This window comes from Oratosquilla oratoria, unplaced genomic scaffold, assembly GCF_046742065.1.
Source record: "Oratosquilla oratoria isolate Oo_2021 unplaced genomic scaffold, ASM4674206v1 SCAFFOLD277, whole genome shotgun sequence".
In the NCBI taxonomy this organism is placed as follows: Eukaryota; Metazoa; Arthropoda; class Malacostraca; order Stomatopoda; family Squillidae; genus Oratosquilla; species Oratosquilla oratoria.
Genome location: NW_027467628.1, coordinates 18,722 through 82,500, shown reverse-complemented (window position 1 = coordinate 82,500; position 63,779 = coordinate 18,722). Strand labels below are relative to the sequence as shown.

At 37.7% G+C, this 63,779-nt stretch overlaps 2 protein-coding genes across 6 annotated transcripts; one reads left to right on the top strand and one right to left on the bottom strand.

The window, feature by feature from the left end:
* Nucleotides 1–6,572: 6,572 nt before the first annotated feature.
* LOC143023019 (uncharacterized) lies at nt 6,573–24,861 on the top strand. 3 transcript variants are annotated; one of them, XM_076181467.1, is made up of 6 exons: nt 6,573–6,906; nt 11,263–11,445; nt 15,525–15,654; nt 16,382–16,520; nt 16,833–16,944; nt 20,011–24,861. In XM_076181467.1, exons 2-6 carry the CDS (start codon nt 11,308–11,310, stop codon nt 20,128–20,130), a joined length of 639 nt encoding a protein of 212 aa, XP_076037582.1. In that variant the 5' UTR covers nt 6,573–6,906; nt 11,263–11,307; the 3' UTR covers nt 20,131–24,861. The 3 variants fall into 3 exon arrangements, with proteins under 3 accessions (XP_076037582.1, XP_076037580.1, XP_076037581.1); XM_076181465.1 differs by having other exon boundaries at nt 6,573–6,928; XM_076181466.1 differs by having other exon boundaries at nt 6,577–6,654.
* Nucleotides 24,862–27,344: 2,483 nt separating this feature from the next.
* Nucleotides 27,345–51,695, bottom strand: LOC143023018 (uncharacterized). 3 transcript variants are annotated; one of them, XM_076181462.1, is made up of 4 exons: nt 51,584–51,695; nt 39,795–39,870; nt 39,273–39,379; nt 27,345–37,781 (listed from the first exon to the last, which is right to left on the bottom strand). In XM_076181462.1, exon 4 carries the CDS (start codon nt 37,763–37,765, stop codon nt 31,628–31,630), a length of 6,138 nt encoding a protein of 2,045 aa, XP_076037577.1. In that variant the 5' UTR covers nt 37,766–37,781; nt 39,273–39,379; nt 39,795–39,870; nt 51,584–51,695; the 3' UTR covers nt 27,345–31,627. The 3 variants fall into 3 exon arrangements, with proteins under 3 accessions (XP_076037577.1, XP_076037575.1, XP_076037576.1); XM_076181460.1 differs by lacking the exon at nt 39,273–39,379; XM_076181461.1 differs by lacking the exon at nt 39,273–39,379 and having other exon boundaries at nt 51,457–51,640.
* Nucleotides 51,696–63,779: the final 12,084 nt, after the last annotated feature.

Below are 63,779 nucleotides of genomic sequence, written 5' to 3'. Positions count from 1 at the left end.
GTCATTCCGAAAGCAGTACAAAGCACCTTTCCTGTTTTGATAATAGAGGAGATATAAATGTGGCAGCTCGAAAAGTGGGCAGTCACTACTTTGAATATCAGAAAAGAAAAAGTAACACTGAAAAACGAGGCTTTGTGTCGAGTGGGCCAAAGAAATTGTCTTGAAAAGGGTATAAGATACTAAGTTTTCACTGCCTCAATACGATATAACTGAGAGAAAGATCAAACTCCTTGTGTTATTCTTCGGGACGTTTAAATTTTGGCTTAAAGATACATACACGGAATGACAAAAATGTATAGTCAGGTGTCTGCAGGTGAGTGTACAAGACATATGTGTAAGTTCAAATTATATATATGTAAGGAAATTGGTATGTTATAACACATATGTAAAAGTTCACTATAAACCCACTATCGGAGAAAAAATGACGGAAGTACAGGGAAACTGTATATTTCGACTACTATCTGTAGTCCTCTTAACATCTTGTAAGCATTCTGCTGAAGAGGATTACAGATAGTAGTCGAAATATACAGTTTCCCTGTACTTCCGTCATTTTTTCTCCGATAGTGGGTTTATAGTGAACATATATGTAAGTTCAAATCATGTAAAACTCTGAGGAAAAGAGTTGTAAAGAGAGGAAGAGTACCCGATGAAATAGTCATGAAAGAAGAGAAGTAACCGCCTACAGATCCGCCATCGAAGACGACAAGAGCAGAGAAGGTGATTAACACCCCCGAGGTTGTCAATGTGGACGTCAAAGACTTATGTCAGACTTTACTTGAAGTTCTGGATAAGTCAGGCGCGAATTTTCTACCAACTTCCAAAAGACCAAGAGTCGAACTCGGAAGAGAGACCACCTGCACAGGTCGTGAGTCGAGAGAGGTTTCTGAACCTTCCTCTCCAAAAGCTCAGAAAATAAACATAAATGCTATACGACAATAACTAAAGAGCTACACACGATTACCCATTTCCCCCCAGGCCGAAGTATGGAAACAGACTGAAAGGCAGCGACGAAGTCTCTGTCTGCCGTGCTCAGTTTTCATAGATAAAGGCTACAATGCCGCAACAAAGACCCATATCTTCAGCGCGCTAGAGGGTGCGTGCGTGTATGTGGGGGGGGGGGTCATAAGAGACATGATTATATCGTGTCGTTATTCAAAAGGATATATATATATATATATATATATATATATATATATATATATAATCATTTACGACAGTCGCCCCGGGGTTCGAACCGGGGTCTCGCTTAACGCCAGACCAACGCCTTACCGACTTGGCCTAGAGTTGAGTTCGGGATCACTATGAAATTAGGTCCAGACTGCAATTAGCAGTTTACCTAGAATCTTCGGATTATACTCCTATAAACACGACGTCACTTTGAACGCCGTGTATGAAGGAATGAGGGGGAGGATGTAGAAAAGGACTTTGGAACCAGCAAAGGTTGGTTCGGTGTTTGTTAGGTCCAGCTGCTTTAGTCTGGGTAATTAAGTTATTTGCTCAGGAGTACTACTGTGTTAACTAGTAGTATTCATATTGTTACTTGCATTATGTTATTATCCCGCGGAATCCGCATTTTGGACAATTCTGGATGTGTGTAATGACCGCCTGGGAGACCTTTCCCAGGGTGACACACGTGCCGATATATAATGGTTTCCTTTACATGCCTATGTATATCCCTAAAGACGAACCCTGGATGAGGTTCGGAACGTCGGAATAAACTCTTCTACGACGAGTCCAGCGTTTACTTTCGACAAAAATATGGCTCCTGGACTCCAGCTATTCTCAAACACACACACACATATATATATATATATATGCAGGGAAAACACTGGAAGCGTGTGTTCTTGAAAATGCAAGGCTTGACCACGAAAAAATATTAAAGCAGAGCGCTTGCGTGTATTCACATCTTCAGTGCAAATAATACATGCACTGAAGATGTGAATACACGAAAGCGCTCTGCTTTAATAGTTTCTCTTCGTGGTCAACCTTGCACATGTATATAATGTATATGTATATATATATATATATATATATATATATATATATATATATATATATGTATGTATGTATGTGGAATAGAGGTCACGGGTCTAGTTCCAAGTTTTTGAGTTTATTACTGACCGGTTTCCCTCTGAAGAAGCTTAGAGCGAAACCGGTCAGGAATAAACTCAAAAACTCGGAACTAGACCCGTGACTTCTTTTTGCACCTTCATCAACTTGTCAGTGTCCCAGCATATATGTGTGTGTATATATATATATATATATATATATATATATATATATTATATATATATATGTGTGTGTGTGTGTGTGTGTGTGTGTGTGTGTGTATATATACATATATATGTATGTATGTATACAAATATATATACATATATAATATTACATATACATTTATATATATATATATATATATATATATGTATATATGCATTCATTCATACATACACATTGATGGCGCAGTGGTGGCGGTCGCAACTGTTGTCACGGCGGTCCGGGTTCGAATCCCGCCCAGGACTGAAATAATTTCAGTATCGCTGCACTGCGAATCGTTACTCCAACTTTCTTGGGCGAGGAGTTGTGTGTGTGTAGGGGGGAGGGTCACAGCAATATTAATTAACCCTAGATCGGTCATATATGAGCTCTGCTCTCTCTTCCGGGAGGTTAATGGCTATCGATCGCGAGTCCAACGCGTGATCCGAGACCATGATGAATCACACACATATATATATATATATATATATATATATATATATATATATATATATACACATACCTGGAAGATGTTCCTGAAGAACTGGAAGCCCCATCCGACCCGAGGAGTTCCTCCTGGAAGTCTGGGATCTGCCGACGCCGGATCCGTGAGCCGCACCTGATGCTCTGAGAGCAAAGAGAATCAAAACAACATTATTAGATATATATTATTTGGTTGACTCTTCTGTTCATAGGGGTCAATACCACGCCGAAGATGTGCAACGACAGAGGTGTTAGGAAACGTTTAAGGAGGGATAGCGGAAGGCAAAGTCCATCAGCATTCCTTTCAGCCTCCAATTATAAAAAGAACTATTCGTGACTCTGGTCTGCAGGGGTGCTACTAAAGTCCCTTAAGTAATAATTATATGAAACGTGTACATCTCAATACCCCACACACACCTGAATAAAATCGCCTGGCGACAGCCTGAATATAGGACTATGTGCTTCCCGACACGGAAAGAAGCTGACACACTGACAAAGCTTCGTAACACCACGGCATAATAGATTCAAAGACGAATAAGTAAAAAGAAAATAGTAGTTTCATAATATTCTCAAGCAAATGTTAAAAATATTTCAATTCAAGGGGTGCCATTACATTGAGATGGAAATTGTTGCTGAATTACAAGGCGAGTGATACAAGTACTGTAGATGTAAACAGCAACAAATCAATTGGTTCTCACGGGGCTGCTTGCGAAATGAAAGGCGACTGTCAACAGTAGAAAGAGTTAAGAACCACTGACTTAATTAGAGTGTATGAGCTCACGATGCTGAGAAATAAATTAGATTGGGGTTGGACTCTATACATTCATTTAGGCGGTTTTTTTTTTAGTGTCAATTATATTTGAACTCTCAACATGAACAGGTAGTTTGTCCCAAACATTTGCAAAGCGGTTATTATTATTATTTTTTATTTATTGGTGTTTGATCTCTTATACACCATTTCGTAACCATCATTCCTTGTGACATTACTTCGGTCCACAGTAGAATAATCCTCTATGTTCATTTAAACGAAGCCTTGGAACATTTTAAATACTTCAATTTGGATAAACTAAATAAATTAAATTCACTTAGACGCTCTTTGTAGATTTTATTACGTAAATGAGAGATAATCTTAGTGATTCTACGTTGTACCATTTGTAATATGTCTATGCCTTTTATAAGATATGGGAACACAAACTGAACACATTATTCGAGATGAGGTCTTACAAAAGATTTGTATTGAGTGATTATTACTTTTATCGGTCTTGTGTTCAAATGTTTTTCCAATTAGACCTACTATTTGTTGGGCAGTTTTTGCAACTTTTGTGCAATGGAGAGTCTGTTTTAGATCCTTAGGCACTATGCCGCTTAGGTCTGATTTCTGAGGTTGGTTAGGGCGCTTTCATACGAGCGTTTCCGTACGTGCGTTAGGGTACGTCGCGTTTTAACTTTCAATGGAGTTCAATGGGACCTTTCACACGACGCGTTTTGCGGTCCCATTGAACTGCATTGAAAGTTAAAATGCGGCGCACCCGAACGCGCGTACGGAAACGCTCGTGTGAAAGCGGCCTTACCGTTCATGGAGTAGTCATTGCAGTTGTTTTTGTAGCCTATGTACAAATATTTGCATTTATCAAAGTTAAATTCCATTTGCCATTTATTGTTCCACTCAACTAAGCGATCAAAGTCACAATGTTGATGATCCCTAGCCACTGCATGCGTCCGCAAATTTACCTAGCCACTATCCATATCATTTACATAAATCAAGAAAAGAACTGGGCCAAGCATTGATTACAACTCGTTTTCTCTCGGCCAAGCTTCGACCCAATTGTGAATATTACCTATGATAATGATGCCACCGTGAATGTAATTTACTAAGCAAGTGACTGTGTGGAACTGTATCAAATGCTTTTCGGAAATTCATGTACATTATATTGACTGATCATGCGTACAAATAGAAAAAATGTATAGACAACAAAGCCCAACAGAAAAGGCTTCATGGAGGCCAGAATATAAATACACCGAAAGCAAGAAGTAACGAAACAATTTTCTCAAGAGTGACACTGGGCTGCACTTTTCAGTTAACATTTTTCATCAACCCTAACATCTGAAATATTCTACTCCCTCATGGGACCGTCCACCAAGACTGACGATTTTTTTTTCCTAAAGTACGGCCCCATAAGTTATGTATAGCCTTCTGATGTGTTTTGTCTTATTTCAAGACAACTAATTCTGGTTTGTATTTAGTCCGTCCATAAAGCTGCTCACTTTGTACAGTATATTTTTCCAGGCCCTGAAAATACCTTGAAATACCGATGTTCTACGATCAACCCACCCCATTTTTTTTCTTTCAATTTCCCTCTCTTATGTATTATCTTTGGTTTACACCATGGCTTTTATATGTTCTATTTGAATCTGCAGAAGGCGCCACCTTTCTAGTGGCATTAAAAATATCTAATTCGTTTACATTCGCTATTTAAGATCCAAAGTATGCCACTATTAACATTCTTGGGTCAATTTTTTAATCTTTGCCATTTGCCATACTTGTTTATGGGCTGGTCAATGCATTAATGTTTTTGTAGTTGTAGTTTGCCTAATGTACACGTAAATAGCGGCCAAGGTAGAAACAAAAATAAAATATTTACCTTAAGTATTTACTTTCAGGGTCGTTAGGTACCCGCATCTTCTTTTAATGTGTTGCGTCAAACTTTGGCGGTGGTATTAAATTCGGTAAGAGAACTGATAATGGTACAGGTCCGGGTGTTCCCCCCACTCCTTCCCCAGGCGAGATTAAAATCTGTTCACTGTTGGGGCACTGGCTGTTTCCTGACTCAAACTGTTCCATGTGTGTCGCTCTAGCAGCAAAGAATGACTTTCTGGCTCCTGCTTGGTGCTAAACCTGGTTGAGTGACTTGTTGATGGTAGGATGTATGATGTCGACCCCCTGTCGGAGATCTGCAATGTCGGTAGCTTTAGGGTCTTTCTGGTAAGACATGTGTGATAGTCCTTGTACCATTCTGGTTGCTCTCCTCTGTACCTGCTCCAGAGCCTCTGTATCTCTTTAGTTTTGGGCTCCACACCACTGAAGCATACTCCAGGTATGGCCTCACCAGACTATTATAGAGGAGGCAGAAGGTTTTCTTGTTCAAGGAAGCAAAGTTATGTCCTATTGTTCCTAGATGAAAATGAGTTGGAAGCTGTAAGCTGCTTTTCAGGGATGAATAATCAAGGTACACGATGTTAATTTTATGGACACTATTACAATTCGTCTAGAATTAACTTGTATTTCATGTATATTTTATAATTTCATACATTATTATGTTTAGTCACAATAACCATCAGATTCCAACCTTCAACACAAACCTTATCTTCAAAATATAGACGACTCGAATTGCCGTTCATGACACAGCGTATCAAAGTGACATTCAGATATTCCATAGATGTCTAAAATGAACTATGTTTTTTTCATTATTTTTAATATTCTCAAATTTAGTATTATTTCACTGCTTTATGTCTACTCAATTATCTCTGCATTTGCGAAACGCTTATACCACTAAAATGAACAGTTCTAAATTAGTGAGCATGCGACATCTTAGATATCACAAAATTACTAATATATTTCTCCTGCCTGGCATTTTTTTTTCTGATACGTGTTTCTAAATGAAAACTTTATACTTAAGGTACCATTTCTTTTCCATAGAGCTATGAAAACTAACATTACAATTTGAATAAAACAAGTTTGTTTACAAGCATTCTACACTATCATCTTTGCTGAGCTCCGCTAAAAAAAAAACTACGTTTCCAACCAATCATAACTTCTCTCATGTACGCTAAAAATACTGTGGTAGATTACGACGTGTGTACTGCCCTAAACGTCATGACAAATAAACATGCGCGTAGTCAAAGAAGATGAGAATAAGTGTAATTACCTTATAGCTGTAATTAACCTAATTGTGACTTGGCACAATAATAATTCATTGTGCTGGGTAAGCTGACAAGCATATGAAAATACAACTATTGAAGAAAAATGGCTGAAAACTTGAAGAAGGTTAAATGGAACCCCATTCCATCCATTGGCCCAGAGTGGATGATTAAAAGTTCGGCAAGTGCTAATGGCTATACCGTTGCCGTTACTAATGGAGCTTCAATGTGGCTTGAGGACAGGTTACCAAAGTATGTGCAAGAGAAAAGCGAGGTATGGGCCTTTGGTGGTTAGTAATTTTTGGTAGATTCTCACACTCCAAACCAAGGAATATTTTCGTCCTAACATTATTTTGGTGTGTTTCGGGTGATCCCGATGAGCATTACTATTGGAAATGCTATATATTTTTCAGAAGTGCACACATAGGCGGTATAGCATTAGAAAATTAAATATTAACTTTGTAAATTATAATACATCAATGTAATAGGTATTTTATAATTTTGTTATTATTTTAGTTCTGCACATCTATGCGATTTAGCATTAGAAAATTGAATATTAATTTTGTAACTTATAATACATGAACATAGTATGTGATTTTCTTGGTGGAAATATATAACAGAAAATTTTGATACAAGCAAATCTACAAACGAATGAAGCCGCTAGGATATGGTATGGATGCCATGTTGTCGTCTGTCCAGTCCAGTCACTGTCAGTTAGATGATGGCTTTCATGTTATGGACTGGGTGTTCGCCAACTCCAGGTGACATTAATAAGTGGTGTTACAGAGACAATAGATAAGGCTTCCTTGGACTTTATGAGAGAACACAGGGTTCTGTCATTGTTAATTGCCCAAGGTACAATAATAACCAGGCTGTTAGCATCCGTGATGACAACCCAGATGATCTTTAGAATTTGATGTACCAAATTACTAAATATAAGTTGGGTTACTAGGTTAGGTTAGAATAGACAAATTTATCATCCTTTCAGTTCTTAGACCATGGTATCTATCAAAACAAACATGTAGGTACGCGCGAATCAACGCGCGGCGCCACTGTCGACCATGTACTGTTTATATCGCCATTTTTTGCGGCCCACTAGCTTTTGTTTAGCTTGGTTTGAATGCTTGCTGCGTTCAGCGCATGCGCAAGATATTCAAATTACCTTGTTGTTTTGCAAATGTATGCCCAATTCTTAAAATAGAAACAATTTTTCAGCGATTTAAACGGAAATTTGGTTATCAAACTTGGCAACATAGTTTTTTGAGTAAAAATATTAAGGTAAGGCATCACTACATATTATATTAATTTACATAAACATGTTAATCAACTTATTTCCTCCCGGAAATGAGAAGCTTAAGATTGTTGATCACTTGATGTTTGAGCTTAGGGTCATCACATGTAGGCATATGGTCACGCGTGAAACCATGCGCGGCGCCGATATCGCCATCTTTTGCGCCCCGTTGGATTTTGATTTTTGTTTGGCTTAGTTAGAATGCTTGGAGCGTTCAGCACATCCGCAGGGTATTAAAATTATCTTGTTGTTAAACAAGTTTATGCCCAGTTCTTCAAAACTTTACTAATTCTTGCCGGTTTCAATGCAATTTTTTTATATTAGCCTTGGCAAATTAGTTTTCCGAGTAAAAGTGAAACTAAATCATATAATATTGAATGTAATAATGTTGTTTATTAGCCTCTATTCTACCGGATATGAGCAACTTTGAAATCGTTGGTAATAGCGCAGTTGTGCAATCTAAGTTTCTTGAAGCTTAGATGCCTATTCGACATATTGTTGCCATGGCAACGTGATAGGTGTCAGTAAGAACGGTGTAAGAGGAAAGTCCTGCATTGTTTTTGACATGCTCAGGATATTTTTGGACCCATAAAACCTGTGCATGCCAAGTTGCATGTCAGTTGGGCCAGCGGTTTGGATTTTATTGATTATTTCTAAATTGACAACAGTTGCCATGGCAACGTGATAGATATTTGTAAGAATGGTGTCAGAAGAAGGTCCTGTAATGTTATTGACATGCTCAGGTGTTTTATTGACCCATAAAACCTAGAAATGCCAAGTTGCATGTCAGTTGGGCCAGGGGTTTGGATTTTATTTATGATAATCTGAAAATTGACAACTTTATGGTTGCCATGAAAAGGCAAATATGGTATGATGGAGATGTCTTGCATTGACCATTGTTTTTGACATACTCATGTGATTTGTTGATCCTTAAGACCCAAGTATTCCGAATTTTAATAAAATTGGACCAGTGGTTTAGAGTTACCGTGTATTTCTTTACCGAAATCTTTACAAATGACCACCCTTAATTCTAACATTTTGCTATGGTGAAGTCCAGCCAAAAATGTGGGCTAAAAAAATAATTCAAAAAATCGTATCTCACTTATTTTTTGAGCTATTTCAAAAGTTTAAAAAACATTTTGTTTCTAATAAAATTGCCTTTCATATGCAATAATAATTTAAGAGTAAAAAAAAATGAAAATTTTGTGCCCGTACCTAAAACATGGCATATCTTTCCACTGCCACAGTTTCATTCGTTAGTAAATCTATTTTAGTAACGTTTTTGTTATAGATTTATGCCAAGAAAATCGCATATTATGTTGATGTATTATAATCTACAAAATTAATAATTAGTTTCCTATTGCTATATTGCATAGGTGTGTACAACTAAAAATTTACAGATATTTTTCTTGGAAATCAATATCGGAAAACATTGCCAAAAGCTGTGCAGAAATGAACTAAGCTGCATTAATTCCTTTAGACACCATCTTTGATTTGATAGATTCGGAGGTCAGAGATGACGATGACCTGATGCCCTCTAGAATTACAGGTACCACTATCATACTTTAATTTCTTCAACCTCTGTCTCTACCAAAACAAAGATGGCATCTCAAGTAGTCAAAGTAGTTATGTTTGTTTATAGCTTTTAGTAGCTTTTAATAATATTGATTTCCACTAAAAATAATATGATACATTGATGTATCATAATTTACCAAATTATTATTCAATTTCTATTGCTATATCACTTAGGTGTGCACTTCTGAAAATTGACCCTTTAATTTTTTTTTTATGTTTCACCCACTTTCTCCATCATGCCCTTTATCAGGATACTCCACACAACAGGACCTAGATTACATTGATGACCTCAAGTTATTTAAATCAGTTTAGAGATGGTGGACTGAATCATTCTTCATCCAGGAGGAATTGAACTATATGTCAAGGCTGAGAGCCAAGAATCTTTTCTCAATAAAGATATTTGTCAAGCATGATTTGATAAAATGCTGGTAGATTTTTCATATTGTTTGTGTCATTATGACATTTGGAAATAAACTCTCCTACTGGGATTGGAACCCTCGCCTTTGTCTTTCAAAATCAAGCCGCTCAGACGAGGGTTCATATCCCTGTATTTCCAGATTTTTCATAATCAACCATCAATATCTACCAACAGTTTGAATAATCACACCCCTCATCCTGGCACTAGGGACACCAGTTTGAATTTGCTTTACTCAGATATCATCTCAATTATTTTAAAATACTTGTTAACATTAAATGTCTGATACTCTGGAAGTTTTATTATTATTATTATTTTTTTTATCCTACTGATCTTGATGATTTCCAAATTGATACGCTCGAATTTCGTAAGTATAAGTACAGTAAAATTCCTTTTATCCGACCTTGATGGGACCTACCCTAGAATGGATGTTTGGAAAAGTCGGATGTGTGGACGTACATTAACATATTAAAAAAAATCACTGGTATAATAAAGCATAATAAACAACACAACAGAGTGGAGGAGAAACAACCACCAATGGCCAAACATAAGCAAACACTGAAATGTCTGCGAAAATAACAGCCGACCTGAGCGCCATGAGTCGATAGTGGCGATAGCAACAACTAAACATCCACTCGATGGTCAGGTGTTTGGACAAATTCAACTTTTTATCCGACTTGGGACATTGAAGAAAAAAGTTGGATGTTTGGACTAGTCAGATATTCAAAGGTTGGATAAAAGGAATTTTACTGTACTCTGCCACTACTTCTTGACCTATTCACTTTCTCTATTAGTTGCATATGGTGCACTTTCTCTCCTTTATTTGGTCATTTTCTCCATATTCTTTTCCATGTATATGGGCTGGCACATCATCAGTGTGTGGCTTCCTTGGTACCTAAACTGACTGAAGCTGGTCAAGGTGTGGGAACATTCATTTTGTGTGAATCACAAGTTCTAATAGACCAGTTTCAAATCTATCCTTTCTAAAGTAATTGTATTTGAAGTGGTAGATCACTTAATGGATTATCTGAGGAGGACCTACTACCTGACAGTCAGCCTGCTTATAGGCAGTTTTACTTTACTGAAACTGCAATATATTCTGTGATTAGTAATTTGTTAAAGGTAATTGATGGAGATAAGTGTTGAATTTTGGTTCTTTTTGATTTGAGCACTGCTTTTGACACTGTTGTTCATAGCTACCTATTTGATGATTTTATTTATTTAATGATAATGAGGGCTCAGTTAAGAAGAACTTAATATAGAAAAAATCTTTCTAGTTGCTGGGATCAGTATTTACCCATTGAGTAACTATTTTCTAATTTAACAGGAATGGGCCTCATGCATTGAAGCAAATGTGGAACAGATATCCTTAATGGTGACTGAGGAACTTGTAGTGGGAAAAGTCAACTTCACTCAAGGGCAGGACCAGCTTATTCTACATCTAAATGCCAAACTTCATGGCCTCCCATACTGCTGGTGGTTTTATTTGGACCGAGCATCAGATGATGAGGTTAGTTTTAAGTCAAAAGTAATGTATTTTCTTTAACCTCTTCCATACAATGATGCCTACGTAGGCATCATGAGGCATGAGTGGGTATATGAGGATGCTGGCATTGGCATCTTGATAATATTTATTTTGTAGTTGTAACAGAGTGATCCCTGAAGTATGTGAACTGGCTTGATTGAATTTTCTTTGTATATTATTACTCAAATTGAAAAAGAACAAGTAAATCAGCAGCGACTTTATATTTTATAACGAGTATTGTGATATTCTATGCCTTTGTTTTTGGGCTACCTCCCTTTGGTATATGTATGTATTGTGATGCCTCATTGTACATCAGGGATCCAATGCTGCGTGCAAGAATTTGACTCATATTGAAGAGGTTAGTATCCAGGAGGAATGCAGTTACATAAGAGGAGAAAATTGATGTATAATTTTCTCCCTCTTCCCTGGGGAGGGAGGAATGATCATTGGCTGGGTAGTAGTTTATTGTGAGGTTGGGAATACCTATAATATAGATAATTCTTCTAGATTAACCTTTATCTAAATGACAAATTATGGTTATGTGACAGTATTGTGGTAAATGTCCAATGCATCATTACATCTTTCGTTTTTTAATTAATTTTTTATTATTATTATTATTTTTATTATCTTTATTATTATTATTATTTTTTTTTTCAAAATTCTATTTTTTTTTTTCAAACTTCCTAAAGGATTATATAAACAGTGTACCTTTAATATCACCCCCATGAAAGTACATACATACTATTTGCCCCATATAAGGGAGCTAGCCAAAAATAAAAGCATAAAATCCACTCCCACCCATTCCATCCCAAATACTGTACTCCACTCACATTCACCCCTTTACTCACTCTTATCATGGCTGCTCCTGGATGACAGATCATCTCTGCATTTCACCCACTGCCCTGGGTCAATGTAGCAAGACACTGCACATCCACAGCAAGGCCGTTTCATTTAATCAGTGACCCCCATCTCCGTCCCCTCATGCAGGAAAAGAGAAGGTGAGGAGAAATCCCTTTGAGCTGCATCAAAATATCATTCACACATACTTCCTCCCCCCATCCCCCACCCACTCCCCTCCATGCATCACAGCTTCATCCATACACAACCATTCTCCATTCACCCCTATCTTCTGTCTTTGACCTTCCTCAACAGACATTGCCCTTTTTCCCAATCCCCCTTTCACCCCATCCATCCATCTCATCCTTGGTTGCCCCCCTCATGTTCACTCCTTCCACCTCTGCCTTCCACACCAATTGTACTAATCTCTCTTCACTCATTCTTTTCATGTGTCCAAACCATCCCAATACTCTTTCATCAACCCTTTCTCCCAACTCCCTTTCCACCCCCCCCACTCTGCTCCTCAACTCCTCATTTTTCACTCTATCCAGCCTAGTCCCTATCATACTTCTCGGGCACCTCACCTCAAATACATTCAAAATCCTCACTTATATTCCATGTTTATGCCTCATGCAGTGCTCTCCTTCATACAATCTCCTCTTAGCATCCATTCCCAAATGTCTAGTTCTCATTACACTTTTTAATCCCCCAAGGCACCTGCTTCTCTCAATATATATTCTACCTCCACTCCCACTCCTCCCTTTCCTGCCACATTCACACCTAAGTATCTAAAACTATCCACTTCCTCAAGTCTCTCTTCCTTCTCGCTTCCAATTTGCTGCCACATTCTCCCCTTGTACATCTCATTGCCTTACTTTTACCCACATTTATCTTCAACTTCCTTCTTTTGCACACCTTCCCAAACTCTGTCACTAACTTCCTTAATCCTTCCTCTGATCCTGTCACAAATGCAGTGTTGTCAGAAAACAACTGGCTTGTCTCCCACTTTTCTCCATTTTCTTTAACCATCTCCATTACCCTTGCATTTACCTCTCGCACTACCCCATCCATTTAGAAATTGAACAGCTAAGGTGACATAACACACCCCAGGTGAATTCCCATCTTTACCACAAACCATTCAATCTCTCCATTTCTGATTCTAACACAGCCTCTACTACTATTGTAAAAACTCTTGATTGCTCTTAACAGCTTTACTCCTGTCCCATATATCTGCAGTACCTCCCACAGTGCCTTCCTGTCTACCCTGTCATAAGCCTTTTCCAAATCCATAAAGGCCCAAAAAACATCTTACCTTTCCTAAAGCTTTCTCACATATCTGCCTTACTACAAAACTCTGATCCATGCAACCCTTACCTGTCCTAAACCCACACTGTTCCTCACCAATTACTCTCTGTTCCTCTCATAACCCTGTCAATCAAAACCCTCCCATAAGCCTTCCCAGCTGCACTCAACAAATTGATCCCTCTAAAACTACTATACTCACACTTGTCCCCTTTTCCTTTGTAAAGTGGAACTACACAGGCACTCCTCCAGTCGTCCTCTGGCATTCTACCCTCTTTTAGACAAACATTAAACAACCTCACTAGCCAGTCCTCCATCACTGTACCTCCCTTTTTTTAGACACTATGCATGATACCCATCCAACCTGGGTGCCTCAGCTGTTCTCATCATTTTAATAACTGTTTTCACCTCATCTTTCCATATTTCTCCTCCATTTTCTTCACTCATCACTGTTATTTTCTTAGTGCTTCCCTCTGCAACTACCTTTCCCACTCTATCCTCCTTCACATTTAGCAACTCCCTAAAATACTCTGCCCATCTTCCTCTTACTGCTCTCTTCCATTATCATCTCTTCATCTGCAACTTTTACATTTTCTTCTCTACTTGATTTGCCTCCTCTTCCCTTCTTAATTTCTTTCCAAAACATCTTTTTATTACTTTCATTTTTTCTGTCATACTCTTACCCATTTCACATCTGCTCTCCTGTTTGCCTCCTTTATCTTATGCTTTACCTCTCTTTTCTTTGTACCTATCATATGAGTCTCTTGTCCTATTTTGTAACCAATGTGTAAAAGCTTGCTTCTTCTTTTGTACAAACTTCTTTGCTTCCTCATCCCACCACTCACTACCCTTCCTTCTATTTCCTCCTTTCCTCCTTGTTCCACACACCAACTTTGCACACCTTTAGACTCCATCCTCAAACCATCCCCATTCCTCCTCCACTCCTAGTTCTACTCTATCTTTCACTCCCTCCCATTTCTCTCTCAGCTTTTCCTTGTACTCCTCCTTTTCTTTCTCATTTAAGCAGTTTTCCTCTTTCTCCACCTATCCTCCACTTTCAACTTATCTTCCAGAAAATCATCTGATATTCCTCCACTCTCTACCCTTAGAACATGTACATCCAAAACTCTTCCTACTCTACACCTGGTTACCACTATATAGTCCATTAATGCCCTATCTACCACCCTTCCATCCACCACCCTCTCCCACTCCTCCATCCACCACCCTCTCCCATGTATACTTATGCTTGACTTTCTTCCTAAACACTGTATTTGCTATCAACAGCTCTCTTTCTAGACACATATCCACCATCAACTCTCCATTACGATTTTTCCTTGAACTTCACACTTCCAGACCACTCTGTCTATTGGTTCATTTCCTACCCTAGCATTTAGATCTCCCTATATCCCTACATTGACATTTCTCCCTAAACCTTCTATGCACTCATTTAAATCTATCCAAAAAGCCTCCCTTTCCTCTACACTCTTACTACCAGTCCATATACACTTGCAAAAACCCATATCTCCCTAGTTTCACCTTCATCCACATTAACCTTGAAGAAACTTCCTTCCACTCCACCACACATTTACCTCTCTCTTCACTTACTAGTATAGCCACCCCTTCTCTCCCTTGTCCTCTCTTCACTCCTGACTTCTCATTGGATGAACATATAGGAAGCAGGATCCCTAGTCTCATCACTCCATTCCAATTTCTTGCCTATTATGCCCCCAACCCCACCACCACCACAGGGGATAAAAAGTATAATTTTGCTGAGTAAAAGCTCATACCAAAAGGTTCAGCCATACACCAAAGGGTACTCTTGAAGCTGAATAGAATTGTTGTTTTACAGCCAGAATAGAAAAGGTAAAACCACAAGCAAAAAGAAAGTTACTGGTAATTTTACTTATGCATCTATTTTTCCACAGTTCCTCATGAATTGGAGTTTACCTGTACTGGTTCAGCTAAAGGAACTTGATGCTAAGGTTGAACAGTTAACAGCAACTTTAGAATACAAGCAGAGGCAATTGGAAGAATTATTACCAGATAACAAAAACAGTAAGTTACAGGTGATATCACTGGTAATAAAAATGTTGCAGACAACCTGGCTGATAACATGTTAAAAGACTTGTTAGATCAGAAATGGAGAGCAAAACTATGAAAGGTTTTAAAACAAGGATGAGCAAGTTTGTGGATGAAAAGGGCATTATGTAATAGGTGAGAGCTCTTGAAGTTCAGAGAACAAATACTATATAAGCTTAAATGTATTTGTGTCACCTGTTTTATTTCACAACCCCCTTTAGTGTCTGAAGTTCAGAATTGCCAGAATTAGCTGATTTCACATCCAGCTTTCATTCCAAGTATATGCATTGTCTATTTCTTTCATTATTTGGTTAAGTACATATACCAAGGGCCTTTTCCCCCTTACCAGGGAGGTAGCACCAACTCCCATATGAACGATGTATCACACTACTTGCATTATAAAATATGAAGTCACTGATATATTACTCGTTCTCTTTTACTCTGAGTAATAATGAACACAGAAAACGTGATCAAAGCAGTTCACAGAATCTGGAGGTAGTCATGTACAACTACAAAAAATATATATGGTCAAGACGCTGACACTGGCATCCTTGTTTACCCACTTGCACCTCATGACGCCTCTGAAGGCCTTATTGTACCGAAGTGGTTCAAGACTTAAATATTAAAGATTTAACATTAAAGATTTATATCAACAATCTTTAAGGATATTTGTATTTAATTGTTTTTCTTATAATCACCTTAGAAAAGAAATCACCGCAGAAATCTGTGGACACCATAGGACCTTCTGCATCATCAGTAGTTAATGATGGGATATCAAGCATATTTGAGAAACATCTCAGCTGTAATTACCAAGCAATACATGAGGCTATAACAAAAGCAAAGTGAGTTTCATTATATATGTGTGACTTTTTCTGCATAGAATAGTCACATTGATGTAAAAGGTACTTCGTTTTCCTCTTCTTCAGCTTCTTCTTTGTCTCCTTCCTCCTCCTCCTCCTCCTCTTCTTCTTCTTCTTCTTCTTCTTCTTCAAGGATTTTTAATCAGAAGAATATGCTTTGCAAGTTTTCATAAAAGATAACTAATTCCAACTAGGAAAATATGGTTTGGAAATTTTTAAAATGCATGTATTTTCACATTAAAGAATATCTTTTGTAAGAGCTTTCCTCATACCCATTTAATTATTTTCAAACAGAAAAATATCTGAGCTCAGCCAAGATGCTCCATTAGCTGCTCTCAGCACTGAAGAAGCAGAAAACAATGTGGAAAAGGAAGAGGAAGAAAGGACAGTAATTACAGCACAAGAGGTAAAGTGAATTATTTTGCCAACAAAGGATTGGGGAGAGAGGGTATTTCATCATAGTTATTGAACAAAACTTTCAGGCTGCAAAAGAAAAATATTAGAGGAAACCCAAAGTGGATGGATCAACAAAGATATAAACTTTATTCAAATTTTAACCCCCATGTAAGGTATTACATACATACATACCAAGGACCTTTTCCCCCTTACAAGGCAGGTAGCCAAAGTCAAATGGCATAATTCCACTCCAACCCATTTCATCCCCCCCATTCACCACTCCTCTCTTTCTCCCTCTCATTTTGGCTCCTGGACAACAGGTCATTCTTGCATCTTGCCCATCACCCTGGGTCAGAAGCCATGCAGCAACACACTGCACATCCACAGCAAGGCAGCTTCATTTAATCAGCAATCCCCCCCCACACACACACACACCCTCCATCCCCTCATGCAGTAACATTGAAGAGGGGGCAGAAATCCATTTGAGCTGCATCAAAATATCATTCACACATAACCACTCCCTAAGCCACCCCAACCCCCATCCATATATTACAGAAGGGTATTGATTGCACAAATTCTATGCAGTCATTATTCTAGTGACTTAAATGACACACATATGATAATTGGAAATCAAAGATATAGAAGTTGGAACTAGGGTTTTTTTTGCCAATTCCACTCCTAAAAAATGTAAAGGCAGAAGAGGGTCTAGGAGTTTTCTAATCAGTACCCTAAGGTTTGGGTCTTATGTGTGTGGATGTGGTACAGATGAGAGTAATAGGCAGTATGTTTGTGAGAAGAAAGATGGATGTGTTGGCATTGAGTGAAACTAAGTTGAGATGGAGGGGCGAGTGTGAGTTTGGGAGTGTAGTTGGGAAGTTTTCAGGAGTGAAGAAAGGACAAGGGAGAGAAGGGGTGGCTATACTAGTAAGTGAAGAGACAGGTGAACATGTAGTGGAGTGGAAGGAGGTTTCTTCAAGGATGAAGGTGAAATTAGGAAGGGAAATGTGAATTTTTGTAAGTGCATATGGGCTAGGTAGTGAGAAGAGTGTAGAGGAAAGGGAGGTTTTTTGAATAGATTTAAATGAGTGTATACAGTGATTAGGAAGAAAAGTCAATGTAATGGTATTGGGAGACATTAATGCTAGGATAGGAAATGAAACAATAGATGGAGTGGTTGGGAAGTGTGAAGTTCAAGGAAAAAATTGTAGGTCCCTTTCTGTGTTGTCTTTTTTAACTTCCTTTTTACCAATTTTATATTGTCCCAATATTCTATTTTAACTTTTTCCAAATTCCATTATACTGCATTTCTTGATGTTGAAGGTCACTTCACACTTTTGATTCCATTCCCAGACTTCGTCCAGGTCATTTTGTAGTGATTCACAATTTTCCTCTGTACTTATTTTCTTCAGTAGTTTTGCATCATTTGCAAAGAAGTTCATATAACATCCCACACCTTCATCCATGTCATTTATATATATGGCAAACATTATTGGAGCCAATACAGAACCCTGCAGGACTCCACTTATCATCTCTTCCCAGATCAAATTCTTGTCTCTAAGTACTACCCTTATTTTTCTACCATTCAAGAAATCTTCCATCCATTCTAATAACTTTCCTTGTACTCCACCTATTATTTCAAATTTGCTTAGTAGCTTTTTCTGTGGTACTTTATCGAATGCTTTTTGTAAATCTAAGAAGGCACAATCTGCCCATCTAATCATGTGGTACCTTTCTTGCATTATTTCTATTAGTTTCAAGTAAAAACAAATCAAGTTTGTGGCACATCTTCCACATCTAAATCCAAATTGTTTTGAATTTAGTATATTCACTTTCAAATGTTTAATCCATTTACTTTTAATAACTTTTTCACATGTGTTTGCAATTGTATTTGGAAGGGAGACTGGTTGATTGGATTTTCCTTGTCCCCTCCTTTGTATATTGGTACAATATTTGCATTTTTCCAATCTTGTACTTTTCCTTCCTTCAGTGAGAACTTAGTTATCTTGTGTATTTTGTCCATTAGTTCATCTATACATTCTTTTAATATCCAATTTGTAATTCCATCCGACCCATGTGATTTTTTGACATCAAAGTTTTTTATGTGTCACAATTATTTCTTTCATTAGGGGAAATTTTCTCTCTGCCCCTCCTCCCAATTTTGTGTACTTTCAGTTGTGAATACAGATTTAAAATGTTAGTTCTTAATTTCAGCCATTTCTACATCATCTATATATTCATTATTTCCTTCATGCAGTTTCACTATTTCATGTTTATCTTTTAGTTTGTCATTCATATACCTGTAGAGTAGTTTAGGTTGGTCCTTGCATTTTCCTATAATGTCTTTTTCATAATTTCTATTTTCTTCCCTGTACATTTTTACATATTGGTTTCTTAGTTTGATGTATATTTGCCATTTGCTTTTTTTTTTTTTTTTTCTCTTTTCCTTTTCCATCTAGGAATGAATGCACAGAGGAATGATTATGCTCCCAATGTGGTACAGAACAGACTTATATAAGAGAGATTGAAAGGAATAGGCTGTGTATTTAAGATGAGGTTTTTGAGAATGTGTACAATGAGAAAATATGGACAGAATAGGTCCTAGCAAAAAGTTGTCTGAATAGAGCAGTGTTGACATATTTTGAGCATATGGAAAGAATGAATGAGGAATGACAAGTAGAGTATTGAAAGTACAAGTAAATGGAGTAAACACAATACAAAAACCTAGAATGAGATGGATGGATGGATAGATAGAGTGAAAAGAGCTCTGTATGCAGGGAAGAGTGCAAAAGATAAGAAAGTATGGAGAAAGATTGTGAAAAGATGAATGAATGACATAGCTCAAAGGAATGTTCCCTGCATCTGCTCCATAGATGAGTGGAGATGAGGAAGTTGGGGTTAGGGGGCATTCATTCCATTCACTGCCTCAGATCTCTCTTGCAGGAGACCTGCAACCCCCAGGTAGCTGGTGATGGCCATCAACTTTGTTCACAAATCATTCGGAAGAGATTTTTCTTCTTAGAATGTAGTATGAGTTAGTCTTTCTTAAGATGTTCTTCTGATCTTTGTACAATTCCAGGCTGATCGTGACAAGGAAGAAGAGGAGAAAAGAAGAGAGAAAATTCAGAAGATTATTAGAGGCGAGGCCCTTGAGCCATCTCAGACTCAGAGGAAAAAGAAGAAAAAACTGAATATATAATGTTATGTGATGTTTGTGACTGAAAATTTTGACATAAAGGTCATACATTTTCATTTGTAAAAGTTTGAGTGGTAGAGTTATATTGCATTTATATTTTTTTATAAAGGAGTCGGCTTAGTCACAATTCTCATTTTATTGTATATATCAACACAGTTGATTCCTTCTATAAACTTTGGAGTATATACATAGGGGTTTAGTAGCTAATATTTTATATTGTTTTTGAGGTTGAGTGATTAATAACTTGAAATCAATGAACTACACAGTAATTACATCAGCCAGTTTACCTTCAACCTGTGGTTGCTTTACCCAGTTTTCTATACTCAATTGTTTTGATGCCATTTATTCTAATTGTTTTAAGGGCTTTTGCATAGATGGTTTAATGAATTTAACTGGTAATAATAACAACAACTATGACAGCAGGTTTCACTGACTGAATACCTGTATCCCACATTAGTTGGCAGTGGTCTTTGGACCCGCCCACTGATTCTCTGGAAAGAAATGTTTGTTGTATGTGGGGACTGTTTCCATGTTACCAGCTCATAGCAGTATGAGGAGGGGAGAAGTTGCCACTTGTCAGTTCTCTTTGTGGTAAAGGGTGGAGGAAATAAAGTTGACAGAGCTCTTGAGCCTGATCAGGAGATTGACTGTCAGCTCCTTGGAGCTGCACCTTCAGACAAAAGTGTGTCAACAGATTTTGAAGATGAGCAGCAGAGATATGATTCTCTGACATCCATCTCATAGGACCACCACTTTCAAGTACCCGTAATTGCTCCCTGAACTTAGGTATTTGCACAGAATCTTTCTTGGTATAAGTACATTGCTCACAGGTCCAGTGGTGGGTACCTTCTTATGGTGGTCTTGGAAGATGGACAGCAGAGCTGCCCATTTTCAAAACCTATCAATCCCCTCAATTCCATCAGGAAGTTTAGCCCTGAGGGGCTGACACTCCGTCTCTGAGTTAGACCTAGGATATCTCTCTCTAAACTTCAACTGTATTTCTTACACCTTTTCACACTTTGAAAGCCGATAATCAGTAACTGTTCCCCATCTACTACTTTCAACTGGTGACATAGGAACACACACCAGTACAACTTGTACAACAGTCCAAAGTTTTCTCCTAGGGAGCTGCTGTAGGGCTGTGGGTGTTCACTTAGTGAAAACTTGAGGCAATAATTGCTATTATTACACCCCACTTGTTTTGATTGTTCATGTTGAGAAACATTACTCACTTATGTTTTACATTACCTTGATAGCATAATATAAAAAACAATAAAAATTATCACCTGTGGTTGCTGATTCAATGAAGTGGCCTTGTTGTGATGTGCTGTGTCTTGCTGCATTGCTTCTGACCCAGGGCAATAGGCAAGATGTAGGGATGACCCATCATCCAGGAGGAGCCAAGATGAGGAGGAGGAAGGGAGGAGTGGTGAATAGGAGTGGAATGGGTGGGTGAGGAATTATACCTTTTGACTTTGGCTTCCTCCTTTGCAAGAGGGGAAAATGCTTTTGGTATATGTATATATTATGTATGTTTTGATTGTTCATGTTGAGAAGCATTACTCTCACTTATGTTACCTTTTTGGCTACCCCCCGTGTAAGGGGGAAAAAGCCTTTGGTATATGTACATATGTTACCTTCATAGCATAATATAAAAAAAAAAAAAAAAAAATTATTGTTCAGTTTCCAGTAGCAGCTTTATTTCTTTACTATTAGTTTGTAATGAAAGCTGTGGAAGAGCACATTTGTATAAAAAGATTAGTTGCTAGAAAAAAGAATGAGCACAAACACCATCCTTCAGCTTTAAAAATTCCTTTGTAAGGAAGCACTGTCCTAGCCCTCTTTCAGAAGGATCAACCAATCCATCCACTGCCCTAGGTCTCTCTTGCTGGGGACCCATGTCTCCCAGGTAACCATCATAGCCATCAGATTGGCCCATAAGTCATGCAAGACATGATATATTGGGTTATTGCCCGAGTATGGCTAGGGTAGGGCAGTGTAAGGTAATTACAGGACAGGCACTCCAAGACCACTCCCAGAACTGTGTACTTTGCTTGGCTCACCTTCTATTTTCTGCATGAGGAGAGATGGGGATGGGTAGCCTTGCTGTGGATGTGCTGTATCTTGCAGCATTGCTTCTAACCCAGGCAGTGGGCAGGAGACGGGGATGATCCTTCATTCATGAGGAGCTAAGATGAGAGGGAAACAATGGTGGTGGATGGAAGTGGGCATGCCTTGACTTGGGGATCTCCCTTGTAAGGGAGGGAAAAAGCCCTCAATGTGTTGACGGATAGAGAGGAGATGACCCAATGAGCATTACCACTTACCTGTATACTGCAATTAAGTAAATTGGTTAAATACATGCACACACCCTGTTCACCCCTCATTCACTTCCTGTCTTTGCACTGGATTCCGTGGTGGGAGTCTGTACCACAGGAGCACCATAAGGAGGTTGTGTGGCAGCAGTTAGCTTCTCTGAAGGGGAAGTAGAGCCTCACCCTTCTGACAAAGAGGAAAGCTCATACTAGAACACCTAGGTCTCTTAATCGAACACTAACTGCCACTTGTGTGGATGATTGGGCCCAGGACATAAAACACCACCAGTTCCCAAAGCAGGTTTCTGTCCTGGGTCCAAACATCTGCACAAGTGGCAGTTACCGAGTGTTGGATTAAGAGGACCGAAAGACCATTGCTGGCTGTGGGTTTCCAGTTAAAGAGGCAACATTTATTGTTATCTAGCCACAGGAGAAAAAAAATCTTAATATAATTGCTCACTTTATTGGCAAGAACTTACATCCACCAAGGCATCTTTACTATAACCAGGTGATAATGAAAAACAACTTATTATGACCTCATATATTTACAAGTCTTTGCAGTCTCCTCTTGTATATACTAAATTAAAGCTATCTGATCTCATATAAAATTCATCAAGTAATTAACATTACAAAATCAAGACCCCTTCCTCAACAACATGTATAGTTCCTCAGATTAGGAACCTCTTTTGTGTAAGGATTTGCCAGAAGTTATTCATATTCCTCATAGTTGTGAACACTCTGGGGCATATCCAAAAACCATGAAAAGACTTGTGGTAACCTAGTAATAACTGAGAAAATGTGACCACAGCCTCTACTTTTCAATGAAGGGATGAAGAACAAATATAAAAATAATAATCTAATAAATAGAACATGTACATCCAAAACTCTTCCTACTCTTCTCCTGGTTACCACTATGTAGTCCATTAATGCCCAATCTACCACCTGTCCACCACCCTCTCCCATGTGTACTTATGTTATACTTCTTTCTTAAACACTGTATTTGCTATCATCAACTCTCTAGACACATCACCATCAACTCTCCACTACAACTTTTTCCTGGAACTCCACACTTCCCAACCACTCCATCTATTAGTTCATTTCTTACTCTAGCCTTAAGACCTTCCAGCACCACTAAATTGACATTTCTCTCTAAACCCTCCATGTACTCATTTAAATCTATCCAAAAAGCCTCCCTTTCCTCTACACTCTTCTCATTACCAAGCCCATATGCACTTACAAAAACCCACATCTCCCTTTCCAGTTTCACCTTCATCCACATTAACCTTGAGGAAACCTCCTTCCACCACACATTTACCTATCTCTTCACTTACTAGTACAACCATCCCTTCTCTCTCTCATCCTCTCTTCACCTCTGACACCCTCCCAACTACACTTCCAATCTCAAACTTGTCCCTCCCTTTCAATTTTTACTTTCATTTGTACCACATCCATGCACATCACATTAAAGCCCAAACCTTAGGGTTCTGGTTGTAAAACTCCCAGATCTTAAGGAATGTCCTCTTTGGGGCTACAGAGAGTAGGATGCTTAGTCCTATTCCCATCCCGTTTTTGTCACTTTTTACAACTGAAGCAGGAACACTCAGTGGCAGTATTCTTCTCCACCACAGGGTTTAGAAAAGAAGAAGAAGAAAAAAAAAAAAGGGGGGGGATAAACATTCAGAAAAGTGGTACAGGACAGCATTAAGATTGGGGGACAGCATAACTGAGGGACAGTCACATTATAATAAAGTATCATAATTTCTCTATGAATAGAGTTTTCCATCACAGACTAAATGATGTGTGGCTCTGGTCCATAGGGGTGTCCCGTATAGAAGTATTAGCTGCATGCTGCTAAGCAGCTGTTAACCCCACAATAACATGGAGCTATACCACAAATGGGTGTTTGTGTGTGTATGTTATATGTGTATATATATATATATATATAAAATATCCTCCAACTTTCTTTTATCACCACCATAATTTCATCTCTTCAGCATAATTGTCCCAAGAACAAAAGTGCTGGTTAACAGTAATGAACTATAATTCATACATGACATAGTATGTTCCCATTTTTAATATATTCACTCTGCATTCTGTATTATTGAATTATCAGAAGAAAATGAAAAAGAGGATGGGAAAAAAGATGATAATAATAAAAAAATAAAACATTAATATAATTTGGCCTATGATCAAGTCTTTATCCTAAAGTCAACAAAATAATTTCCTCAGCTGTTCCTAGGCAACATGAAGTACTATTTCAATTCTCTGTTTACCCCAGACCTATTCTGTAATGAGAATGAGCAACTTTTTGAAACAAATCTTATAAAAAAAAATGTATGTGCATATATCTATGTATTTAGTGCATTTATACATTATATATATATATATATATATATATATATATATATATATATATATATATACATATAGAGCAATTATACATCATGTATATACATGTCTTAATAAAGATGGTAAGGCTGTATGGATGCATGCTTATATATTCACACACTGGTATATTCATATGGAAGTTAGATTAATACATATTAATGCCAAGCATAATTCAAACAATTCCATAAAATTATGCCTAAGAATAAAACTAAATACCAAGTACGTAGGAAGCTTAGTAATTCAAATCAAAGCCATATTATTTCTACAACACTGGGCACTATTCATTTCACAAAAATCAATTACATGAATTAAATAGGAACTAAAATCAATCATAGAAGTTATATCATCCATCTGGATTAACTAAACCATGGGAAAAAATCTACCTATCATCATTCATATAAATACCGAAATAAATATATCTTGTTACTTGAGTAATTATGCAAACCAAAACATTACGGCAATAAATATAACTCAGCAATAATGGCACTGAAGTGTTCAAAGCCTGACAAAATTTGTGACACAAATTTGTTACCATATACAACTCCAAAATCCCTTTTGCAGAGACCCTGCAAGAAAAAAAGTATGCAATGGCCCCTGGCTAGGCCCAAAAATCTTTGGGCTGATCCAGTTCAGAGCAGCTTCAGTCGAGGTGAAAAAGATACCTGTAATGCACAACCCTTTATATTTTGCATTGAAGCTCAGCATTGTAGCTAACAAATTAAAAGTAATTATAAACTAAATCAATCTACATTTATTAATCCATATGGTTAGTATGATCAAGGAGTATCCAAAAAAGTATGACTAACATATGCTGTGAATGTGGACAAGATTAAAGTGATGCGATGTTCAAGGAGTGATGAGGTTAAATGTCAGTGTGAAGGGCAAGAAGTTTGAGGCATTGGAGAATTTTGGGTGTCTGGGGTCACATGAGGTCATGAATGGATGCCTTGATGTGGAAATGAATTATAAATATAAAGTAAAGGAAGAGGGTAAATGTCTGGTTGGAATAAAAAGTGTTATGAGAAATAGTTATTTTGAGATGATTGTAAACACACATATATATATATATATACTGGTATATATGCATGGGAGGGAGTGGTGGGGGATGAGGGAGTATGTGTGAATGATATTTTGTCACAGCCCAAAGGGATTTCTCCTGTCTTCTCTTTTTCTGCACGAGGGGGCAGAGAGGGGGGGGGGGTTAATGATTAACCCCTTCCATATGATGAAGCCTACTTAGGCATTGTGCAAGTGGGTACTGTATATGAGGTTGCCAGTGTGGGCATCTTAATTATATTTATTTTGTAGTCGTAGCCGAGGGACCCCCATATAATGTGAACTGGCCTGATCATATTTTCTGTGGGTATTAATATTCAGAGTGAAAGAGAAGTAATACAGCTGAATTTTATATTTTATAATGCAAGTATTGTGATGCATCATCGTACATCAGGCAGCTGATGCTGTCCACGAGAATTTGACTCATATTGAAGAGGTTAAATGAAGCAGCCTTTCCGTGGATGTGGTGTATCTTGCGGCATTGCTTCTGACCCAGGGCAGTGGGCAAGATGCAGGGATGACCCGTTATCCAGGAGCCATGAAAAGAGGGAGTGGTGGTGAATAGGAGTATGTAGGGATGAAATGGGTGGAAGTGGATTTATGCCTTTGACTTGCTACCTCCCTTGTAAGGGGGAAAAAGCCATTGGTATATGTATGTGTGTGTGTGTATGTGTATATATATATATATATATGTATGTATATATATGTATATATATATATATATATATATGTATAGATATATATATGTATATATATGTATATATATGTATATGTATATATATATATATATGCATATATATATATATACATATATATATATATACATATACATATTATATATATACATATATATATATATATATATACATATACATATATATACATATACATATATATACATATACATATATATACATATACATATATATACATATACATATATATATATATATATATATATATATATATATATATATATATATAACAATCCTAAAAGAGAAAAAGTGACTAACATAATCCTAACAGTGTATCAAAATTGTTTTACAGGGATTTTAAAAATCAAAATCATAAAGAGTAGAAATGTCTCTGTAGCTATTTAAGAAACTATATTAACAGGCTGACAATAATAATATCATAAACACTCATAAAAATTTTACATAATGTCACCTACACCCAAGTTAAAGTGAAAAAAACATTAATTCTAGCAATATTTGACAAAAGTGTCATAGGCAAAGCTGCCACACTCATTCAAGATTCTGGACAACTGAAGGAAGAAAAAAAAAATTTGTAAATTGACTTACAATTAAGTGGTAATATCCACTCTACAAGACCCACACAAACGTAAAGCATTCTTTATACAGCTAATGATAAGTTAAAAACTATAACCAAACTCTTTAGAAATAAGATAAATGGTTAAAAGATGGATACATAGTCTATCACTCAACACAATCTTGCTTCTACTAGTTCACCAGAGGTACCATGTTATTTATTAGATCAATAACATAAGACTGAAAATTGAACACACTGTTAATTCATCTTAATATCTACATATGTTTAAATAGTTCATCTGGCATTGTAAGTCTAATTCCATTAACTAAGTGTAACTGGTTGATGATCCATGTTTTCTAACATGAAAGTTAGAAAATAAAAATAAGCTTGATGATTCTTTGTACTTCAAAGGATACCTTGTGGGCAGCAATTCTTGTAACACTATGAATAAATCTTATTGCCATGAGAAAAAACTGCCCAAAATCCATTCCACCATCCATACACACTTCAATACCTAGTTCAAATATCCTTCATAAATACCTACCAAAACCATACAATCAACCCTCATCTGCCATAAGATATTTTTACACACAAAGTACTGATGAGGGATTGAGATTCTTTGATCTATAACTTAATAAAATGCATTCTTTTATATACCTACTTACATTAAAATTTACAAATACACCATGTGCATCCAATACATATTCAGCAAATCAAGTGGTTCTACACAGTCATTGAATCTCATCTGAATCATTATTAGCTCACACAGGACACAGAAATTAATTTCTCTGCTCCGTTCTTTGGGCAACAAAACACTTCAGCTATCCAGTGCTTTAATTGGGTTCAATCAATGAAACAATGTATTTCTCCAAATCACTTGCACATCCTAAAATGTAAAGCTTCTCAAATCTATCAATATGAAGATTTGTATCCACACCACCTAGTCCATTAATTGCCCTCCACACCTTATATATCTTCACTCCCTTAGTTCTAACCTGAGTAGTACCTCACCAGTCCAGTGGTTTCTAACCAATTTACTCATGTGATGTTTTTTCATAATCATGTGATATTTATTCATAATCTTTGGATATAACTTGAACAGTGATCAAAACTACATCAATCACTCAACAAATGTGTCTCCCCTATATGGGTATTCACAATTATCCAATGAACCTATTCTATGAAGTCCCCATTTTTGCTGGAGACTGCAGTTATGAAAGTTGTGTAGTCATTACTAGGCATGCTACTGTGCCATAAAAGGTGATACTTTGTTGCATTGTATGAAAATTCACCACAGAATTAACTTTATGTGAATTTGAACTATGTGGAACACACCCTCACATATATAGAGGACATGGTGAACTAATTCTTCGTCTGCCCCTCTCCCCTCTTCCAAAAGGAAATTTCTGCATACTCCAGGGGTACTCAGACCACCAGATAAGAAGTGCAAGTATGTACGGTCCTAATCCAAATGCATACCTCTGGTGCTCTATATCCATTCCAGATCTTCCCACTTTGCTTATCTTTACAAAATCTGCCAGGTATGACTCCTTGATATTACTCATGAGCTTCCAGATATAATCAACACTTCTTTCAATTTATTGTTTGTGTTGTATTAATGCTAGGTAGTGTTTCATTATATGATCCATATCTGTGTGGTGTATACATCTAGCACATAATTATGATATCTGGAACTAGGCTCGTTTTGTGTTGATATCATGGCCGGATGGTGACTCATCTGGATGCATGCTAGTGCGACTAGTATTTCTTGGGAATGTTTACTTTTTGAAGTTTATATCTGGATAATAATAACTACTGCCTTCAATTTCACTGACTGGAAACCTGCAGTCCCATAATGGCTGGCAATGATCCTCAGACCTTCCCATATGTCTCTTTAAGAAGAAATGCTGGTCTATTATCTGCCTTGTATTAGTGTGGGGTTGTTGTTGTCGTTCCCTAGACTGTCTGTCCGAGCAGTCCCGTCTCCCCAAGGAAGGCCACAGCCGAAACTGGGTTTTCCCACAAATCCTTTATAGAGTGTATGTTGTGTTGTTTGCGTGCATGATTGTGTATAATGCAGTCTTCCATTATGTGTTGTATGGTATGGGGTGAAGTGTTACATCCTGGGCAGCTGTTCACAACACGGTCGTCCAGCCTCTTCTGGTAGCTTAGAAGTGCTGGGTGGTGACCGCATCGCAGTCTGGCCAAGTGGACTCTGTCCTTTCGTGGGAGAGAGGATTCAGAAGGGTGGATATCAGGGGGTCTGGCATGCAGCAGTGTGTTGTCTTTCAGTGTGTTAATGGAGCGGTGAGTGATATGATTATGAATATGTTTCCGGAGGCTGGTATTTGGTGGTTGTGGAGGAAGAGAAGAGAGTATCTGTGCGTAATAAAGGTCTTTGGGTGTAGTTTTAATGTTTCTAATGTTTCTTGGTGTGTGTGGGTGTTCTGCTATGTAGTGTAGCGGGTGTGATGTGTTTGTGGTGGCTGCAGCAAGTGTTTGTGTGCCTCTCATGTCGAGGTGGTCCTTGACTTTGAGGACTTTTGTTTCATGGTGTAAATGGTCTGTAGGTGATGTATTTGTGCAGCCTGTAATTGTTTTTAGGGCTTTGTTTTGTATGATTTGAAGGGTGTTGTGGTGTGTCTCACTGAGATTAGGAGCCCATGCAGGACTCGCATAATTCATCACTGAGCGTATGCATTGTTTGTATATTGTTATATTAGTTTCTTTGTTTTGTCCAAATGTTGTTCCAGTGATTGATTTAAGTGCATTAAGTCTAGGTGTGCATTTGTTTTTTATGTTTGTGAGGTGTTGTTTGAAAGACATGGATGTATCGTATGTTACACCAAGAATTTTCGGTGTGTTTGTGTGTGGTATTAGAGTGTTGTTGATGTAGAGATGAGGTATGTATTTGTGTTCTTTTGTCCAGTTGGTGAGAAGTGTTGCTGTAGATTTGGTTGGAGCTATTTTGAGTCTGTTTGTGATGAACCATGTGTTGAGTGTGTCAAGGTAAGGCTGGGGTTGTGGGGTTGTGTGGGGTTGTTTCTGTCACTGGCTTACGGTACAGTAGTAGGTCAACAGGAGTAGTCACCAGTTATCAGCTCTCTTAATGTGAACCAGTGGAGGAAACCTAGTTACAGTGAGACAGATCTTGGACCCAGTCTAAGGACCATAGGAGGTTATATCTCCAGAGGGAGGGGAGGATGTTGATGGCATTTGAAGATGTGCAGCAGGGATATGCTTCTCTCCAATGTCTGTATTGCACTGGTCACTTTATATATCTGGAGATGCAGTACTATATTCTTTACCATGTGATCCATGACCAACCCAGAACTTACTACTGCTCACCTTAGGGTTATGGGTATCCTACAAGAAGGAATTGAGGCAATAGACTAATTAATTCTTCAATCTATATCAGAATGTCATCACCTGCATTTTTTACTTCACCACCATCTGTTTTCTGAAACATCTTGCCCAATTCACTTCACACCTGAACTCATTTCTACATCCCTTGATAACCCTCTATTCTCCCTTCTGTTTTCTTTGTCATTTTCTTCATCTACTAATGATTCCTTATTTTCACATCTCTCTACTCCTATATATTTCATACTACAGGGAGATCTTGCTTCCACTTAACCCTCCTGTCATTTCTAATTTTTGTATACTCCCTTCATGATTCTCCCACTGATCTTCGACTCAATTTTCTCTAATTCTTTCCCAACAACCACCACTACCTATTCCATTTCTCTCAGCCCTTTTCACTTTAGATACATCTCTTTTGTAACAGTTACCCAACAACTTTCCTCACACTCCTGAAAATGTTTGTATGCAATTATCATTCACTCCCATACATCTCCTAGCATACAATAGTGCAATACACTTTCATTTTCATTCTGTTTAGCACTGAAAATGATGATAGCTTGAGAAGAGAATCTGTGAATATTGAAAAATTTGGTAGTTTCTGTACACTTCTTGAGACATTATAAGTTGAAGAAGGTGGATAAGAAAGAAGTATATTCAAGAAGAAGCTTGGTGCTAAACTAGTCAGGAATAAACTTGGTCCTTCAACCATGTCTTCTTTAACCACCTTCCTCAACTTTCTTTGTAATGCTATTAAGGACTGGAGGGCTTTAAGAGGTCATGGGAACAAATCAAAAAGACTCCATGTCTCAAGGATGTGAAGAAATAGTTTTTTATAAATGCATACCTACTTAAGAATAGCTTAGAAGGTGATATAGCCCAAGGTGGAACAGTACATGAATTTAAATCTAAAGATGGTAATTGGAAATCAAGGATATAATTACATATGAACTGTACATGAATTTCATGGTAGATATGATAGCTACAATTCACCTGATAATTATTTGAACTTGTTCCATGTTTCAAAGCTTTAAAAAAAAAAAAAAAAAAAAAAAATTATACATTGCATAATACAAACTTATCAAGGTCATTCACAAACATGCAAGAAAAAATTACCAATAGATTAATTCCCACTCTTCTAATTCCTCTTCCTTCACCTGAACATCGTCTACTGGAACAATTTTAGTTTCCTGGAGATCATTCTCGGACTTAAGTGGCATCTCTTTTACACTTATATCTTCCAGATCCTCTTCTTGTTTACATATTGCCATGAAAAGATTGTCACATTTAATCTCTTCCTCACTTTTAACACATGAAATTTTAATATTATCAACCTCAGTACTTGTGTTTTCTTCCTCTTTTATTTTCACATTGTTTATGTCAAATATGCACCCATTTCCACCAATTCTCTGGTTACCACCATCAGGCTTTTCAATTTTCTCTTCATTACAACTATGAACCATCTCAACATCAACTTCTTCAGATTGAGATTCACCCAACGTCACCTGTTCTACATCACTTAGATTTCTCAAGTTGTCAGAAAAACTATCCTTCTTCAAACATATTTTCTTCCCTCCTATCTTTTCTACAATATTTTCATTTTCATTCATAGGGACTGTTTTGGGTTTTTCAGCTTCAACCATGGCAATTTTACCTGAAATAGGTCCTCCACTCTTAATTCGTACTTTAAACACATCTGCTGTGCCCTCTGACAACAGATTGAGAGGATTCCTTTTCCTCTTTCTTGAAGAACTTGTATGATCTGTTTTTTCTGCTTCTGTAAAACAGCTTGCATTTACATCTCCTGTGGGATTTATAACTCTAGTTTGTGAAACTACATGTGGCTCCATGGCCTGCAAGCAATTTTCAGAATCTGTATTTGACTTTTCAGAATTAGCTTTACAGGAATTTTCTTCTTTCATGTAATTTCCTGATCTTGCTTCTAAATTTCCCGTTGTATCTACAGTCGTAATATTTTCAACAGATGTCTCTCTGTCCTTACACAATCTGGTAAAAAGAATCTTTCCCCTATTTTCACACTTCTTTTTGTCAACTTTTCCCATATCTAACCCATCTGACCCACCTGGTATGACCATACACACTGGGGGAGAATCTGGGTCTTCTCCTAAACCTATTCTCCACTCTTTCTCTGAAGTTTTGTCAATTTTGCCATGCCTTTTGCTTGATGGGTTCCAAGTTACTCCATTCTTGTCGTATGAACTATCAAATGTAGCATCAAGCATGCCCTTTAACTCCATAATCCGTTTTGTAAACTTGCTCTTTCTTCTTTTCCCATTTGAAGAGCATTTATCCATATCTGCCAATGAATATGAATCTTGACTTGTATTTATTTCAATAATTTTCTTGGCTGATTCTGCAATTGTTCCATTTCCTTCTGATGACTTGGATGTTTTTGCAGGAATAGTTACATAACATAGGTTTTCTTGATTTGTCTCTGCCTCCCCTGTCTTTGTGGGTGAGAAATGCTTAGCAAATGCAGGCTTCATTCCTTTTTCCTTTGTTCCTATTTTCCTTTTCAAATTGTCAATTCTCTTAGGAAATTTTTTACTTTTGTGATGTTCACTGGACATACTGTTTCCCTTTCCCATCTTACTGACCTCCTCTTCCTTTTCTGGTGTGTGAGGAATTTTGTATAATGCTTCAACCAAACAACTATCATCAGAACCCTTTTTCACATCACTATGTGCATCCACTCTAAAAACAGTTTTCTTTTCTGGTGAGGTCTTTCCTTGTTCACAAAAACCTAGACTAGCAAGACTTGAACCAGCCTTCATAATTGTGTGAGGTATATTTCTCAATGCTTCACGTGTAAACTGTGTTGAATCAAGCAAAATAATTGGAAACCCACTTTCATTGGGAACCAAGCCTATCAAGTTTGCTGGATTACTTCCAGATCCTCCTTTCAGACTGGCAACAGCATCTGGTACATTACCAAATACTTCACTTACCAAATTTCCATTCCCTTTTGAATCTGCAACAACTGTTACAACACTAGCTGTACTGGTGATGTTAGCAGGTGAAGCTCCTTTGTTGAGATACTTATAGTTTCCATCTGAGCAACTTGTAGGTGTCAAAACAACTGATTTACCAGTCTGTATACACATGTTTTCTTCACCATCATCATCTTCCTTCAATTCACTATCACCTACAACCTTTATATTTTTAGTAGCATTGTCACACTTATTTTGATCAAAATCAATCTTATTTTCCTCTGGCTGTTCCTCTCCAAGATTATTCTGCTGACTTACCACAGTCACACTTCCACATGCTTGTTTATCAGGGGAATCACTCATGTTCAAATTACTATCCATTGTAACATTAGATTTACCAAGCTTTTCTTTAACATCAGTTGTACCCCCCAAGCTTGGCAACTTTTTACATACAATTTCACTCCTTACTGGGGTCTTGGTACTAACTTTGCTTTTTGATATTTTGGTGCATGTTACTTCTGTGCCCAATTTTTCTGAACACAATGCACTTACAATCTTTTTCTGGGACATCACTGTGCCTGACACCCCATCACAAAACATTGATATACATGACACACCATTACTAGCTATTTCATCACCCGACACAGATTTACCTGATACAGGAGTATTCGGTCTCTTTTTACAAGGTACAATAGTATTTGATATATGCTTAACTGTTTTTGGACCCAATATTCTTTTATCTGGAACAATTTTGTTTAATACCTCCCCTCCTTTTACTGACGTTTTCAATTTCTCACTTCTAACCAATGTTGCAGTTGGCTTATCACCAGCTACACTGACACTACTCTGAATCTTTTCTGCTGAGGCCAGATATGTTTCTTTATTTGCACATTCTGATGTCCTGTCCTCTCCCTTTGTTTCACCTATATTTTTGGTAACTGTATTTCCCAAGTTCAATATCTGTGCACATGAAGAATTCCCATTTTTTCCAGTCTTGTTAGTTCTTGATAGCTGTTCTCTGTTTAATGTATCAGAACTATTCCTTCCCAAGAATGAGGGGAACTTTTCAACAACCTTTACTGTTTGACCTGGTCTCTTATACCCTCCATCTACAATTTTTGATGTCTTCACATGATGTGATGAATGATTATGTACAGCCTCCCTGATGGGTACTAATTGTTTTCCTCCTGTGAGTTTTATTTTGTTGGATGTATACTTGACTGTTCCTGTCAATGAATCTTTACTATCTGTTACAGATCCAACTGGTGATACGGGATGTGTCAACTTTTGGGTCCCTGCAGAAGATTTTGTTATTTTTCTGGGGACTGATGATTCCTTTTTGTTTCCATGACTACTATTCTTGTCCCGATTGAGCTTACTTTCCTGAATAGTTCTTTGTTTTTCTACTGAAGGTGACATACCTGAACCCCTTTTGTGTGACAAAACTTGGGTTTTCCGTGCTTCAACAGCTCTTGGTTTTATATGGGCTCCTTTTCCATTATCCACTGTGCGTGGCATGGGTCCAACCTTAGTGTCAATATTCTTATGCATAATTGTCTCTCTCATGGTTTTTTGTTTTATATTCATTTTAGCTGTGGACTTAACTCCATTCCCACTTACTGAGTTGTGCAAGACTTTATACTCAGCATCAACAGAATTTGTCAAAACTCCCACCTCAGTGTCTACTGAATTTGTCAAGACTCCAGCCCCTTTGGTTTTAGAGTTCATTATATTTCTCTTTCCAGTAGCTCCTGAGGTGGTCAAAACTCCCTTCCCTGTGACTAGGGAATTTGTTACAACTCCATCTTCAGTAGTTGCAGAGGTAGTTAATACTCCATTTTTAGTAAACGAGTTTGGTACGAATCTCCTGACACCTGCTACTGAACTTGTACCATTTTCAGTGGCTACTGAACTTGTACCATTATAAGTGGCTACTGAGGTCATGAATCCATTTCCAGAGGCTCCAGAGTTTGGAAGGACCCCATTTCTAGTGGCTACTGAAGGTGAGGCCCCACTCCTTATGGCCACTGAGTTTGCAAAGATAACTTTCTCAAAAGTTACTGAATTTGGTAAAACCACCTTTCCAGTGGTTACTGAGTTTACTACAGTACCCATATTGGCTACTGAAGGTGTCAAAACTGCAGTTCCATTAGTTACTGAACTTGGCAGGATCCCTGTTGAGTTTGTTAAAACCTCATTTCCAGTGGCTGAATTTGACAGGATCCTTGTTCCAGTAAATTTTGAGTTTGTTAAAACCTTATTTCCAGTGGCTGAATTTGGCAGGAACCCTGTCCCAGTAAATTTTGAGTTTGTTAAAACCCCATTTCCAGTTGCCACTGAAGTTTTCAAGACTCCATTCCCCACAATCATTGAGTGTGGCAACTCCCCATTACTAGGAGCAACAGAGTCTGATATTTTATCCCCTGTAACTACTTGGTTTGCCAAAACTCCACTTCCAGTGATTATTGGGTTTGCTAAGACTCCATTTCCTGCAGCTGCAGAGCTTGCCATGACCCTGTCCCTAGCAAGTATGGAGCTTGGTGCTTGGCCAAGAATGACACCATTCCTAATAATGGCTGAATGGGGAAACATGCTTGTCCCTAGAACAACAGGTCCTGTACTTGAAGCAACCCCCCTACCAATAATGAATGTTCTTCCTGTGGATGGTGCAATCTTATTTCCAAAAACTATAGTTCCTATTTGATTTGGTGGTATTCCACTCACAATTAGGGCATTGGGAGGAAGCATATTCTCTACAGGTTCAGAGCATCCTATCAATACATTATTCATTCCATTCTGCAGTGCTATGGTCTCATTATTCATTCTCATTTGATTCTCGGCCCTCTCCCTTAGGCTCCCTTCACTGCCTAAATCAACTCCCTCATTTGACAATACCAAATCTTTCCTATTAACGTTAAAACTTTTATTTTCTGCTGTTCCTCTACTCTTTAAAATATTGATCTTACTCCTCTCAACTACATCACAAGTATTAATTCCAATATCCTGTTTATCTGGTTTCTCAATATTCAGCCCTCCATCCGATTGAATTTCCTTGTCTAGGCCTATATAGGGTCTCACATGCTGCTTAATCATCTTATCACTAACATTCACTGCTTGACTGTCTGTCATATCAGTGCCTATTCCTACATCCTTCCGACTGGGCTTATCTATATTTATTCCAATATCTTGCCCAAGTCTGTAATCTACATTAGTACCTGCATCCCTGACTTCTGGTTTATCAATGACTGTTCCAACATCTCTCTGACTTGGCTTACCCTTATCTTTTCCTATATTCTCCACACATTTATTTGTCACACTGGCAGCAGCCTGCTCCTCACGACTAGCATGAAGTAATTGATGACGTTCCTTGCTTTCTTTAGTTTTAAAAGGAATATTACATATTGTACAACTAAGAAGACTCTCATCCACTCTTTGCACTGGCTGCCTTCTTATCATTTCCCAACTACTTTTGTGAGTTTTTTTATGTTGAGTCAGTCTATTTGCTGAACAAAATTTCACCGAGCAAATTGAACACTCATGATCACCTTTATGTGTTGCTATATGTTTTCTAAGAGTGTTTTCGATCTTAAATCCAGCTTTACATAAGTGGCACTTGAAGGGTCTCTCTCCAGTGTGATCCATCATATGAAGTTTAAGCTGCTTTCGTTCTGCATATCCTGATCCACACATTTCGCATTTATGTGGTCGCTTGTCTCTGTGTAAATTCAAATGACGGCTAAGGCTCTGAATTTGTCTAAATCGCTTATTGCACACCATACATTCATGAGATCGAGTATTGTCATGTATTACTAGATGCGACTCAAGACTTATTTTACACTTAAAGGTTGCCTCACACAGATTACATTTGAATGGCCTTTCACCTGTATGGTTCATCATGTGTTTCTTCAACTGCCGTCCCTCCTTGAACCCCTTCCCACAAACTTGACACTTGTGAGGTCGTTCACCAGTATGGTCCATTATATGCAAACGCAAAAGAGCACTCCCACGATAGGCTTTCCCACACAAGTGACACACATGTGGACGAGCACCAGTATGAGTCAGTAAGTGGTAGTCATACGCCATCTTAGTCTGGTACTTTGCATCACACAACTGACACTGGAATGGAAATCCAGCAATTTTCTTACGAACACGAACTTTTCGCTTTACGGGAGTCTTAATGTACAAATGGTTATCTTTGGATGTATCCGGAGTTTCCATTAAATCTTCTTCCTTCTTGATGAAGATCTCCCCTACTGGAGGGGGATCATCTTCATTCAATTCTTCTTTAATCATCGCCATTGTGCCCTGATGAGTACTATAAAAAAGATGTAAACAGTAAGTAAATAATTCAGAAAGAATAATAAAATTCACATTTTTTATCATCAATTTTTCATGTGTAACACACACACATTAGTATTCAAGTCATCATAGGAAGTAGTTAAAATTTACAAAGATGAACTCTTGGTTTGGGGTGTGAGTATCACAATGCATTAAGCAAATATTATATGGTTAATGTGTGTGTATTTACCTAGTTGTATTTTACAGGAAGGGGAGCTATGCTCGTGGTGTCCCGTCTTCATATCTCATTTTATCTAAACTATTTTTAAATTTATGTGTGTGTGTATATATATATATATATATATATATATATATATATATATATATATATGTATATATATATGTAAATATATATATATATATATATATATATATATCAAGGACTACTATTATACTATATATAATAGTAGTCCTTGATATATATATATATATACCTGTCCTGAACCCACACATTTCCTCACCAATTACTCCCTCTCTTCCTCTCCTAATCCTCTCAATCAACACCCTCCCATAAACCTTCCCAACTACACTTAACAAACTGATCCCTATGAAACACACTCACACTTGTCCCCCTTTCACTTGTAAAGTGGACCTATAGAGGTTAAACAAACATTAAACAACATCACCAGCCAGTCCACCACCACTGTACCTCCTTTTTTCAGACATTCTGCATGACATCCATCCAACTCAGGTACCTTACCCGCTCTCGTCATCTTAACAACTGCCTTTACTTCATCTTTCCTTACTTATCCTCCATTTTCCTCACTCATCACAGTCATTTTCTTAGCGCTTCCCATTGCAACTACCTTCCCCTCTCTATCATCCTTCACGTTTAGCAACTCCCTCAAACACTCCGCCCATCTTCCTCTTATTGCCTTCTCTTCCATTATGATCTCTCCATCTGCACCTTTTACCTCTTCTTCTCTACTTGATTCACCACCTCTTCCTCTCTTAATTTCTTTCCAAAACATTTTTCTTATTACAGTGAGACCTCTCATTAATGGACGTTAATTAGCTGTGTTTGCGGTGTTTTCAGCGCTGTTGTTTAGTGCGTGCAATCACTATGCCACCCAAAATCCACTCCAAATCAATGGATTATTCACATTGACATAAACCGTTAACCCCCTTTTAGTCCGTTAATGAGAGGTAGTACTGTACTCTTAAAATTTTGTCATATTCTTTCCCCATTTCACATCTGCTCTCCTCTTTGCCTCCTTTATCTCATGCTTTACTTCTCTTTTCTTTGTATCTCATATGATCCCCTCATTCTATTTTGTAACCAATATATATATATATATATATGTATATATATGTGTGTATATATATATATATATATATATATATATATATATATATCTATATATATATACAGACTCTCCTCTACTTACATTCATTCGTTTTATGTTTTTTCGATTTTACGTTTGGACTATAAAAAAATTGTAGTACGAGACTTTCAAACGATACTTACACATGACGCTGCGTCCATTGTTTACATGGCACAATCGACAGACTGAATGTGCCTTGTCTCCTCCTCCTCCTCCTCCTCCCCCTCCTCCACCATCTCACTTTATGTTCCTTGAATTCAATTTATTTGAAATTAATGTTATTGTTTTACAATGTTATGTTTATAATTAATGATTTAGGGGTGTTTTATAAGATACGGTAATAGAATTTATGGATGTATAGTACAGTATGAACGGTCATACTTTATTGGAACGTACAGTAACAACATACGTTCATTTTCACGTTACATTCGGTCGTTCTGAACGTAACTAAAACGTAAGTTGAGGAGCGTCTGTATATATACACATACACAGATAGTATGTACATGCATACTGTATATGTACAAAAGCACTATAAGAAATTTTCAGTGCCAAGATACTGATACCTTATACACATATAATCTGCTTATAAATTCTTTGTTCAGAAATGGCTACTCTGAATGGCTATCAAACCATAATATTCTAAAGTAGACCTATTTCCACCTTACCTTAGGCTAGGAAATGCTTCATGTGTCCTTGAACATGTTTGTTTTACAACAAAATCATCCTGTGGCTACTGCAGCTCTGTAAGACAAAGTTCCCATTACTCAACCATTAATGTATAAACACACATTTCAAATTAATGATGGAGGCACTACTTGTGCTGGTCCTACAAGATGGACAGCAGAGCTGTCCATTTCCAAAACCTATTAACTACCTCATTCCATCAGGTGCAGCCATAACTGGCTGATGCTCAGTTTCCAGACTGGATCCAAGATTTCTTTCTTATTAATTCCAAATGCACTTTCTACCATTTTCATATATGGAGAACTGACAACCAGCCCCTGCTCCTCCTCCCAATTTCAGCTGGTGACAATACAGCCAAGCTTATAGGCAGTATGCCAACAAATGTGAATCAACATCGTTCAAGATCAAGACTTGGTCATTAAGCATTGAATCAATCTATTGTCCCTGGTCTTTGTTGAAGAAGATTCACAGCCTTCAGGAAACCAGCAAAAACCTCCAGGCGAGTCCACAAGTTACTCATGAAAAGCATATTGTGTTGTTGTCAAGGGATTGTTTGTGTTGAGCATTGTAGTACAAGGTATTCTGTGTCCTCTGTGTGGACAATGTAACTGAGACAGTTTGAATCTGTGACCATGCCTATTGCATGTTGGTGCTGTTTCACAGTTGCACTTTGTACCAATTGCAATTGTGCCAGTGTGGTTCTTACTAAAAGTGTTTCCTTTTTTTTTTTTTTCCTTCTTCTTCTGTGGAGCTTATGTCTGGGGGCTGACTGTGGAGCACTGAGTTTAGTGGTCTGTCTTGAAGGGCTTCTTTATTGACCTGAGTGTGTATGTGTTATGATAAGGTTATACACTCACAATGTAAGAACACTGTCAAAAGACCAAAGGCTGGAAAGTTTCATGGAAAAGCTGAGGAACATCAGTTGGGATAGTGTGGGACGGAGTGACATACAAATGAAGATGGAAAATCTCTTGCAGCTACAAGACTCACATGGAAAGTTGGATTCTTGATTAACTTAAACAGTGCTGGTAACATTGTGAAATTATGTCACATATCAGGCAGAGTAGCTTGGATTGTGAATAGGATATGTAAAAGATTCATTCCAATAGTATGCACCAAAACAACCTGAATAAGAAATTTGCACAAATTAATAACCTCTCAATAGAATACATGAAAACAATTCTATACTAGGTACACATTCTAAACTAGAACCCTTAACACCATTCATCTTATTACATCACACAATCACCACAAACTGGAAAAAAAGCAAAACAACTTACTATGCCAACATGTACAACCTACCACCAGTACCACATACAGTCAGCACAGATTGTATTGCCTACTTGGGAAATATATGCAAAAAATTTCTATAAAATTATTTAAAATATTACAAAAAAAATAATAAAACACTTATGCCGTCAACGCTACTTCCCAATGGGGAAGCCCTTGGCCTTGATGACCTCTTTTACAGTACCGTGGTCACTGTACCTAGCCTACCTGTATATTAACCACCAGAGATACTGAATATAGCCTATTAAACATGTACAGTAGTTTATTTAATTATTTTTATCCTTTTTACCATATTCAAACACTATAGTATGTATTTTCAGTACGGTACTTAAATCTCGCGGGCAGCAGCCAATGCCAGCCGTACGACGTGACGTAATAATACTCGCATAATAAAATATAGTCACCGCTTATATCGATCGTTCTCTCTTTCACCCGCGAATTTTGAAAACCACAGAGAATGAATCATTTGAGAGAATGTAAAAACACAGGGGCGACTACAATAAATATAATCAAGACGCCGATATCGCGAATCCACTTGCTCCTCATGACGCCTACGTGTGCGGCACCGTATGGAAGGGGTTAAATTATCATATCGTCGTCGTCATCGTAAAGTCGAACAATCGTAAGTCGCGGCCATCGTAAGTCGACGTTTACCTGTAATGAGAGGTGCTTTCATTTTCGAGTAATTCAACCACTTCTGAATATTTTCCTGAATTGTCCTTATGGAAACATCACCAAAGAGCTTAGGGTTCTTTTCTTTCAATTCTTTTGCAGTTGTAGAAGGGTTAAGGTCCAACTGACATTTCACAAGCCTTAACGCCTTCAGGGAAATCTTCAGGGCCTTGCCCCCCGGCATGTTTGTGGAGGAGCACAGTATCAACCCCTTCACCTGCACACCATTTTGTTAGGAGTTGGGACACAGTACACTCAGTCACACCTGCTGCCTTGGCTATTTCTCGATTATTTTTTCCCACTTTGAGTAGTTCAATCACTTTGAAAATGTTATCACATGGCTGACGGCTGAAGGTTGCCAGTTAGTCACTTTCTCCCGCATGGTTTTTGTGAATGTGATATCACATGGGTCCCAAAAACACTGACCATTATGCATCCTCAAAAAGTTTGCAAAACAGTTCGTGCTAACTGTAATATTACATGAAAATATAGAACCCTGAAACTACAGACTAAAGGGGGAAACTATTCATCCAATAAAGCTGTTTGTCCATAGGTTCTGAGTGTTGAACCTAATGTATATAAATAAAGGGTCATACTAATTACCGACAACTACCATAAACTTGGATGATATTCATTGTTTTAGTTAATATTGCCAAAATAAATTACTTGAGCTATGTTTTTTGTATTTGTAAGTTTTAAAGTATTTGGCCATGTCAATATCAAGAATCAAGATGTGGTACACTACCAACAACACTACAAGACATCATGTTTGTTGTTTGTTTGTTGTGGAAGACAAACTAAAGGAAGTCTGAGGATGGACCTATCTTGAATGTTGAGCAGTAGGAGCAGGACTAGAACTAAATACATTATCTTATAAAGAAGTACAATTGAATCTTACAAAAAAAAAAAAAAAATCTACAAGGTACTTCTTGTGGTATAGCATTCTGAGCCCTGACGTTTGACACAAGCAGGGCACCATAGGGTTACAAGGACACTTTGGGCACAAGGCCCTCATTGATAAATATGTAGGACATGGCATCATTTTCCTTCTGTCTGTCTTACTGGGAGCATGTAGCTCTCTCCTATTGTGGTTCACTCCATGTACGCTTAATGTCACAATAAAGATTCCAAACGTCCCCCTGCGTTTCTGTTGCACACATGACATGGCACAGTGAGTAGGATAGTGCTTGCAATTGCTTGCGACGTGCAACAGTGAAACATAGGATAATACGTGAATCAGTGGCGCATACCAATGGAACTAGACTGACAGGTGACAGTGAACACACTGGACCATGAGTGCAGTGCCGATACAGTTAGCATGCACGGAACCATGCAAAATCATGTGATAGTGATAGTGGCTCGCCTTCATGCACATAGTGGGGTAAACAAAGAGGCCTTTGTCCCACTGCTCCGCCCTACTAGCTGCGGACGTCACCCTGCACAGGGACCAGGCCAAAGAAGGCCGCACGAACAAGGAGGCCTTTGTCCTGCTTCGCCTTCCTCACCTGGGATGCCACCTGTGTGGGGCCCAGCTGACTCGTACCGGCCACGCCCACCCAACTTAGGAACTGCTTCTGCTCCCCTGTGGCAGCTACATCACTGCAGGAGGAGGCAACACCACTGCTGCCCACAGGAGGCATTGATGGGGACCATCTTGGTCACCCAGTAGAACCTGCATGCATGCACCATGTAACCATGCAAAGGGTTCTCTGCCAGACACGCGTGCCCCCCACCCCTTCTCCTGGGAAGGCTGGCACCTTCCGTCCTAGTGCCTTCCGGACCATCACCTTTCAGCGCCCATAACACACTGCCCTACACAGGTGTGTAAATCATGGGGATAGGCCCTCAGTGCCTCGGCATGTCAGAGATATTGAGAGATCTGCAGCCGCCACTCTCAGCGCAGACGATGTGGCTGACATATCTCATGTGCCCCCTCCCTCCACAACGGGACACTTCCGGCCGACTGCCCTCCACCACCTGTCAGTGCCTGACATTGCCCATGGACAGCTCACCGGCCACCACTCGCAACCGCTTCCTACGGTACTTTAGTGACATTCTGGTCTCCCAACAACATTGATGGTTCTCCCCCCCCCTCATGAAAACCCACCTGCAAGCCAACGCAACGCCCCTCGCCACCTACACGCCCAGGCCGATACCATTCGCATTTCAGGTTCAAGCAAAGGAAGACTTGACTCTATGGTGCAGCAAGGACCGTCCTCATGTGCAGATCCCCCCAACTTCTGCCTCCACCACAGAGGTGTGGTATAGCATTCTAAGGAGCCCTGACATTTGACATAAGCAGGGCACCAGTTACAAGGATTCTTTGGGCACAAGGCCCTCATTGATAAATATGTAGGACATGGCATTGTTTTCCTTCTGTGCAGGGAATACGATGTTACCCCTATGCCAGTCTTTACCTATCTGTCTTACTGGGAGCATGTAGCTCTCTCCTATTGTGGTTCACTCCATGTACGCTTAACATCACAATAAAGATTCCAAACGTCCCCCCATGTTTCTATTGCACATATGACAGTTCTGTTACTCTTAACCCTGATCATGTTCACTTTTGTTTAGTTAACACTGTACTATATTTGATCATATCTCCAAGTTTGAAAAGATGTGCCCACGTCAATATCAACATATTAATTAAGATTTTCAATATGCCCTAGACATGCTGACTTGACCAACAACACAAACTATGAGACAGTTCATGGTGTCTCAAAGCTTGTGTTGAATTATCAAGTTGTCATTAGTGTATCACATCTTGTTTATCTCGATATGGATGAGACCAAATGCTTTAAAAATTACAGAAATGATTAACTATGGCACAGATAATTTATTTATGGCAATATTAACTAAAAACAATTACCATCAGAATTGTCAGTAATCATTACAACAGTATATAAACACATAATCATACAACCAGACTAAAACAAATGAAGCACTGTAAGCATCCAGTGTTGCCACATTTCCAGGAATTTTCAGATTTCAGTCAAAATCTTTATTCTCCAGAATTTGTCTGTAGTTACTGAAGTACGTTGCTTCAGTGTCCAGTTTCCGGGTTCTGTATATTCACGTGCAAATCACTAAACAAGTTCTTCAAAATGGACCTCCAAACTCAATATTCCAACACTACCACACATAGGCCCCACACAAAAATCCCTCAAGAGAAGCAAGAACCACACTGGTACACTATAGTTCAAGACACCATCTGTCATTAAAAAAATAACAACTCAGAAAAGGCCTCACCACAGAATCAAACTGCACAAGATGCAATCACCACAGATACAGAGCACTTTATTATACTTTCAATGCCGTTCACTAATAATCCCTAGACAACAATGCAGTACTTCTTCCAGAGTGACTTTGAGCCCACCTGGCGGCTGCATCTTGTCACCTGGGAGCCATGGACCTCCTACAAGAAGGACCCAAGACAAAGGAATTATTGACTACACTACAAATAATTCGAGTTCATGCAAACATTTCATAACTGATTATGAAATTGTGTCCTTCTATGATGATATATATCATGTAATAGATAAAGAAAAAACTAAATATATAACGGTGCTCAATGACTTCAATGCTAATGAGAGAAAGACTGGTGTTTGAAGTAGTGGATAAGAGATGATAAGAGGTGAGGTTTTGGTTTGTACATTATATATATATACACACATATATATATACATATATATGTATATATATATATATATATATATACATATATATATAAATATATATATACATATATATATACATATATATATATATATATATATATATATATAAATATATATATATATATATATATATATATATATATATATATACATATATACATACATATATACATACATATATACATACATATGTACATACATATATATATACATTTATATATATCTATGGAGAAAAGTGGGAAATAAGCCAGTTGTTGGTTGCTGACAACACTGCATTTGTAGCAGGATCAGAGGAGGGATTGAGGAAGTTAGTGACAGAGTTTGAGAAGGTGTGTGAAAGAAGGAAGCTGAAGATAGATGTGGACAAAAGTAAGGTGATGAGATGCACAAGGGGAGAGAGTGACAGCAGGCTGGAAGTGAGCATTAAGGGTGAGAGACTGGAGGAAGTGGATAGTTTTAGATACTTGGGTGCAAATGTGGCAGGAAAAGATGGAATGGGGGTGGAGGTAGAATGTAGATTGAGAGAAGCAAGTAAATGCCTTGGTGGATTAAAAAGTGTAATGAGAAATAGACATCTGGGAATGGATGCTAAATGGATGTTATATGAAGGAGTGATTGTGCCAACAGCACTGTACAGGGCACAAACATGGAACATAAGAGAGGAAGAAGGAATTTTAATGTGTTTAAGATGAAATGTCTGAGAAGTATGATGGGGTTACTGGGCTAGACAGAGTGAGAAATGAGGAGGTGAGGAGGAGAATGGGGGTGGAAAGGGAGCTGGGAGATAGGGTTGATGAAAGAGTATTAGGATGGTTTGGACACATGGAAAGATTGAGTGAAGAAAGATTAGTAAAAGAGGTGTGGAAAGCAGAGGTGGAAAGAGTGAATATGAGGAGGCATCCTAGGATGAGATGGATAGATGGGACGAAAGGGGCATTACAAAAGAGAGGAATGTCTGTGGAGGAAGGACAGGAGAGGACAGAAGATAGGGGTGAATGGAGAAGGGTTGTGTATGGATGATGCTGTGATGCATGAGGGGGAGTGGGTGGGGGATGGGGGTGAGGAAGTATGTATGAAAAAAAAATTGATGCAGCCCGAAGGGATTTCTCCCCGTCTTCTCCTTTTCTGCATGAGGGGACGGAGATGGGGGGGTCGCTGAATTTATGAAACGGCCTTGCTGTGGATGTGCTGTGTCTTGCAACACAGCTTCTGACCCAGGGCAGTTTACAGGATGCAGGGATGACCCGTCATCCAGGAGGTGCCAAGATAAAAGGGACAGAGGAGAGTGGAATATGTAGGGAATGGAATGGGTGGGAGTGGTTTCTATGCCTTTTTCTTTTTGGCTACCCCCCCTCACATACCTTTGGTATATGTATGTGTATATATAGATATATATATATATATATGAGAGAAATTCGCTAATAGCAGCGCTGTTACAGTAATCTACGGATGGCCGAGTGCAGTGGGTTCGAATCCTGCATGCAACTGTCATAAAAATTATTGTATATATATATTATATATATATACACACACACACACATACATATATGAGGGGTATGGAGAGAGGGGGGTTTTTGATTAAGTGAAGCAGCCTTGCTGTGAATATACTGTGTCATGCTACATTGCTTGTGACCCAGGGCAGTGGGCAGGATACTGGGATGACCCATCATCAATGAGGAGCTAAGATGAGAGGGAGGAAAGGGTGCTGGTGGGGAAGTGGAATAGGTGGGAGTAGGTATGTGCCCTTGACTTAAGTACCTCTCTTATAAGGAGGAAAAAGCTCTTGTCTTTACCTCGCCAAAACAACCTGCAAGGCATCCCAGTTTTATTCCATGGTTTTAACATTAATGTAGTTTTTAATAATAAGAACACTAAGACAATTGCTAATAAATAATTCCATCAATTATGATGAAGGGTGTGAGTACATAATGCTTTGTAAATCATGTAATCAGTTTTATGTTGGTCAATAATAATAATAAAAGTAAGTTTATTTAGCAATGAATTAATATACATGAAGTGCATATAATGAAAAGGACACATGGTTTGAAATAACAATTACAATTGCCAAGGTCAAGGATAACACAAAAAGTATGTAAGCTTATTTCCATTGTGGTCAGACTGATAAAACACTCAAAACACAAATTAATCAACACAAGAAATATGTAGGAGAGAGAAACCAATGTAGCTGTATATTCATCCATGTGAACAATTTTAACCAGCCAGTTGACTGGGATAATGCAAAGTCATCACATATAACAACAATAATATCACAGAAATTTAACTGAATGCAGTTTGATCAAATCTAGTATGGGAATAAATGTTAACCTCCATCAAGGTTTGCACAATCTAGATAGTTACATTTGCCAAAAAAATTCATTTTTTTTTTAAATTGTAGTATACCATTTGTGAGCAATTGTCCCATGCTGGTTATTTGCCAGGACAGCAGTGAAGCCATATATTTTTCTTTTACCTCTCCAAATTCCTACTTCACCATGTCATATTCAGTATGTTCTTTCTTCCTTTTATAATTCCTTCTTTGTATTAGCACTGAAGATGTATTATACAAAAGCACTCTGATTCATTAGTTTACTTTTCCTGGTGGTTACACCCTTTATACATATATATATATATATATATATATGTATATATATATATATATATATATATATATATATATATATATATATGCAATAAAAACACTAGGAGCGTGTGTTCACAAATGCGTAAATAACCACTAGGAAAAGTAAACTAACGAAGCAGAGCGCTTTCGTGTAATTACATCTTCAGTGCAGATACAAAGAAGGAATTATAAGATGAAGAAACAAGGTACAGAATATATGACATAGTGAAGAGGGCATTCGGAGAGGTAGTGGAAGAAGTACATACGTCCGTCACGTGTACTTCTTCCACTACCTCTCCGAATGCCCTCTTCACTATGTCATATATTCTGTACCTTGTTTCTTCATCTTATAATTCCTTCTTTGTATCTGCACTGAAGATGTAATTACACGAAAGCGCTCTGCTTCGTTAGTTTACTTTTCCTAGTGGTTATTTACACATATATGTATATATATATATATATATATATATATATATATATATATATATATATATATATATATATATATATATATATATATATATACACTGTGTTGGTACAATCTTAATGCCAGATGGTGTCCTGAGTGCAGGTGTGTCAGTATGGTTCTTGTCTTTCTGATGTGGTAGGGTTTTCTTTGTAGGACCTTTATCTGGGTTGTTGTTATTAGAGTACAGAGTTTGCAGGTCTTTCTTGAAGGGCTTGCTTAGTTACATGGATGTATTTACCTAGTTGTATGTATGTATTTCTGTGTTTATGTTTTGTGTGATTTAGGTCATAGACTGTTGTAGAAGTTTCATTAGTATTCTGCTGATACAGTTTTTATTGTGTTCAATTGGTGCTTGGGTCTTGGCACAGAATCGTGTACCTGTCATTTTCATGTAATATTCTATTGTGAGGATTTTGGTTTCTGTATTGTGTCCTATACAGGTGGTTTTGGTCCATCTTGTTATCATTCTCAGTACTAAATTTTGCAGTGTTCACAAGTTGTGTTCCATAAAAAAAAATAATAATAAATAAATAAATAAATAATAATAATAATAATAATAATAAAATAAAAAATAGAAAGAATTCAAAGAGCAGTGACAAAAATGGCACCTACACTCTCAAATTTGAGTTATGAACAAAGATTGAATAAATTAAATCTATCAACACTGGAACAGAGAAGAGAAAGAGGTGATTTGTTGATCATTTACAGAATTATGAAAGGGATGGAAATTCCTGATAGAGACAACTTATTAAAATGGGACAGAAGAGAAAGAGGACATGAAAAGAAGCTAAATAAGGACAATCACAGAAGATATTTGAAAAAGAATAGCTTCCCACATTGTGATTGATGTCTGGAACAAACTAAACTGAGAAACAATGAGTGCCAAAACTATACAAGATTTTATGAATAAACTGGATGCAGAGAGATATGAAAACAGGTCACTACGAGCATAGCTCTCATCCCGTAAAATACAACTAGGTAAATACATGCTGATTGTTAGGAACCATGTTGTGAAGGTGTATTCTAGTGGGTCTTTAGAACTGCTTATATGTGGTCAATGGAGTTTCTCTTTGTTGTCCAAAGTCAGTGCTGGTGATGGTTTTCCAGATTTGTTTTCTTGTTTTTTTGTTGTCCAGTCCTTGATATGAGGGCTGAATGTCACAGCAGTATCAAATGATACACCCAGAATATTTTTGATTCTTTCTAATGGAAGGGTTTGGTCATTCAATTTTACTATATATACATATATATATATATATATATATATATATATATATATATGTACATATATATATATATATATATATATATATACATACATATATACATATATATATATAATATATATATATATATTATAAATATATATATTTTCTTTACGTTTGTCCACAGTAACCAGTGTTACTCTTGATTTCCAGAGTAAGTCACTGTCCCAATTTCTTAGTTTAGTTTCTATCTTAATGATATACACATATATAAAAATTCAATGTATAAAATTGCAAGGATGACATAAAAAGAATTTGAAACTTATTTCCATTGTGGTCCTCTTTATGTAGCCTTGGGTATTCTTTGGAGGTACTTTATTATTGTCAAATCATCTGCATATGAGAGATCAGTTCAGTATCAGTTGGTACATCATCCATGAAGCAGCTGAACAGCAAGGATGAAAGTACTGCACTTTGAGGGACTCCACTGTACTGTCTTTTTGTACTAGAGGTCTGGCTGTTTTGGGTCACAATGCATTGTCTTCCTGCTATACTGTTGGTTAACTACTACTTGACATTGTTATATAGACTGTCTCCCCAATCTTTTTGAGTAGTATGTGTCTGTCTGGAGACCTTGTCAAAAACATTGTCCACATTTATAGTAACCATAGTAACCATATATATATATATATATATATATATATATATATATATATGTATAGATATATTTATATATATATAGGGATCTATATATATATATATATGTATATATATATGTATGTATGTATATATATATATATATATATATTTATATATGTGTGTGTGTGTGTGTGTGTATGTGTATATATATGTACATGTATATATATATTATATATATATATATATATATATATATATATATATATATATATACCATACCCACATCAAGAACTTTTAGCCCTGCAACCCCCCCAAAATAAAATAACTCAAGTCCCCACATGACGAATCCTCACCCGTGCTTTAGTGATGCAGCACTGCTTTCTTACCATTACAAACCTTACCTATTACCTCCACAACACACTGAACTCACTCATGTTAACGACCCCCCCCCCTCCGCCGCAGGTAGTTTGGTTTGAGAGGCATGGTTCATTATGATCACCAATATATTGATTATCACTAATTATCTACAGTATATAAACTGTTCCAACACACGAAATTGGTAAGCAGAAATTACTTGTTACACATGATTATGTTAATCAAGATAATTATAATTATTCATATTTCGTAATAATTTAAGTTCGTATTTAACTTGCATCGACATTAATTTGTACAAACAATGCCTGTCTGATATTTAATTAATTTAATTCGTATGACGGTATGTGCACCTTCACTACTATTCACAAATTGCACGCAAAAAGAGAGGCGCAGCAGTTGGTTCCTCTTATAGAAATGACACGCACTTACTCGACACCCACCTTCAAGGTGAACCTTTTTAGCGCGATATATTTGATCTAACTTCGATGATCCCGGGTTTGTACTCGCATATTTAAGGGGTTGTTTCCCTCTCCACGCACTCAAAACAAAACAAGGAATTCTCAAAATATGCTTATTCATAGTATAACATGTTCTGAAACAACCGTGCACTGACTCAACTTCAAGTTTACACCATACAAAATCGTGGGTACGGTGTTCAATGGTAGTTCAACGACCCACATATAATTACGTCATCACCTGTACAAGGCTGGCATTTTCCAATAAAACATTTCGTCTCTTCTCCTGTGACACTGTAAGATATTCACATCACTCTGTCCATTTCGACTCTCTTGTTCTGACGTTTTAAGCATACGAAAGTGATTACCTCGCCGTAAACATTCACGATTTTTGTGAGCAATCCAACGATGCCCCATCATCGTTCCTACCATCTTGCGACTGAAGAAACAAGATGTTGCCGTAGCGTCACAAACATTAAAACATACGACTTACGCAGAGCGTGAGCTCAATTCTGTCTAAAGAATGGCTTAACCAGCAAAACATTCAAATTAACATGAAATTCAGCATTAAAACAGTCTTGTACTGATCCATGTAACTCACTATACAAGTTATAAAACAGACCGTCGTTTCCAGACAGACGTGCTGAACCCTGAGAAACATGCCAAACGTCGTCCTCATCCACATCTAACACGCTCACAAATGTTAACTTCGATAGTCGTTTCCCTAACCTGCAGCACAACTACAACTTTTAGCACCGTAATATGAATCATGAAAATAGTGTATAGAAGATTCGAATTATGTTTTAATACAAATATACATAATCCAATTACATAACAAGCGAGATGCCAAATAGTCAATATTTCTGAGGAAAATTAATAAATTGATTACTTCGCTGTGGACCTCGAATAAGTATAATAGAGCTTACATTTACATGTAATGATGTAAGGTCATTTCATATAGTAACGTTTAGAGTTATATGCCTTTAGCGACGGTTATACTTCAGTGTTTTAATTTGTCTAATTTGGAAATAACTATATTGTTTATATACAATATATTCAAGGTATTAGTGTTATACTGATGGTACCGTAGGTCTTTATAATCATCGATATTTTGGTCAGCTGTTTCAAGGCCTTGACCGTAATATGTTTCTAATAATATCCTTCCTTTAAGAATGAAAGGATGTGCGTTGCGTTCAAGCAAACTTCAGTATAACCATTAATATCATAATACAATTTCATATATCTAAAGATTCATACAATAGTCTGTTTGCCATCATTTCAGTTATATAACACGTAAACAGTTTCGGACACAATCGAGTGACGTCACCAAGGCCAATTCTAATGTTCATCGCGTAACTTTTGAAATTGGCTACATTTTTTATGTTTTCAAATATGGATATAAATAGATAAAAATTCTAAATTGGAACTACTTCAAAAAACACAATCGGACATGGTCTTGCGTGTCAATGTTTTTTTGTTTTCTTGTGTGAGTGTGTGTGTGTACGTACGTTTGTGCGATGGTGCACCATGGTTACGCAGTAGCCTCTCACATTCCCTGCCGGCTGCAAAACGAATACGGAGTATAAAGTCGTAAACAAATCAGATCATTCTAGAAATGTTGCGACTGTCTTTTATCAGTGTATGCCGCGAAAAACAAAATGTTGATTTTAATGTATATCCGTTCCTAGAAAGAAACTGTATTAACAACATTTGGTTATTTGCATTCGTCAAGAGACGCCTCCATCTATTGAACAGTTCCAACCCAACAGATCTTTTAATATTGACCTTCGCTCCAACGACTGTTGTGGTGCGCATGTAGTAACCAACAAACAAACACGAAAACCAGTCCCTAATGCGATATAAATAATTTTCGCTACTAAAGGGAGTTACATACTAGAATATTTTATTTCACTTGCGTAACAAGAACTAATAATAGATAAACTGTATCTATTCACATAAAGAGGTGTTCCAATGCATGAAAATATGCAGATGCCATTCTTTAAACGTTTGGCAAGACAAGGCAATGTCCTCGATGCTGGTGTGATCGAAGTCTTCAGGCATTGTCATCGAACACAATTTTGAAAAGGTCCTCCATATGACATTATCAAGTTTATATCACTAAGTAAATTTGTGTGTACAATTTAGACAGCCATTGCGATCGTATGGGGTTTCAAACACCCTCAGAGTGGTATTATTTATATCTTCTAATTATTACCATTATTACTGTTATCATTACTGTAATAATAATAATAACAATAATAATAATGATAATAATTATTATCATTACTATCATTATTATTATTACTATTATTATTATCATTATTGTTATCATTTTATTATTTTTGTCGTTAATATCGTTCTTACTATTATTATTAATATATCATTATCATCATTATTATAATTTTCATTATTATTATTATTGTTACTATTATCATGATTACCATTATTATTATTACTATTATTATTGTTATTGTTGTTATTGCAATTATTATTATTATTATCATTATTATTATCATTATTATTATTACTATTATTATTATCATGATTATTATTATTATTATTACTATTTTATTATTATTATTATTATTATTATTATTATTACTATTATCATTATTACTAATATCATTACTATTATCATACTATGTTTAATTATAATGATTTTTATCAATATGTGCTCACCGCTCATTTTGAAGAGATTACAACATTTCACCGCCTAACATTAATCAATATAACCAAAGGCCCTTTCCCGAAGCAGGAGGGATTGTTGCATCAAAGCTCACCTACCACATATTGAAGTCCATTTGATGCACCTTTCATCTCTCTACCTGGTGGATAAAGGGTCATCCCTGTTCCCCATTTATTGTAATTTATTAGGAAATAAATTTGCTGTGCAACATTTCACACAAAAATAACCGATAAAAATATATTTGTCAGGCCAATGTTTATTTCATTCGCCATATATATTCACTGTACATTCAAGTTTCAAACATTCGATTATTTTGTTTAGGCTATCTTCCATTTTACCCAATTTAGAGAGAATCACTCCATAACTGACACACACCAGAATCCATTCGTTATGGAGCCACGATTTTAATCGGGTAAGTCCCTGCAGCATACCATAGAGCAGCAACACACTACAAAGGCCAAAGACAATAGTAAATCATAAGCACGGCGCTTTGGTGCCTGTATGCCAACAAACTTATCAACGGCGACAATCCATCAGATTACCGATCACCTTGCCAAACCAGGTACACAAGAACAGTACATTCCCCCTCCCTCTCTTTTCCTACTTCTGTGTGTGGGTGTGAGACAGAGGAGGTGAACTAGGGCGGAGAGTAAAGGTTGAGATGAAAGCAATTGGATCTGTAAGTCTCCAACGTAATCCAACGAATGATGGGACTTTAGCCATGCCGGCACACGACACGTTTATCGTTCCTCTTACTTTCTTATCTGTTCAAATGGATAGTGAAGGGTATTAGACGACCCAGGTACCTGACGCATGAGCATCTGCTACAAAATACACGTGTGTTCTTGAGTAAGCTGGACACGATCATGTTTTAGAGTAAAGAGCTTGTCAATTATTACCCATGACATAGATATCAATCTCAAATGAGGAATATGTTATGACAGTTCTTGAAAAAATGTCCGTTTCTTTATACACACGCACGCACGCACACATACACACACAGGAAATATTGAAACTACGCCAAGGGAATACGGAATACACGAAAGATACAGAAATGGCGAAAGTCATGAGCAAACACTTCAAGTCGGTTTTCACAAGAGAAGAAATGCAACATCGGGATGGAGGAAGAGCAGTGAAATCCGCCCATGAGGGATATAAGAGTAACACGGAAAAGAATAATGGATATCAAATAATCAAATAATGGATATCAGGAAATCGCACGGCCCGGATGGAATAACAAATTGGATATTAAAAGAATGTAATGAAGAACTAAGAGATAAAATATAATAAGTTGCTCACTCAAAGAAGGAAAAATACCAGAAGACTGGAAAAATGCTGAAATCGTTCCAATTTATAGAGGAGGAAATAAAGAAGACCCAACAAATTACAGACCGGTTTCCCTCACAAGCACGGTAGCTACAATTTGTGGAAGTTATAAAAAGTAGATGGATAAAACATCTGGTGGAGAAAAAGATCCTAAATCCAAGACAATTCTGATTTAGTCAGGGAAGATCATGTACCACATATCTGATCTGTTTTTACTCAAGACTACTAGATATAATACAAGAAAGGGACAGATGGGCTGATTGTGCGTTCCTAGATCTACAAAAAGATTTTGATAAAGTTCCTCGCAAAAATTATTAAGAGAACTGGCAACCACAGGAGGGATACAAGGAAAACTACTGAAATGGATGGAAGACTTTTTGCATGGAAGAAAAATGAGAGTAGTGCTCAGAGATAAGAGTTATACTTGGGAGGAGGTAATTAGTGGAGTTCTACAAGGATCAGTATTAGCTCCAATAATGTTTGCTATCTATGTGAATGACATGGGCGAAGGTGTGGATTGTGACATGAACTTCTTTGCAGATGATGCAAGATTTTTAAAGAAAGTGAGTATTGAAACGGACTGTGACTCATTACAGAGAGACCTAAACAGGGTCTGGGAATTGAGTCAGAAGTGGGAAGTAGACTTCAACATAAAGAAATGTAGCACAATGGAATTTGGATACAATGTATAAAAAGGATACCAGGACAATATAAAAATGGTGAAAAGGAAGTAACGAAAGTGGTATCTGAAAAAGACCTAGGAGTGATAATCACAAAAGATATGTCCCCTGATAAACATATAAACAAAATTATCGGGGAAACCTGCAACTTGCTAAGATCAGTAAAAGTGGCTTTTACTTAGATGAATAAATGGTAAAGAAACTATTAGTCACACTGATAAGGCCTAAATTGAAGAATACATCGACACTATGGTCACCCAGTACTAAAAATTATATAAAGAAAATTTAGAGAATCTAAGAAGCAACCACGAAGATGGCCCCAACACTATCAAAAATGTCATATGAATAAATATTGTCAAAACTAGAACTACCGACTCTGGAACAAAGAAGAGGAAGAAGTGGCTTGTTGACCATCTACAGAATTATGAAAGGTGTAGAAGTCCTTGATAGAGACAACTTACTATATTGGGATAAGAGAAACACAAAAGAACATGGCAAGAAACTCAAAAAAGTCAGTTATGGTAGAGTATTGAAAAAAAAGCTTTCGCCACAGAGGTGGTGGATGTATGGAGCAAACTAAACGAAACAATAGTGTGAGCATGACGCGGATGATGTGGCAGAATCGGGCCGGCCTTTTTACCATCCGACCGAAACGGGTGATTGTGCCATCAGATGGCATCTCTGGAGAGGACGGCCTGGATGATGGAGAAGGCGGCGGTAGCGTGCTGAAGGTGTGGTCGCTGGTCATGGAGCTGTGGTGATATACGGTTAGGTGAGAATGGTTGCAGTGAAGGGGAGAGTGAGTTCGGAGGGAAATTAGGGTCTTGGGGGCTGGGGAGAACACTGGTGTTGGGATACAGGGTTGGCCTGGGTGATGGAGGGGGCGGGTGCCGCGAGGATCCTGACTGAGCTTGGTTGTGTGGGGTTGGGGAACCAGGTGGAAAGGGGTGGCCTGAAGAGACGAGTGGTCCCGGGGGAGGGGTGGTGTCTTGAGGTTCGGGGGGAACACTCGATATGGGGCGTTGCTCAGTAGTGGGGATGGGGTCAGGACCATGCTGTAAGAGAAATTGGTGATGGGGAGCGTTGGCAGGGGAAGAAAGGGGAGGTAAGCTGGCTTAAACCTGTCGATGGAGATGCGGTCTGGCTTGGCATCTCGGTCGATGAGAAAGTGTTTCGTCGATCTGCTGATGACTTTGAAGGGTCCATCGTACGGGCGTTGGGGTGGGGTTCGTCTGGAGTCTCGCCTGACGAAAACGTAGTCACTAGCAGAGAGGGCCGGGGAAACATGCATTGGCTTTGATTGTGGCGTCCGAGGTGGCGGGGGGCGGGTGTTGGCGAAGGTCTCCTTGATGAGCTGAGGGAGGGTGTAACGATCGGGATTGCCAACTGCGGAGGTGGTAATCTCCCCAAGAAGGCGAAGGTTTTCAGCGTACACTAGCTGAGATTGAGACACGTCACTGTCGACTTTGGAAGTGTTGCGAATGGAGAGGAGCACCAGGGGGAGGGCGTCAGCCCAGTTGCATGAAGGTTGCTGTGCCTTGAGCGACTCCTTCAGCTGGCGGTGGAATCTTTCTACTAGTCCATTGGCTTGAGGGTGGTAGGCGGTAGTCCGGTTGCGGTTGGTGCCAAGGAACTTGAGCATTCTGGACCAGAGATCAGATTCGAAATGGGAGCCCCTGTCGGTGACAATGGTGTGGGAGGCGCCGAATCTGGATACCTAACCGGAGAGGAAAGCCCGGGCAGTTGTCTCGGCAGACATATCCGGGAGAGGGATCGCCTCTGGCTACCTGGTGTACCTGTCGACGCACGTGAGCAGGTAACGCATGCCACGGGACGGTGGAAGGGGGTCCACAATATCCACATGAACTGATTGGAAGCGTGATGTGGGTGTAGGGAAACGTTGGAGTGGGGCGTGGACGTGGCGCGTGACCTTTGAAGACTGGCAGGAAGACAGGTGCGGGTCCATTCTCTGACGTGTTTGTTGACACCTGGCCAGACGACCCGATCCGTGAGGAGACGTTGTGATGCCCGGATACCAGGATGACTGCGGTAGTGGAATGCCGAGAAAACATTCTTACGATAACAGGCGGGGATGTACGGCCGGGGTTTGCCTGTAGAGACGTCACACCACAATGGTACAGGAGTGTTGGGGAGCTGTCGGAGTTGCAGGGAGGAGGTGCCATGCAGGCGTAGGAGACAGAGTTCCTCGTCGTTACCCTGGGAGGCGGCGATGCGTGCGTAGTCGACGTGGTGGTGATCAGGGGGGATGTTGGAGGTAATTCTGGACAAGGCGTCGGCCACTTGGTTGTGGGTATCAGATTGGGATAGGGATGACAGCTGCCGAGAGACTCTTGGTGAGTGGTGGTTGGCGATCCTGTTCAGTGCATGCGTGAGCGGTTTGTGGTCGGTACGGATGGTAAATGGCCGGACTTCTAAGAAATAAAGGAAATGCTTCACGGCTGAAAATATGGCCATAAGCTCCCTGTTGGATGCACTATAGCGCATTTGAGAAGGGTCCATTCGTTTGGAGAAGAATGCAATCGGCTGGAGCTGTCCGTTGACCCTCTGTTGGAGGACTGCGCCTAACGCTGTGGAGGAGGTATTGGTGGTAAGGAAGGTGGGGGCGTGGGCCACCGGGTAGGACAGGCAGGCAGCCTATGCAATAGCAGCCTTGACCTGCCCAAATGCTTAGGTAGCTGCAGGAGACCACTTCACGGGTACGACCGACCGTTTGGAACGGTTCTTGGTGAGGTCGTTAAGTGACCAAGTGATTTTCGTATGATTTATTTTTGATATTTGGAATCAGTTTTGTGGCTCGCCGTTATACTTTTTCCAGTCTGTCAATGTCTTTAATGAGATTCGGTGACCATACGGAAACAGCATATTCCAAATGTGGACGAACTAACGATTTATATAGCTTGTTAATAAGTGATGGACTTTTGAAATCAAAAGATCGCGCAATCAGTCCCAGCATCTTATTTGCTTTCTCAGAGGCTGAAATACACTGCTTGGATGATTTGAGGTCGCTACTGATAATTACGCCGAGATCTTTTTCACTATCCACTTTTGTTAACGAATTTCCAAATAACTTGTAATCGTACTTACTGTTATTTTTACCTATGTGCATTACCTTGCATTTACTTGTGTTAAATTTCATTAGCCACTTTTCAGACCATTGCTGTAATTGATCTAAATCTTCTTGAATATCTAATTGGTTTGAGTGATCATTTGCCACTCCGCACAGTTTTGCATCATCAGCAAATTTGGAAACAGTAGATTTTAGTCCATGGTCTATATCATTTATATATACTATGAATAGAAGTGGCCCAAGAACGGAACCCTGAGGAACATATTTCTCCATTTCTGCTTTTGAAGTTATTAGGGTTCCCGTTAAGCAATTTAACGACGGACTCTGAACTGTTGCTCACCCCCCATTGTTTTGCATTTTCTGGTTTTAGAATTAATTTTGCACTGTTGATTCCTAGAATACATAACAACAACAAAAATAATAATACTAGTAATAATAATAATAATAATAATAATAACAGTAATGTTATTATTATCATTAATAATAATAATAATAATAATAATAATAATAATAATAATAATAATAATAATAATAATAATAATAATAATAATAATAATAATGATAGTAATAGTAATAATAATAATAATAATAATAATAATAATAATAATAATAATAATAATAATAATAATAATAATAATAATAATAATAATAATAATTATAATAATAGTAATGATAATAATAATAATAATAATAACAATAATAATAATAACAATAATAGTAATAATAATGATAATAATAATAATAATGATAATAATAATAATGATAATAATAATAATAATAATAATAATAATAATAATAATAATAATAATAATAATAATAATAATAATAATAATAATAATAATAATAATAATAATAATGATAATAATAATGATGATAATAATAATAACCGGTGTATTGAGTTAACAGCGATACAAAGATACACTGACAATACACAATTTGTGCTAATTTTAGGACTACTCTGATTTGACTAAATAATGTGGATATGTGAGAAACTGATTCTCATCGCTTAGGCTGCACTAGCACAGCGAGGGTGGCTCCTTCTCGAGTGTGGCAAACCAAAACATATTAAAGTTTTGCTAGGTAAGGCATTTCCTAAAAGGCCCTGTTGAAAAAACCCTGATGACACCAGCGTTCCCTTACTGCGATATAATTGGTCAAATGTGTTTAAATAATGAATCCAGGGCCAATCATGTAATTCCTAGAGAGAGGGGCTTAGCAGTACAGAGGTACACTAAAAGTTGAAAAGAGGAGGAGGATAGTCTTGAGACAGCTGCCCTAAGATCAGGTCGCGTAAGGTAAGTAGCAAGAGTGAACTCCCACAAGCATTATACACACACTCTAGCACATTTAATAAAGAAAGAAATGTATACAGCTTGTTTGTTCTCTTACTCTAGTGTCAACCTAAGTTCGCAATCTCCTGGGGAACAGGAGAAGCGTAACACATAGGGGTGCTAGGTGCCGAGAGAGGGAAAACGTCGGGGTCATACCTGCGATGGTCGAACGTTGTTTGTGGGTAGGGAAGTTCACTTCCTGAGTAAGATTTGGCTGGTGTACAATATCAGTGAAGATCAGGGAATTGAAAGCCTGCATACGACCAGCTCTGCAGCTGGAGATCTCATTCGTAGGGAACAGGCAGTCTCAATGATATAGTTGAAGGGCAGTTGGAGCACTCGGAAGGTGATATACTATACACCACACACACGATGGCAGATACGGTGTGGTGGGGGGTGGAGGCAAATTTCTGACCTTATTCACAAAGTACAGCTTCCTTGGGAATGTCAGCACTGAGACGAGATAGACTCGGGTCAGCGCGATAATACAACGCTACTCTCCACCCCTGTGATTTAATGTGCGTGCGTGCTTGTGTATGTGTGTGTGTGTGTGTCTGTCTGTATTTATCTAATCGTAGTATACAGGAAAGGAGCAACGTTTGTTGGGTTCTATCTCCTACATACAATTCTATCATACCTAGCCTCAAATTCGCGCGCGCGCGTGTGTGTGTGTGTGTGTGTGTGTGTGTGTGTGTGTGTGTGTGTGTGTGCATGTGCATGTGTGTGCGCGCGCGTTTGTGTATATATATATATATATATATACATATATATACATATATATATATATATATATATATATATATGTATGTATATATTACAAAGTATTACAAAGGCGGAGCATGCCGACAGGAGACCTTTTGGTCCATATCTAGGTCGGATGCGAAATGTGTGTGTGTGTGTGCATGTGCATGTGTGTGTGCGCGCGTTTGTATATATATATATATATATATATATATATATATATATATATATATATATATATATATATATATATATATATATTACAAAGTATTACAAAGGCGGAGCATGCCGACAGGATACCTTTTGGTCCATATCTAGGTTGGATGCGAAAGAAATCATAATAATAATAAATGAAAAAATAAAAACTATGATAATGTAAATAACAAATAAAATACATGAATAAATGTATAGATTTAGTTGAATAATAAACAAACAGGTAAATAGTAAATAATAATAAATTGACATATAACTAATAATAAATGAGAATCAAACAGACAAATGATAACAAAACAAAACAAAAAATAGTATAAAATAAATTACAATCATTACAGCATCCTGCTTAGGTGTTTATCTAAATTATTCTTAAAGCTTCGAACTGAACTACATTGCACTGCCTCTGCAGGAAGTTTATTCCATTCATTAACTACACGGTTGGCGAAGTTGTTTCTACCCACTTCCAAATTGAATCTATTTCCAGACAGTTTGAGATCATTGTTTCTTGTCTGATTCTCATTCAGCGTGAAAATTTTGTCACTTTTGATGTCAATTGCTTTTAGAATTTTAAAGACCTGTATCAAGTCACCTCTGAGTCTACGTTTTTTTTTTTTTTTTTTTTTAGGAAAATATTTATATGTTTTAGTCGATTTTCGTATGATTTATTTTTGATATTTGGAATAAGTTTTGTGGCTTGCCGTTGTACTTTTTCTAATCTGTCAATGTCTTTAATGAGATTCGATGACCATGTGGAAACAGCATATTCCAAATATGGACGAATTAACGATTTATATAGCTTGTTAATGAGTGATGGACTTTTGAAATCAAAAGATCGCGCAAACAGTCCTAGAATCTTATTTGCTTGCTCAGAGACTGAAATACACTGCTTCGATGATTTGAGGTCGTTACTGATAATTACGCCGAGATCTTTTTCACTATTCACTTTTGTTAACGAATTTCCAAATATCTTGTAATCGTACTTACTGTTATTTTTACCTATGTGCATTACCTTGCATTTACTTGTGTTAAATTTCATTAGCCACTTTTCAGACCATTGCTGTAATTTATCTAAATCTTCTTGAATATATAATTGGTTTAAGTGATCATTTGCCATTCCGCACAGTTTTGTATCATCAGCAAATTTGGAAACAGTAGATTTTAGTCCATGGTCTATATCATTTATGTATACTATGAATAGATGTGGCCCAAGAACGGAACCCTGAGGAACTCCACTTGTAACATTTTTCCATCTAGAATTTTTCCCATTTAAAACAACTCTCTGTTTTCGATAATTCAACCAATTACTAGTCCAACTTAATAGGCTACCACTTATTCCGTGTGAAGCTAATTCTATAAATAATTAATCTTTCGTGGGGGACGGTATCAAAAGCTTTTGCAAAGTCTAGATATATTAAATCTATATTGTTTCTTTTGTCATAATTCGAGATAACTGTGTGGTAGAATTCGAGTAAGTTAGTCACGCAAGAACGTTTCCGTCTGAAACCATGCTGGCTATCATTTATCAAACGGTTACTTTCTAAATGATGTTCGATAGCATCTCTGATGATAGTTTCCACTATTTTTCCTACGATTGAAGTCAAACTTATAGGCCTATAGTTATTTGGTTTCTTTTTGTAACCTTTTTTGAATATGGGAATAACGTTAGCTAGCTTCCATTCTCTTGGGTCATGTCCGGATATGATGGATTTCTTGAAAATAATTTCTAATGGAACAACAATCTCATTTTTCATTGCCTTTAAGATTCTTGGATGCCAACCATCAGGCCCTGGTGTTTTATTAACTTTGAGTTTCTCCATACATCTTTTAATTTTTTCTTTTGTTATATTTACCGTAGTAAGTTTACCCTAGACTTTTCACAGGTTTCAGTTTGGAGTTCACTTTGAGGTGTTTCGTTTACGAATACCGAGCTAAAATAATTGTTTAAAATATTACACATTCCTTCATATGAATATTCAAGTTGACCGTCAGCAGATAATAGTGGACAAATGTGATTACTAACAATCATTTTATCTCTAATGTAACTATAGGATTCTTTGGGATTCTCTTTGGATTTATCAGCGATATTAATTTCGTATTGTCGTTTTCGTTTTTTATTGTCTTTTTTTAAATCTCTCTGTATTGATACATAACTTTCATAGTCATTAGATGCACCCGAGCACTTATATTTCATATAAGCCTGTCTCTTTTTAGCAATACTTTTTTCAGTTCCTTTATCGAGCCACTTTGGGCGAGCCTGATTTGGGGGACGTCTGTCCTTAAAAGGAATGTAAGTATGAATCATCTTAGTGAGCGTATTTTGAAATATTTCCCACATCTGATCTACAGGTCTTTCGTTTAATTTTGCCTCCCAATCTGTAAGCTGAAGCTCCTGACGTAGTCCTATGAACTGAGCTTTACTGAAATCGGGTATTTTAGAAACACAAATATCTATTCTAATTTTTTTAGGAGTTTGAATCTAAATAAGTTGTGATCGCTATT

What these genes read in the sequence shown, in the direction of transcription:
- LOC143023018 (XM_076181462.1), bottom strand. Translation starts at nt 37,765, where the DNA reads ATGGCGATGATTAAAGAAGAATTGAATGAAGATGATCCCCCTCCAGTA.
- LOC143023019 (XM_076181465.1), top strand. Translation starts at nt 6,761, where the DNA reads ATGGCTGAAAACTTGAAGAAGGTTAAATGGAACCCCATTCCATCCATT. An exon ending in GAGGCTATAACAAAAGCAAA is followed by an intron (nt 16,521 to 16,832) that starts GTGAGTTTCATT and finishes ATTTTCAAACAG; the next exon opens with AAAAATATCTGAGCTCAGCC. An exon ending in CAGTAATTACAGCACAAGAG is followed by an intron (nt 16,945 to 20,010) that starts GTAAAGTGAATT and finishes GTACAATTCCAG; the next exon opens with GCTGATCGTGACAAGGAAGA.